Raw genomic sequence first — 61,776 nt, 5'->3', positions numbered from 1 at the left:
ACTAAACTGTGTGTTACTATGTTATATTACTAAACTGTATGTTATTATGTTATATTACTAAACTGTGTGTTACAATGTTATATTACTAAACTGTATGTTATTATGTTATATTCCTAAACTGTGTGTTATTATGTTATATTACTAAACTGTATGTTATTATGTTATATTACTAAACTGTATGTTATTATGTTATATTACTAAACTGTATATTATTATGTTATATTACTAACTGTGTATTATTATGTTATATTACTAAACTGTGCGTTATTATGTTATATTACTAAACTGTGTGTTATTATGTTATATTACTAAACTGTATGTTATTATGTTATATTACTAAACTGTGTGTTATTATGTTATATTACTAAACTGTGTGTTACTATGTTATATTACTAAACTGTATGTTATTATGTTATATTACTAAACTGTATATTATTATGTTATATTACTAAACTGTGTATTATTATGTTATATTACTAAACTGTGCGTTATTATGTTATATTACTAAACTGTGTGTTATTATGTTATATTACTAAACTGTATGTTATTATGTTATATTACTAAACTGTGTGTTATTATGTTATATTAGTAAACTGTGTGTTATTATGTTATATTACTAAACTGTATGTTATTATGTTATATTAGTAAACTGTGCGTTATTATGTTATATTACTAAACTGTATGTTATTATGTTATATTACTAAACTGTATGTTATTATGTTATATTACTAAACTGTATGTTATTATGTTATATTACTAAACTGTGTGTTAATATGTTATTACTAAACTGTATGTTATTATGTTATATTACTAACTGTGTGTTATTATGTTATATTACTAAACTGTGTGTTATTATGTTATATTACTAAACTGTATGTTTTATGTTATAATACTAAACTGTGTGTTACTATGTTTTATTACTGTGTGTTATTATGTTATATTACTAAACTGTGTGTTATTATGTTATATTACTAAACTGTATGTTATTATGTTATATTACTAAACTGTGCGTTATTATGTTATATTAGTAAACTGTGTGTTATTATGTTATATTACTAAACTGTATGTTATTATGTTATATTACTAAACTGTGTGTTATTATGTTATATTACTAAACTGTGTGTTACTATGTTATATTACTAAACTGTATGTTATTATGTTATATTACTAAACTGTGCGTTATTATGTTATATTACTAAACTGTGTGTTATTATGTTATATTACTAAACTGTGTGTTATTATGTTATTACTAAACTGTATGTTATTATGTTATATTACTAACTGTGTGTTATTATGTTATATTACTAAACTGTGTGTTATTATGTTATATTACTAAACTGTGTGTTACTATGTTATATTACTAAACTGTATGTTATTATGTTATATTACTAAACTGTGCGTTATTATGTTATATTACTAAACAGTATGTTATTATGTTATATTACTAAACTGTGCGTTATTATGTTATATTAGTAAACTGTGTGTTATTATGTTATATTACTAAACTGTGTGTTATTATGTTATATTACTAAACTCTATGTTATTATGTTATATTAGTAAACTGTGTGTTATTATGTTATATTACTAAACTGTATGTTATTATGTTATATTACTAAACTGTATGTTTTATGTTATATTACTAAACTGTATGTTATTATGTTATATTACTAAACTGTGCGTTATTATGTTATATTACTAAACTGTATGTTATTATGTTATATTACTAAACTGTGCGTTATTATGTTATATTAGTAAACTGTGTGTTATTATGTTATATTACTAAACTGTGTGTTATTATGTTATATTACTAAACTGTATGTTATTATGTTATATTAGTAAACTGTGTGTTATTATGTTATATTACTAAACTGTATGTTATTATGTTATATTACTAAACTGTGTGTTACTATGTTATATTACTAAACTGTATGTTATTATGTTATATTACTAACTGTGTATTATTATGTTATATTACTAAACTGTGTGTTATTATGTTATATTACTAAACTGTGCGTTATTATGTTATATTACTAAACTGTATGTTATTATGTTATATTACTAAACTGTATGTTATTATGTTATATTACTAAACTGTATGTTATTATGTTATATTACTAAACTGTGTATTATTATGTTATATTACTAAACTGTATGTTATTATGTTATATTACTAAACTGTGCGTTATTATGTTATATTACTAAACTGTATGTTACTATGTTATATTACTAAACTGTGCGTTATTATGTTATATTACTAAACTGTGCGTTATTATGTTATATTACTAAACTGTATGTTATTATGTTATATTACTAAACTGTGCGTTATTATGTTATATTACTAAACTGTGCGTTATTATGTTATATTACTAAACTGTATGTTATTATGTTATATTACTAAACTGTATGTTATTATGTTATATTACTAAACTATATGTTACTATGTTATATTACTAAACTGTATGTTATTATGTTATATTACTAAACTGTGTGTTATTATGTTATATTACTAAAATGTATGTTATTATGTTATATTACTAAACTGTATGTTATTATGTTATATTACTAAACTGTATGTTACTATGTTATATTACTAAACTGTATGTTATTATGTTATATTACTAAACTGTATGTTATTATGTTATATTACTAAACTGTGTGTTATTATGTTATATTACTAAACTGTATGTTATTATGTTATATTACTATTTGGTATTATGTTATAATACTAAACTGTGTGTTACTATGTTTTATTACTGTGTGTTATTATGTTATATTACTAAACTGTGTGTTATTATGTTATATTAGTAAACTGTGTGTTATTATGTTATATTACTAAACTGTGTGTTATTATGTTATATTACTATACTGTATGTTATTATGTTATATTACTAAACTGTATGTTATTATGTTATATTACTAAACTGTGTGTTATTATGTTATATTACTAAACTGTATGTTATTATGTTATATTACTAAACTGGGTGTTATTATGTTATATTACTAAACTGTATGTTATTATGTTATATTACTAAACTGGGTGTTATTATGTTATTACTAAACTGTGTGTTATTATGTTATATTAGTAAACTGTATGTTATTATGTTATATTACTAAACTGTGTGTTATTATGTTATATTAGTAAACTGTGCGTTATTATGTTATATTACTAAACTGTATGTTATTATGTTATATTACTAAACTGTATGTTATTATGTTATATTACTAAACTGTATGTTATTATGTTATATTAGTAAACTGTGCGTTATTATGTTATATTACTAAACTGTATGTTATTATGTTATATTACTAAACTGTATGTTATTATGTTATATTAGTAAACTTTGCGTTATTATGTTATATTACTAAACTGTATGTTATTATGTTATATTACTAAACTGTGATATGTTATATTACTAAACTGTATGTTATTATGTTATATTACTAAACTGTGTATTATTATGTTATATTACTAAACTGTATGTTATTATGTTATATTACTAAACTGTGTGTTACTATGTTATATTACTAAACTGTGTGTTACTATGTTTTATTACTGTATGTTATTATGTTATATTACTAAACTATATGTTATTATATTATATTAGTAAACTGTGTGTTATTATGTTATATTACTAAACTGTATGTTATTATGTTATATTACTAAACTGTATGTTATTATGTTATATTACTAAACTGTGATATGTTATATTACTAAACTGTATGTTATTATGTTATATTACTAAACTGTGTATTATTATGTTATATTACTAAACTGTATGTTATTATGTTATATTACTAAACTGTGTGTTACTATGTTATATTACTAAACTGTGTGTTACTATGTTTTATTACTGTATGTTATTATGTTATATTACTAAACTATATGTTATTATATTATAATAGTAAACTGTGTGTTATTATGTTATATTACTAAACTGTATGTTATTATGTTATATTACTAAACTGTATGTTATTATGTTATATTACTATTTGGTATTATGTTATAATACTAAACTGTGTGTTACTATGTTTTATTACTGTGTGTTATTATGTTATATTACTAAACTGTGTGTTATTATGTTATATTAGTAAACTGTGTGTTATTATGTTATATTACTAAACTGTGTATTATTATGTTATATTACTAAACTGTATGTTATTATGTTATATTACTAAACTGTATGTTATTATGTTATATTAGTAAACTGTGCGTTATTATGTTATATTACTAAACTGTGATATGTTATATTACTAAACTGTGTGTTACTATGTTATATTACTAAACTGTGTGTTACTATGTTTTATTACTGTATGTTATTATGTTATATTACTAAACTATATGTTATTATGTTATATTACTAAACTGTGTGTTATTATGTTATATTAGTAAACTGTGTGTTATTATGTTATATTACTAAACTGTGTATTATTATGTTATATTACTAAACTGTGTGTTATTATGTTATATTAGTAAACTGTGTGTTATTATGTTATATTACTAAACTGTGATATGTTATATTACTAAACTGTGTGTTATTATGTTATATTACTATTTGGTATTATGTTATAATACTAAACTGTGTGTTACTATGTTTTATTACTGTGTGTTATTATGTTATATTACTAAACTGTATGTTATTATGTTATATTAGTAAACTGTGTGTTATTATGTTATATTACTAAACTGTATGTTATTATGTTATATTACTAAACTGTATGTTATTATGTTATATTACTAAACTGTGTGTTATTATGTTATATTAGTAAACTGTGTGTTATTATGTTATATTGCTAAACTGTGTATTATTATGTTATATTACTAAACTGTGTGTTATTATGTTATATTAGTAAACTGTGTGTTATTATGTTATATTACTAAACTGTGATATGTTATATTACTAAACTGTGTGTTATTATGTTATATTACTATTTGGTATTATGTTATAATACTAAACTGTGTGTTACTATGTTTTATTACTGTGTGTTATTATGTTATATTACTAAACTGTATGTTATTATGTTATATTAGTAAACTGTGTGTTATTATGTTATATTAGTAAACTGTGTGTTATTATGTTATATTACTAAACTGTATGTTATTATGTTATATTACCAAACTGTGTGTTATTATGTTATATTAGTAAACTGTGTGTTGTTATGTTATATTACTAAACTGTGTATTATTATGTTATATTACTAAACTGTGTGTTATTATGTTATATTAGTAAACTGTGTGTTATTATGTTATATTACTAAACTGTGATATGTTATATTACTAAACTGTGTGTTATTATGTTATATTACTATTTGGTATTATGTTATAATACTAAACTGTGTGTTACTATGTTTTATTACTGTGTGTTATTATGTTATATTACTAGACTGTATGTTATTATGTTATATTAGTAAACTGTGTGTTATTATGTTAAATTACTAAACTGTGTGTTATTATGTTATATTACTAAACTGTGATATGTTATATTACTAAACTGTGCGTTACTATGTTATATTACTAAACTGTGTGTTATTTTATATTACTAAACTGTGTGTTATTATGTTATATTACTAAACTCTGTGTTATTATGTTATGTTACTAAACTGTGCGTTACTATGTTATATTACTAAACTGTGTATTATTATGTTATATTACTAAACTGTGTGTTATTATGTTATATTAGTAAACTGTGTGTTATTATGTTAAATTACTAAACTGTGCGTTATTATGTTATATTACTAAACTGTGTATTATTATGTTATATTACTAAACTGTATGTTATTATGTTATATTAGTAAACTGTGTGTTATTATTTTATATTACTAAACTGTATGTTATTATGTTATATTACTAAACTGTGATATGTTATATTACTAAACTGTGTGTTATTATGTTATATTACTAAACTGTATGTTATTATGTTATATTACTAAACTGTGCGTTACTATGTAATATTACTAAACTGTGTGTTATTATGTTATATTACTAAACTGTGATATGTTATATTACTAAACTGTGTGTTATTATGTTATATTACTGTGTGTTATTATGTTATATTACTAAACTGTGTGTTATTTTATATTACTAAACTGTGTGTTATTATGTTATATTACTAAACTCTGTGTTATTATGTTATATTACTAAACTGTGCGTTACTATGTTATATTACTAAACTGTGTGTTATGTTATATTACTAAACTGTGTGTTATTATGTTATATTACTAAACTGTGTGTTATGTTATATTACTAAACTGTATGTTATTATGTTATATTACTAAACTGTATGTTATTATGTTATATTACTAAACTGTGTGTTATTATGTTATATTACTAAACTATGTATTACTATGTTATATTACTAAACTGTATGTTATTATGTTATATTAGTAAACTGTGTGTTATTATGTTAAATTACTAAACTGTGCGTTATTATGTTATATTACTAAACTGTATGTTATTATGTTATATTACTAAACTGTGCGTCACTATGTTATATTACTAAACTGTGTGTTATTATGTTATATTACTAAACTGTATGTTATTATGTTATATTACTAAACTGTGATATGTTATATTACTAAACTGTGTGTTATTATGTTATATTACTGTGTGTTATTATGTTATATTACTAAACTGTATGTTATTATGTTATATTACTAAACTGTGTGTTATTATGTTATATTACTAAACTGTATGTTATTATGTTATATTACTAAACTGTGATATGTTATATTACTAAACTGTGTGTTATTATGTTATATTACTAAACTGTATGTTATTATGTTTTTGTTTTTTTTTTATTTATTTTATTTATGGCCAGCAGCCTATACTACTATACAGTTCCACAGCTTGCCGCATCACGCAGGATGCTACGTCAATAGAACATCAAAAATAAGCATGGAGACGAAACAAAAACAGAAAGAAATATATCAATAGATTAGCATAGACAATTAAGTTTCATGCACTCAGTGCCTTATATATATTGCTGCTGTTTTTTACCTTTTTTAAACACCTATATTACATACACGAAAAAAACACAAACAAAAAAAACTTACAAACTAAGGGAAAGAGGGGAGGAAAAGAAAAAGAAAGAAGAAAAAAAAAAAAAAAAGGGGGGGGGGACCCCCAGGCGCTGTCTCATCAAGTGGGACCCTCTCCAGCCTCTATATATCTGGGAATACATTGTCCATAATGGCAAGCTCTAAATATACCGTGCCCTTGAAAGGGGCAATAAGTTGTTTTTGAGTTTCTATAGGATATGCTAGAATAATATTCTTCCATTTATGGAAGAAGTGCTTAATTTGGGATTCTGAGTTAGTAGAAGTATCCATCTGTTCCATAATTATTACATTTAATATTTTCTGTTTAAGTTCCAACAAGTTGGGCACCTTTCTAGATTTCCAATATTTCAAAATTAATAGTCTGCCCAATATTATTACCGCATTCATCTGTCGATTATTTCGAAGTTGATTCTCATTATGGTTGTCTGCTAAAAAGAAGACCTGATTCTCTGTTATTCTATCTTGATTCAAATTTACTACATTAAGCCAATAGTTTACCTTATACCAGAATTTCTTTATTTTATAGCAACTCCAAAAGCAATGACGTAAGTCTGCCTTTCTAGTTTTACATTTATAGCAACACGCCCCTGCCTCATCCCAGTAAGCATGTATCTTAGGGGTGATGTAGGATCTATTTATTAATTTAAAGTGTGACTCTCTCTATGATGACGAGCATATTGCAGTATCAGCTAGTTGGATACTTTTCTGTACCATCTCTGCTGTAACTTGCCAGGCCTGTGCAATCTTCTGCAGATGACTCTGGCCCATAAACCTTAAAACTATCCTATAAAAAAAGGAAATGGAATATTTCCCCGCCCTAAATAGTTTGATTACTGGTTCCACTATACCCCAGTCCTCCTTACCATTGGCTGTCATCAAAGTCTGTATATAATGGCGTGCCTGTAAAAAGGCATAAAATTCTTTATTTCTGAGTCCAAACTCATGAAGGTCAGAAAATGTCCTACATCTCCCTAAGTTGTGATCTATAATTTGAGATATATACTTAAAGGGACAGTCTAGTCAAAACTAAACTTTCATGATTCAGATAGGGCATGCAATTTTAAACAACTTTCCAATTTACTTTTATCATCAAATTTGCTTTGTTCCCTTGGTGGTATTTTTGAAAAGCTAAACCTAGCTAGGCTCAAACTGATTTCTAAACAGTTGAAAACCGCCTCCTAGCTCAGAGCATTTTGAAAGTTTTTGACAGTTAGACTGTGCTAGTTCACATGTATCATATAGATAACATTGTGCTCACTCCCGTGAAGTTATTTAGGAGTCTTCACTGATTGACTACACTGCATGTCTGTCAAAGGCACTTAGATAAGGAGGCTGTCTGCAGAGGCTTAGATACAAGATAATCACAGAGGTAAAAAGTGTATTAATATAACTGTGTTGGTTATGAAAAACTGGGGAATGGGTAATAAAGGGATTATCTATCTTTTTAAATAAGAAAAAATTTGGTGTAGACTGTCCCTTTAAGCCCTTTCGACGCCCAATCTCTGAAAATTTTGGAATCAATTGCCGGGATAAAGGCAGGGTTGCCAGTTATATATAAATATTCAGAAAAATTACTATTGACATTTATTTTCCCAAGTATTTTTTGCCAAGCCTTTATAACATTATATATGCTAGGGACTTGCTTAACCTTACGCGGGACATCAATAGCTGGGCAGTGAAGAAGAGCCGTAAGCTCATAAGGGTATACAAAATGTTTTTCGAACTCCTGTGATACATAGTACTCTGCATCCGTTAGCCAGTCAAGTGCTATTTTTGCTATCGTTATTAAATTATAAATCTCTAAGTCTGGTAGTGCCATTCCTCCATCCACCCTAGCAAGTGTTATTGTCTTAAAGGCAACGGCTCTACATTTGTCTCCCCAGAAAAACTGGAGACATACTTGTTTAAATAATGCTAAATCCTGACGTTTTATAAACAACGGAATATTTTGCATCAGGTACATCAATTTTGGAAAAATAATCATCTTAATCAAGTTTATTTTACCTGATAACGATAATTTAAATTTCGCCCAATTTTGGAGATCTTTAAAATTTTTAGCAAACAGCGGGGTATAGTTAAGATTGTACCAATCGTTACTGTCTTTGGATAATTTGATTCCCAAATAGGTAAATGCTTCACCAGCATCTTTAAACTGCGAGCAGAGGTAAGAACTTGCTTGTTTCCTTAACCAGTAGATCTCTGATTTCATCGTGTTTACTTTATAGCCTGAAAAGGCACTAAATTCATACAGGATTAGTAAAAGCCTAGGGATGGTTACTTGAGAATTGGATAGAAATATAAGCAAGTCATCTGCATATAATAGTGTTGTAATCTGAGTTGTATTGAATCTGATACCTTCAATCTCCTCTCTAAGGCGAATAGCCAATGGTTCTAGTGCTAGATTAAATAAGTATGGCGACAAAGGGCAACCCTGTCTTGTACCTCGAGATAATTGAAAGTTTTCCGTGATCCTATCATTAATTATAATAGCAGCATTAGGGAAATGATAGATTGTCTCCACAAATTTTGCGAGCGGGCCCTCGACTCCAAACCTGCTAAGAGTAGTGTGCAGATGATTCCAAGTAATGGAGTCGAAGGCCTTCTCTGCATCTAAGGTTATTATTGCTGCATCCGCTATTCTGTCTCCATTTTTTTTCAGTGATATATTATGATAATGGTTCAAGATCAATTGGATTTTCCTAATGTTGCGTGACGAGTTTCTACCCGGCATAAACCCCACTTGGTCCCTATGAATAAGTGGGTCAATAGCTAGTTTAAACCTGCTTGCTATAATACTTGTCAGTAATTTATAGTCATTGTTTAAGAGCGATATCGGTCTATAAGAGCTTATCTCTTCTTTATCTTTTCCTTTTTTTAAAATTAAAGCTATTAGAGATGCTGAGAAGTATTTAGAGCATGGTATACCATCTATGTAATAATTATTAAATAATTTTACCAAAGTTGGAGCAATTTCATCTTTAAGACATTTATAAAGTTCTGCCGGGATCTGATCCGGTCCAGCAGCTTTATTAGCTGGTGCTTTCTTAATGGCAGACAAGACTTCTTGCAGGGAGATAGGCTTATTTAATTCTACTAAATTCACTCTCTCTAGCTTGGGGGTCTTTAATTCTCTCCAAAAATTCTCTTTACTTTCTAAATTTAGATCTTGTGCTGCATATAAATTCTTATAAAATTGTAGTATAAAATCGTCTATTCTTTTACTATTAGTGATTTTGCCATGGGGGGTTTTAAGAGATTCAATCAAAGGTTTTTTTTGTTTAATTTTGATTAAGTTGGCCAGAAATTGACCTGCTTTACCCCCATATCTATAGAAGGAGAACCTAGTCCTTAGCTCTTCCCGTGCCTGTTTTTGTGCCAAAAATATCTCCCTTTCTTTCTTCTTCCTCTGGTAGGAGTCCCATCTTATCTGAGATGGGTCACTAATATAACTATTACATGCATTGCGGAGCTGGTTCGCCAATTGTGTATCTCTAGCTAGAAATAGACGTTTTTGTGTAACTAGATATCCTTTAATTTCTCCCCTTATCACAGCTTTAAATGCTTCCCATAAAATTTCAGTGCGAATTTCTGGATCATAGTTAAATTTATAGTATTCCCTCCATTTTATCTTAAGCCAGGCTTTAAACTGCACATTAGACGCCAAGTATTTAGGGAAAAAAAACCTATTGCCAGCTACTTGAATACTCCGCGTTTTTATATCTATAGTAACAATAGCATGATCTGAAATTAAAATTTCTTTAATATCTGTCACTATCTCATACTTATACAATTTCTCTGCTATCAAAAAATAGTCCAGTCTGGACATTGTTTGATGGGCCTGGGATTCGCATGTATACATTTTTACATCTGGGTTCTGCGACCTGCATATATCTTTGACCCTGAGTGTTTTATTAAACAATTTAGCTATTCTGGCTTCCCTTTGTATATTTCTATTTGTCTTCTGTGACAGTCTATCTAATGCAGGGTATAGAGTCCTGTTGAAGTCCCCGGCTATAATTAAATTTTCCATGCAGAGTGGTAAAAGTTTGACTTGTAACCTATCCCAGAATGCTGTATCCGGTTTGTTTGGCCCATAGATATTACATAATGTTAAGACTATTCCCTCTACCTCTATTTGGAGAATAATAAATCTTTCCCCTGGGTCCATTTCCTTCTGTAGGATTTTATAGTGCAAATTTTTATTCAATAAAAATGCGACTCCTTTCTTCCTCTGCGTGCAGGGAGTTCCCACAACCTCCCCTACCCATCCTGTATTTAACTTAGCTAGTTCTACCTCCTTTAGGTGAGTCTCCTGTAGGAAGGCTATGTCAAGTTTCTGTTTTTTAAGTTGTGATAGTATCTTTTTCCGCTTTTGAGGTGATGTAATGCCTCCCACATATATGTTATATTACTAAACTGTGTGTTATTATGTTATATTACTAAACTCTGTGTTATTATGTTATATTACTAAACTGTGCGTTACCATATTAACCCTAATCTGCCCCCCGACATAGCTGACACCTACTTATTAACCCCTAAATTGCAGCTCTGGACACCGCCGCCACCTACATTATAGTTATGAACTCCTAATCTGCTGCCCCCAACATCGCCGACACCTACATTATATTTATTAACCCCTAATCTGCCGCCCCCAATGTCGCCACAATCTACCTACACTTATTAACCCCAAATATGCTGCCCCCAACGTTGCTGCCACTATAATAAACATATTAACCCCGAAACCGCCACACTCCCGCCTCGCAAACATTAGTTAAATATTATTAACCACTAATCTGCCATACCTAACATCGCCGCCACCACTATTCTAAATGTATTAAATCTTTAAACCTAAGTCTAATCCTAACACCCCCTAACTTAAATATAATTAAAATAAATCTAAATAAAATTCCTATCATTACCTAAATTATTCCTATTTAGAACTAAATAATTACCTGTAAAATAAGCCCTAAAATAGCTAGAATATAACTAATAGTTACATTGTATCTAGCTTAGGGTTTATTTTTATTTTACAGGCAAGTTTGTATTTATTTTAATTAGTTAGAATAGTTATTAAATAGTTACTATTTAATAATTACCTAGCTAAAAAAAAATACAAAAGTACCTGTAAAATAAAACCTAACCTAAGTTACAATAACACCTAACACTACACTATAATTAAATAAATTAACAATAAATAAATTAGCCAAAGTACAAAAACCCCCCACTAAATTACAGAAAATAATAAACAAATTACAACATATTTAAACTAATTACACCTAATCTAATAGCCCTATCAAAATAACCCCCCCCCCCAATAAAAAAAACCCTAGCCTAAACTAAACTATCAATAGCCCTTAAAAGGGCCTTTTGCAGGGCATTGCCCCAAAGTAATCAGCTCTTTTACCTGTAAAAAAAAAAAAAAAAAAAAACAACTGTAAAACCCACCACCCACACAACCAACCCCCCAAATAAAATACTATCTAAAAAAAACTAAGCTCCCCATTGCCCTGAAAAGGGCATTTGGATGGGCATTGCCCTTAAAAAGGCAGTTAGCTCTTTTGTGGCCCAAACCATAATCTAAAAAATAAAAACCCACCCAATACACCCTTAAAAAAACCTAACACTAACCCCCTGAAGATCGACTTACTGTTCTGAAGACCGGACATCCATCCTCAAGGAAGTGGCAGAATTCTTCATCCAACCGGGCCGAAGTCCTCAACGAAGCCTGGAGAAGTCTTCATCCAAGCCGGGCGAAGTGGTCCTCCAGACGGGCAGAAGTCTTCATCCAGATGGCATCTTCTATCTTCATCCATCCAACGCAGAGCGGCTCCATCTTCAAGACATCCAACGCAGAGCATCCTCTTCTACCAACGACTACCCGACGAATGAAGGTTCCTTTAAGTGACGTCATCCAAGATGGCGTCCCTTAGATTCCAATTGGCTGATAGAATTAAAAAATCCTATTGGCTGATGCAATCAGCTTGCATTCTATTGGCTGTTCCAATCAGCCAGTAGAATGCAAGCTCAATCCTATTGGCTGATTGCATCAGCCAATAGGATTTTTTCTACCTTTATTCCAATTGGCTGATAGAATTCTATCAGCCATTCGGAATCTAAGGGACGCCATCTTGGATGACGTCACTTAAAGGAACCTTCATTCGTTGGGTAGACATCGAAAGAGGATGCTCCACGTCGGATGTCTTGAAGATGGACCTGCTCCGCGTCGGATGGATGAAGAATTCTGCCCGTCTGGAGGACCACTTCGCCCGGCTTGGATGAAGACTTCTCCAGGCTTCGTTGAGGACTTCGGCCCGGTTGGATGAAGAATTCTGCCGCTTCCTTGAGGATGGATGTCCGGTCTTCAGAACTGTAAGTCGATCTTCAAGGGGTTAGTGTTAAGTTTTTTTAAGGGTGTATTGGGTGGGTTTTATTTTTAGGTTAGGGTTTGGGCCGCAAAAGAGCTAACTGCCTTTCAGGGCAATGGGGAGCTTAGGTTTTTTTATATAGTATTTTATTTGGGGGGTTGGTTGTGTGGGTGGTGGATTTTACTGTTGGGGGGTTGTTTGTATTTTTTTTTACAGGTAAAAGAGCTAATTACTTTGGGGATGTAGCAGAGAGGCAGTAGGATCTGTAATATATTTTGGGTAGGCAGAGACAAGCAAGTAACTACTCTTGGTAATTGTAGCAGAGAGGCAGTAGGATCTGTAATATATTTTTGGTAAGCAGAGACAAGGAAATAACTACTCTTGGTAATTGTAGCAGAGAGGTAGTAGGATCTGTAATATCTTTTGGGTAAGCAGAGACAAGCAAGTAACTACTCTTGGTAATTGTAATAATAACCCCTTTCCACCAAGAACTAGACGACACATAGCTTGGGAGTCAACAACAACTTATTCTTCAACTGAAAAAAAACAAACACTTTTTAAAAACAGTCTCCCCTACAAGGGGTTTCCCAACTGAAACAGCAGGGAGTTTAAACAGTAACATACAGTTTAACATACATTTTAACCATTAGCCTAAATAACAATTCCTGCACAGTTCATAAGTGGCGAGGTGTTTGCCACAATGCTCCCCCAGAACCAAACCGGCATACCCAGTCTGATCCCAACAGATTGGCTTGGGGAGGTCCGGAGGAGTGTTCACAGATCAAGGTTCAAGTTCAGTTTGTCTGGACAACCCGTCGGCATTGCCGTTTTGCTTCCCAGGTCGGTAATGGATTGTTAAGTCAAACGGCTGCAGCGCCAAACTCCAGCGCAACAGCCGGGCATTGTCTCCGGATACCCTGTTCAGCCACACCAACGGGTTGTGATCTGTGAGCAAGGAAAATTGTTGTCCATATAGATATGGCTGAAGTTTCTTGAGGGCCCACACCACGGCCAGGCATTCCTTTTCGATGGCAGCGTAGCTAACTTCTCGGGGTAACAGTTTCCTGCTTAGGTAGGCCACAGGATGCTCGCTGCCATCAGCCCTGACTTGGCTCAGCACGGCTCCCAATCCAAACATAGAAGTGTCTGTATGGACGAGAAAGCATTTAGTTGGATCTGGGGCAGCAAGGATAGGGGCATTTACGAGAGCGTTTTTCAGTTCTTGGAATGATTGTTCACACTCTGGGCTCCAGGTAACAATCTTAGGAAGGTTTTTACGGGTGAGGTCGGTGAGGGGTTTGGCTAGGGTACTATAATTAGGTACAAACTTCCTATAATAGCCTGCGGTACCTAGAAAGGCTAGCACTTGGGTCTTGGTACAGGGAGTGGGCCACTTGGCTACGGCCTCTACCTTGGCTGGTTCAGGCTTCTGCTGCCCCCTACCTACTCGGTGCCATAGGTACTGGACCTCCGCCATCCCTATATGACATTTGCTAGGCTTAAGGGTTAATCCTGCCTCCCTAATGCGATCTAGGATCGCCCCTATATGGTTCAAATGCTCGTCTCAGGAGCTGCTAAATATAGCTATGTCATCTAAATAGGCGCATGCGTACTCTTGGGACCCATCCAATATCCGATCTAACATTCGCTGGAAAGTAGCCGGAGCGTTCTTCATCCCGAATGGCATGACCTTGAATTGGTACAGGCCAAACGGGGTGACGAACGCTGATTTGGGGATGGCATCCTCGGCTAGTGGGATCTGCCAGTACGCCTTACACAGATCTATGGTGGTGAGGTACTGGCTTTGAGCCATTTTATCCAGGAGCTCATCTATCGGGGGCATAGGGTAGGCGTCAGAGTTTTATCATTAAGTTTCCGGTAGTCTACGCAGAAGCGGGTCATGCCGTCCTGCTTCGGCACTAGAACTACCGGCGAGGCCCAGGGGCTGTCCGAGTGCTCAATCACTCCTAACTGTAGCATCTCGTCAATCTCCTTCCGCATATGTTCTCTCACCGATTCTGGTATGCAGTAAGGAGGTTGACGCATGGGAAGGTGACCTGGGGTTTCTACCCTATGGGTGGCCAGTCGGGTATATCCAGGCACGTTGGAGAACGTGTCTCTCTTTGACTGCAGTAGCTCTGCTATTTGAGCTAGTTCCCGATGACTGCTCACCCAATTGTACCTCTCCCAGACATTCGTTCCGGTTCTTCATTCCTAGGAGGTCAGGAAGAGGTAAACTGTCTGCGTCGTCTGCGGCAGGGGCGCAAATAGCATTCACCTCCTCTGCACGTTCATGGTACGGCTTTAACATATTTACAAGGAGCATGCGTCTACTGCCTGCTCCAGTTCATGGGCCGATCACATAGGTGGTGTCACAGATTTGTTCCACTACCTTGTATGGGCCCTGCCAGGAGGCCTGCAATTAATCATTTTTGACCGGTTTTAAGATTAGCACCTTCTGCCCAGTCTGAAAACTGCGGTCCCTGGCGCCCCTATTATACCAACGGCACTGACGGGTTTGAGCCGCCTGAAGGTTGGAGCGCTCCCTAAACTCCAGCATGTATGGTACGATAGGAGTACCGTCACTAGTGACTTCCCTCTCCCAATGCTCTCAGATTAAGTCTAGGGGACCCCGTACCCTCCTTCCGAATAATAATTAAAAGGGAGAGAACCCGTGGACTCTTGAGGTACCTCCCGGTAGGCGAAAAGCAAATGGGGTAGAAACCGCTCCCAGTTCTTCTGGGTATCCATGAACGTGCGGAGCATCTGTTTCAGTGTTCCATTAAACCGTTCACAGAGCCCATTAGACTGGGGGTGATAAGCGGAATTTACAAAGGGTTTCACCCCACATGCTCTCCACAACTGGTGGGTAATCTCAGCCGTAAACTGGGTGCCCCGGTCCGAAATAATCTCCCGGGGAAATCCCATGCGGGAGAAGATTCTGATGAGGGCATCCGCCACGGTCTCGGCATGAATATTAGCCAGAACCACTGCCTCGGGATATCGGGTGGCATAATCCACGACCGTGAGTATATACCTCTTCCCCGAGGGGCTAGGCTTGGCTAGGGGGCCAATGAGGTCCACCGCCACTCGACTAAAAGGCTCCTCTATTATGGGGAGGGAGTGTAGCTTCGCCTTATATCGGTCTCCTCTTTTCCCTACTCGTTGGCAGGTGTCACACGTCTGGCAATACTGCCTAATATCTTTGGTGATCCCTGGCCAAAAGAAATTCTGAGTTAGGCGGTGCTTCGTCCGACTAGCTCCTAGGTGGCCTGACAGCGGAATATCGTGGGAAACCCGTAGCAGTTCTCGTCTATACCTCTGAGGTACTATTAACTGCTGAACGGACAGGGGAATAGATCCAGCCACTATCTTCTCTGCATACCTGTACAGTAACCCCTTGTCCCAACCGTACCTCTCTCCTTCCAACCCCGCCTGGTTCTGGTCTACCTTATCCCTATATACTTGCAACAAGGGGTCAGTGGCCACTTCGCTACCAAACTCTAGTGGAGGGGCCCAAGAGACATTAGGGGGGTGATTGCTTACCTGAGCCTCAGAGTGATCAGCCAGTGCGTTAGTGCGGGCCTGTTGTCGGGTAACCACGGGCAGTGCTGCTTGTGGGGAGGTTCGGGGTGCAAACGCTGATGTCAGCTCCCCTAAGTCGTTGCCCAAAATAACGTCTGCGGGCAAATTTTGCATAAGGCCCACTTCTATGTTCCCCCCCCCCCCTGCTCCCCAATCCAAGTGTACTTTGTCCATGGGAATCTTGTAAATGGCTCCCCCGGCCACCCGGACAGCTACACAGTCTCCGGTGAGTTGATTGGTGGAAACTAAATGTTGCCGGAGCAAGGTTATGGTGGCCCCTGAGTCATGCAGCCCTTGGACACGTCGGCCCTCTATATAGACCACCTGGCGGTGGCTTTGTAGGTTGTCCGAAGTGGCCTGTACTGAGTTTACCTCGTGTAAGATGCCCAAGGGTTCCTCGTGGAAGACTGTGGGTTGGGTCTGTAGTCGGGGCTCGTTCTGGTAGCAGTGTACAGCTGCCCGGTTGTTTGACAAGTTGTTCTGGTTGTTCCAGGTGGATCGGTTCTTGTTCCTGGGACAGTCTCTCTGAATGTGCCCTTGTTGGTTACAAAGATGGCAACGGATAGCTGATCGAGTCTGGTATCGGGGAGGGGGTGGGTAGATTCCCCCTCCAGGATGGGGTAGCAGAGGTGTGGGAGCTGTTGTGGGGGTTGGGGTGACCCCAATACTGGAGCATTGCTGTGTTCGTTGAGCTCTCCGAGCGTCTTGGTATTCGTCGGCCAAGGTCGCTGCGGTATGTACCGTGCACGGTTTTCGATCTCTCAGTTTTGCAATTCAGTGAACACCCCTTGGAAGAATTGCTCCATCAACAGGAGTTGTAAAAGGTCTTCCAACTGGGTGACTTGGGCTGCCTGCAACCAGCCTTTAGCGGCCCTGGTTAGCCGATGCGCCCACTCAGTGTGGGTATCTTTCTCCAGCTTCTTCAGGTCTCGGAACCGCTGTTGGTATGCCTCCGGGGTAATAGCATACCTAGTCAGGATGGCCTGTTTTACCTTCTGGTAGTCCCTGCTGTCCTCATCTGGTATGGTGCGGTAGGCTTCAGCGGCCCGCCCGAATAACTTGCCAGCCAGTAGGGGAAATTGGTCAGTGGTACTAATATTATGCAGTTGGCATAATCGATCAAAGTCCTGTAGGTACTCATCGATATCCTCCGTGTAGGTATGATCCTTGAATGTGTGGTAGGGAATCTTAGCTTTCCCTGTACCAGCACTGGAGTGTACTGGTAGCCCCTCTCCGGGTCTCGGGGTGGTTTGTCGGGTCACCATCAAGTACTCCTGTACGTCTGCTGATGTCCGTGTCAGGAGCTCCTCCGAATGGGGTAGCGGAAAAAAAGCCAACCGGGTCCGCATCTCTTTTTGTAATTCGGTTTCGTTGTTCGCCATGGGTACGGCCGTACCTGCTACCCGGTCTCCCTCCATGAGCTCTGCAATCAGCCTTGCTTTGGTTTTATTGCTGTTAATAATTCCTCTCGCCTCCAGTAATTCCTTCAATGCAGTTCTCTTTAGTCTGGTATAATATGTCCCCATTCACCGTCTGCTCATATACATCACATGTCCTACAACTTGCTGTGCGGTTTGAATCCCGTCGCTTGCCACCAATTGTAGCAGAGAGGCAGTAAGATCTGTAATATATTTTGGGTAGGCAGAGACAAGCAAGTAACTACTCTTGGTAATTGTAGCAGAGAGGCAGTAGGATCTGGAATATCTTTTTGGTAAGCAGAGACAAGCAAATAACTACTCTTGGTAATTGTAGCAGAGAGGTAGTAGGATCTGTAATATCTTTTGGGTAAGCAGAGACAAGCAAGTAACTACTCTTGGTAATTGTAATAATAACCCTTTCCACCAAGAACTAGACGACACATAGCTTGGGAGTCAACAACAACTTATTCTTCAACTGAAAAAAAACAAACACTTTTTAAAAACAGTCTCCCCTACAAGGGGTTTCCCAACTGAAACAGCAGGGAGTTTAAACAGTAACATACAGTTTAACATACATTTTAACCATTAGCCTAAATAACAATTCCTGCACAGTTCATAAGTGGCGAGGTTTGCCACAGGGGAAATGCCCCGCAAAAGGCACTTTTAATGGCAATTGATAGTTTAGTTTAGGCTAGGTTTTTTTTTTTATTTTGGGGGGCTTTTTTTAATTTTGATAGGGCTATTTGATTAGGTGTAATTAGTTTAAATATCTTGTAATTTGTTTATTATTTTCTGTAATTTAGTGGGGGTTTTGTACTTTAGCTAATTTAATTTAATTTATTTAATTGTTGTTAATTTAGTTAATTTATTTAATTATAGTGTAGTGTTAGGTGTTGTTGTAACTTCGGTTACGTTTTATTTTACAGGTACTTTTGTATTTATTTTAGCTAGGTAGTTATTAAATAGTTAATAACTATTTAATAACTATTTTACCTAGTTAAAATAAATACAAACTTGCCTGAAAAATAAAAATAAACCATAAGCTAGATACAAATGTAACTATTAGTTATATTGTAGCTAGCTTAGGGTTTATTTTATAGGTAAGTATTTAGTTTTAAATAGGAATAATTTAGTTAATGATAGGAATTTTTAGTTAGATTTATTTTAATTATATTTAAGTTAGGGGGTGTTAGGGTTAGACTTAGGTTTAGGGGTTAATACATTTAGTATAGTGGCTGCGACATTGGGGCAGCAGATTAGGGGTAAATAAATATAATGTAGGTGTCGGCGATGTTGGGGGCAGCAGATTAGGGGTTCATAAATATAATGTAGGTGGCAGCAGTGTCCGGAGCGGCAGATTAGGGGTTAAAATTTTATTTTACTGTTTGTGATGCGGTAGGGCCTCGGTTTACTGGTTAATAGGTAGTTTATGGGTGTTAGTGCACATTTTAGCACTTAAGTTATGAGTTTTATGCTACGGAGTTGTAGTGTAAAACTCTTAACTACTGACTTTCAAATGCGTTAGGACTCTTGATGGGGTAGGGTGTAACGCTCACTTTTTGGCCTCCCAAGACAGACTCGTAATACCGGCGCTATTGAAGTCCCATAGAAAAAAGACTTTACGAAGTTTACGTAAGTCGTTTTGCGGTAAGGCCAAAGAAGTGTGCGGTGCACCTAAACCTGCAAGACTCGTAATAGCAGCGGGCGTAAAAAAGCAGCGTTAGGACCTCTTAACTCTGATTTTTTTTACCTTAACGCACAACTCGTAATCTAGCCGTGTGTGTGTTATTATGTTATATTAATAAACTGTATGTTATTATGTTATATTACTAATCTGTGTGTTATTATGTTATATTACTAAACTGTGTGTTATTATGTTATATTACTAATCTGTGTGTTATTATGTTATATTACTAAACTGTATGTTATTATGTTATATTACTAAACTGTGTGTCACTATGTTATATTACTAAACTGTATGTTATTATGTTATATTACTAAACTATATGTTATTATGTTATGTTACTAAACTGTGTGTTATGTTATATTACTAAACTGGGTGTTATTATGTTATATTACTAAACTGTGTGTTATTATGTTATATTACTAAACTGTATGTTATTATGTTATATTACTAAACTGTGATATGTTATATTACTAAACTGTGTGTTATTATGTTATATTACTAAACTGTGATATGTTATATTACTAAACTGTGTATTATTATGTTATATTACTAAACTGTGTGTTATTATGTTATATTACTAAACTGTGTGTTATTATGTTATATTACTAAACTGTATATTAATAAACTGTATGTTATTATGTTATATTACTAATCTGTGTGTTATTATGTTATATTACTAAACTGTATATTATATTACTAAACTGTATATTAATAAACTGTATGTTATTATGTTATATTACTAATCTGTGTGTTATTATGTTATATTACTAAACTGTATATTATTATGTTATATTACTAAACTGTGCGTTATTATGTTATATTACTAAACTGTATGTTATTATGTTATATTACTAAACTGTGTGTTATTATGTTATATTACTAACTGTATGTTATTATGTTATATTACTAAACTGTGATATGTTATATTACTAAACTGTGTGTTACTATGTTATATTACTAAACTGTATGTTATTATGTTATATTACTAAACTGTGTGTTACTATGTTATATTACTAAACTGTATATTATTATGTTATATTACTAAACTGTGCGTTATTATGTTATATTACTAAACTGTATGTTATTATGTTATATTACTAAACTGTGTGTTACTATGTTATATTACTAAACTGTATGTTATTATGTTATATTACTAAACTCTATGACCTAGATTTGGAGTGTGGCGTTAGCCGTGAAAACCAGCGTTAGAGGCTCCTAATGCTGGTTTTAGGCTACCTCCAGTATTTGGAGTCACTTTTCAGCCGCGACTTTTCCATACCGCAGATCCCCTTACATCAATTGCGTATCCTATCTTTTCAATGGGATCTTTCTTACTCCGGTATTTAGAGTCGTGTCTGAAGTGAGCGTTAGACATCTAACGACAAAACTCCAGCCGCAGGAAAAAAGTCAGTAGTTAAGAGCTTTCTGGGCTAACGCCGACACTTGAATACATTTTTTTAATCCCTAATCTGCCGACCGCCACCTACGTTATCCTTATGTACCCCTAATCTGCTCCCCCTAACACCGCCGACCCCTGTATTATATTTATTAACCCTTAATCTGCCCCCCACAACGTCGCCACCACCTACCTACAACAATTAACTCCTAATCTGCCGACCGCAAAGCACCGCCACCTACGTTATACTTATGTACCCCTAATCTGCTGCCCCTAACACCGCCGACCCCTATATTATATTTATTAACCCCTAATCTGCCCCCCTCAACGTCGCCTCCACCTGCCTACACTTATTAACCCCTAATCTGCCGAGCGGACCTGAGCGCTACTATAATAAAGTTATTAACCCCTAATCCGCCTCACTAACCCTATAATAAATAGTATTAACCCCTAATCTGCCCTCCCTAACATCGCCGACACCTAACTTCAATTATTAACCCCTAATCTGCCGACCGGAGCTCACCGCTATTCTAATAAATGGATTAACCCCTAAAGCTAAGTCTAACCCTAACACTAACACCCCCCTAACTTAAATATAATTTTATTCTAACGAAATAAATTAACTCTTATTAAATAAATTAATCCTATTTAAAGCTAAATACTTACCTGTAAAATAAATCCTAATATAGCTACAATATAAATTATAATTACATTGTAGCTATTTTAGGATTAATATTTATTTTACAGGCAACTTTGTAATTATTTTAACCAGGTACAATAGCTATTAAATAGTTAAGAACTATTTAATAGTTACCTAGTTAAAATAATTACAAAATTACCTGTAAAATAAATCCTAACCTAAGTTACAATTAAACCTAACACTACACTATCATTAAATTAATTAAATAAAATACCTATCATTACCTACAATTAAATCTAACACTACACTATCAAAACATTAATTAAATACAATACCTACAAAAAAATACATTTAAATAAAATCCAATCAGCCAATCAGATTGAGCTCGCATTCTATTGGCTGTTCCGATCAGCTAATAGGATTGAACTTGATTCTGATTGGCTGATTCCATCAGCCAATCAGAATATTCCTACCTTAATTCCGATTGGCTGATAGAATCCTATCAGCCAATCGGAATTCGAGGGACGCCATATTGGATGACGTCCCTTAAAGGAACCGTCATTCTGCAGTTGGACATCGCCGGAAGAAGATGGGTCCGCGGTGGAGGTCTTCAGGATGGAGCCGGTCGTCATCGGATGAAGATAGAAGATGCCGCTTGGATCAAGATGGTTGCCGGTCCGGATCGCCTCTTTTTCCCGGATAGGATGAAGATTTTGGAGCCTCTTCTGGACCTCTTCAGCCACCGGATAATGGATCGCCAACCCCCGCTTGGGTTGGATGAAGATTTTGGAGCCAGGACGGATCGGTGATACCTGGTGAGGTGAAGACAAGGTAGGAAGATCTTCAGGGGCTTAGTGTTAGGTTTATTTAAGGGGGGTTTGGGTTAGATTAGGGGTATGTGGGTGGTGGGTTGTAATGTTGGGGGGGGTATTGTATGTTTTTTTTACAGGCAAAAGAGCTGAACTTCTTGGGGCATGCCCCGCAAAGGGCCCTGTTCAGGGCTGGTAAGGTAAAAGAGCTTTTAACTTTAGTAATTTAGAATAGGGTAGGGCATTTTTTATTTTGGGGGGCTTTGCTGTTTTATTAGGGGGCTTAGAGAAGGTGTAATTAGTTTAAAATTGTTGTAATATTTTTCTTATGTTTGTAGATATTTTTTTATTTTTTGTAACTTAGTTCTTTTTTATTTTTTGTACTTTAGTTAGTTTATTTAATTGTAGTTATTTGTAGGTATTGTATTTAATTAATTTATTGATAGTGTAGTGTTAGGTTTAATTGTAGGTAATTGTAGGTATTTAATTTAATTAATTTAATGATAGTATAGTGTTAGGTTTAATTGTAACTTAGGTTAGGATTTATTTTACAGGTAATTTTGTAATTATTTTAACTAGGTAACTATTAAATAGTTCTTAACTATTTAATAGCTATTGTACATGGTTAAAATAATTACAAAGTTGCCTGTAAAATAAATATTAATCCTAAAATAGCTACAATGTAATTATAATTTATATTGTAGCTATATTAGGATTTATTTTACAGGTAAGTATTTAGCTTTAAATAGGAATAATTTATTTAATAAGAGTTAATTTATTTCGTAAGAATAAAATTATATTTAAGTTAGGGGGGTGTTAGTGTTAGGGTTAGACTTAGCTTTAGGGGTTAATCCATTTATTAGAATAGCGGTGAGCTCCGGTCGGCAGATTAGGGGTTAATAATTGAAGTTAGGTGTCGGCGATGTTAGGGAGGGCAGATTAGGGGTTAATACTATTTATTATAGGGTTAGTGAGGCGGATTAGGGGTTAATAACTTTATTATAGTAGCGCTCAGGTCCGCTCGGCCGATTAGGGGTTAATTATTGTAGGTAGCTGGCTGCAACGTTGTGGGGGGCAGGTTAGGGGTTAATAAATATAATATAGGGGTCGGCGGTGTTAGGGGCAGCAGATTAGGGGTACATAAGGATAATGTAAGTAGCGGCGGTTTACGGAGCGGAAGATTAGGGGTTAATAATAATATGCAGGGGTCAGCGATAGCGGGGGCGGCAGATTAGGGGTTAATAAGTGTAAGGTTAGGGGTGTTTAGACTCAGGGTACATGTTAGAGTGTTAGGTGCAGACGTAGGAAGTGTTTCCCCATAGCAAACAATGGGGCTGCGTTAGGAGCTGAACGCTGCTTTTTTGCAGGTGTTAGGTTTTTTTTTCAGCTCAAACAGCCCCATTGTTTCCTATGGGGGAATCGTGCACGAGCACGTTTTTGAGGCTGGCCGCTTGCGTAAGCAACTCTGGTATTGAGAGTTGAAGCTGCGTTAAAAATGCTCTACGCTCCTTTTTTGGAGCCTAACGCTGACATTATATGGACTCTCAATACCAGAGTTATTTTTATGGTGCGGCCAGAAAAAAGCCGGCGTTAGATTTTCGGGTCATTACCGACAAAACTCCAAATCTAGCCGTATGTTATTATGTTATATTACTAAACTGTGTGTTATTATGTTATATTAATAAACTGTGTGTTATTATGTTATATTACTAAACTGTATGTTATTATGTTATATTTCTAAACTGGATGTTATTATGTTATATTACTAAACTATGTGTTATTATGTTATATTACTAAACTGTATGTTATGTTATATTACTAAACTGTGATGTTATATTACTAAACTGTATGTTGTTATGTTATATTACTAAACTGTATGTTATTATATTATATTACTAACTGTGTGTTATTATGTTATATTACTAAACTGTATGTTATTATGTTATATTACTAAACTGTGTGTTATTATGTTATATTAATAAACTGTGTGTTATTATGTTATATTACTAAACTGTATGTTATTATGTTATATTTCTAAACTGGATGTTATTATGTTATATTACTAAACTATGTGTTATTATGTTATATTACTAAACTGTATGTTATGTTATATTACTAAACTGTGATATGTTATATTACTAAACTGTGTGTTACTATGTTATATTACTAAACTGAATGTTATGTTATATTAGTAAACTGTGTATTATTATGTTATATTACTAAACTGTATGTTATTATGTTATATTACTAAACTGTGTGTTATTATGTTATATTACTAAACTGTATGTTATTATGTTATATTACTAAACTGGGGGTTATGTTATATTAGTAAACTGTATGTTATTATGTTATATTACTAAACTGTGTGTTATTATGCTATATTACTAAACTGTGTGTTATTATGTTATATTACTAAACTGTATGTTATTATGTTATATTACTAAACTGTATGTTATTATGTTATTACTAAACTGTGTGTTATGTTATATTACTAAACTGTGTATTATTATGTTATATTACTAAACTGTATGTTATTATGTTATATTACTAAACTGTGTGTTACTATGTTATATTACTAAACTGTATGTTATTATGTTATATTACTAAACTGGGTGTTATTATGTTATTACTAAACTGTGTGTTATTATGTTATATTACTAAACTGTGTGTCACTATGTTATATTACTAAACTGTATGTTATTATGTTATATTACTAAACTGTATGTTATTATGCTATATTACTAAACTGTGTGTTATTATGTTATATTACTAAACTGTATGTTATTATGTTATATTACTAAACTGTATGTTATTATGTTATATTACTAAACTGTGTGTTATTATGTTATATTAGTAAACTGTATGTTATTATGTTATATTACTAAACTGTGTGTTATGTTATATTACTAAACTGTGCATTATTATGTTATATTACTAAACTGTGTGTTATTATGTTATATTACTAAACTGTATGTTATTATGTTATATTACTAAACTGTGTGTTATTATGTTATTACTAAACTGTGTGTTATTATGTTATATTACTAAACTGTATGTTATTATGTTATATTACTAAACTGGATGTTATTATGTTATATTACTAAACTGTGTGTTATTATGTTATATTACTAAACTGTGTGTTATTATGTTATATTACTAAACTGTATGTTATTATGTTATATTACTAAACTGTGTGTTACTATGTTATATTACTAAACTGTATGTTATTATGTTATATTACTAAACTGGGTGTTATTATGTTATTACTAAACTGTGTGTTATTATGTTATATTACTAAACTGTGTGTCACTATGTTATATTACTAAACTGTATGTTATTATGTTATATTACTAAACTGTATGTTATTATGCTATATTACTAAACTGTGTGTTATTATGTTATATTACTAAACTGTATGTTATTATGTTATATTACTAAACTGTATGTTATTATGTTATATTACTAAACTGTGTGTTATTATGTTATATTAGTAAACTGTATGTTATTATGTTATATTACTAAACTGTGTGTTATGCTATATTACTAAACTGTGCATTATTATGTTATATTACTAAACTGTGCATTATTATGTTATATTACTAAACTGTGTGTTATGTTATATTACTAAACTGTGTGTTATTATGTTATTACTAAACTGTGTGTTATTATGTTATATTACTAAACTGTATGTTATTATGTTATATTACTAAACTGTGTGTTATTATGTTATATTACTAAACTGTGTGTTATTATGTTATATTACTAAACTGTGTGTTATTATGTTATATTACTAAACTGTGATATGTTATATTACTAAACTGTGTGTTACTATGTTATATTACTAAACTGTATGTTATTATGTTATATTACTAAACTGTATGTTATTATGTTATATTACTAAACTGTGTGTTATTATGTTATATTACTAAACTATATGTTATTATCAAGAAAAAAGAGCAACCGTATTGCTCAAGGCAAAGTTCAGGACAGTATTGTATGCTGAGAGAGGCTGTCACCCTCGCGACATGTAGTGTTAAGTGGAGAATACTGATGTGTGCATGTATACTTAGTAATATTCCATGAGACAGGCAAACCAGGTTGCGATACAGCGTATTCACTTAGCTTACAAAAATATATTAATCAGAGCAAGCAGGTCATGTGACTTTCCTTAGAGTACTGATAGGGCTATGTAAGCGTAATGTCTTTGAGCGGTTACTTTTAAATGCCAGCCGATATTCCAAAAGAAGGGGGGCTCAGCACAAGCAAACAATGCGCCCACAAAATGGCCCGCTATTAAATTTATAAGAGAAAATGATATGACAGATAATCATGTAGTGGTAGTAGTAATTATAGCCTGTCAGCTCGAGTACATCAGTAGCGTTAATCAGGCTTACGTTCAACTCAATTCCACACCTCCGTAGTTAAGAACCGGGTCTTAGCAGATCAGTCAATAAATCACATATAAGCCCAAAAAGTCGTACTCACAGTAAGGTGCTCCGTTGTCATCTGGTTCCCTGCAGCAGTTCAATTCTCAGCAGTTCAATTCTCACACACTAACAGCACTACTCAGCCTCTCTCTATATAGCACGCCCTCTCTAGTCAGCTGGAATCATCCGAGTCAGCTATAATCCGTGTCGGTATGGACGTGCAGGCGGAAGTGGAGTCCCTGAACTCCACAGTGAATAAAAAACAAAGCAGTATCCAAAGTACATCCAGGTGTGGGGGAAAAAAATTCAATTGGATTCCAGTTCCATATGTAAAAGGCAAACTTTATTGAAGTGATTCAAGGATAAAACATGCAGATAAATCTCTCAGCAAGAGACAAGTAGAAAGTCTGACCGGTTTCGGCCCAGTGTGGCCGTAGTCATAGACTGTGTCAGGTATTCAAGGAGTATACCTTATATACCTGTTAACCACTCCCCAAATGGGAGTGGTAACAAACTAACACAAATTAATAAGATTAAAAACACCTTGTAACTCTTGGCTATCTGGGAAAAGGAGTATATAGGTATATGTACAAAATATATACAAAATATATATATACACACTTGGATGTACTTTGGATACTGCTTTGTTTTTTATTCACTGTGGAGTTCAGGGACTCCACTTCCGCCTGCACGTCCATACCGACACGGATTATAGCTGACTCGGATGATTCCAGCTGACTAGAGAGGGCGTGCTATATAGAGAGAGGCTGAGTAGTGCTGTTAGTGTGTGAGAATTGAACTGCTGCAAGGAACCAGATGACAAAGGAGCACCTTACTGTGAGTACGCCTTTTTGGGCTTATATGTGATTTATTGACTGATCTGCTAAGACCCGGTTCTTAACTACGGAGGTGTGGAATTGAGTTGAACGTAAGCCTGATTAACGCTACTGATGTACTCGAGCTGACAGGCTATAATTACTACTACCACTACATGATTATCTGTCATATCATTTTCTCTTATAAATTTAATAGCGGGCCATTTTGTGGGCGCATTGTTTGCTTGTGCTGAGCCCCCCTTCTTTTGGAATATCGGCTGGCATTTAAAAGTAACCGCTCAAAGACATTACGTTTACATAGCCCTATCAGTACTCTAAGGAAAGTCACATGACCTGCTTGCTCTGATTAATATATTTTTTGTAAGCTATGTGAATACGCTGTATCGCAACCTGGTTTGCCTGTCTCATGGAATATTACTAAGTATACATGCACACATCAGTATTCTCCACTTAACACTACATGTCGCGAGGGTGACAGCCTCTCTCAGCATACAATACTGTCCTGAACTTTGCCTTGAGCAATACGGTTGCTCTTTTTTCTTGATTTTCACCCTGCCTAAATGTTCAGGACTTTATTTACTTACTAAGTCAGCGAATCTTTACCTATACAGTTTTCTTATATACGGTTTAATACCGTGTTGTGTATGTGTGGGATTTCATTTGGTTTCTATAAATAATAAGGATTTATGATTTATGAGTACTGCAGTACAAACAGGCAAAGTAGCTGCATAGCACTTTTTTGGATGAAGATATATCTTTAATATGGATAACATGTCACAGCCAGACTCTTTTTTCTCTCTTAATGAGATGGATGAAGAAAATTGGGATGCATTGGAATTAACAGATGTGTTTGAAAGTGATACACCCAACACATTATTAGGAGATTATTTTTATGATCTGGAGAATTTAAAGAAGAAGGAGCAAAAGCTAAAATGGGACAAGTGGATTCTTTCTAAATATATTAGTATGAAGATGATTCCCAGGGGTCTAAGGATTAATAAATCCCCCACCTATGATGTAAAGGACCCTGGGTTCATTGAAAGATGGAATCAGGTTCTAAAGGACTGTTCACTCAAGCTTATAGCTCTTTTGATTGAATATAAGGATATACTGTTGATAGAGGTTAAGGATAAGATAACCACTCTACAGAGTGATATGAATAAGAATAAATTGTGCAATGTTTACCCTGAATATGATGCTATACTTAAGAACATTATTGAGGAGTCTAAGAAATTAATTATCCAAATTAAACACTCTAAATATATACGTGACCAGAAAGATTATAGCAATGGTACAGTTTATATTTGGCGAAAGAAACAAAGAGGCAGAGTATGGTCTCAGACACATAATAACAGATCTAGGGTTCAACATACAGGTCAGGATATTACACCAGGAAAACCTAGAAAAGAAGAAAAAAATAAGCCAACTAGAGTGCCTGGAACAAAACAGGTAGTTTTCTCTGACTCTGAGCCTGAGCAGACAGATGAGGATAGATTTGCCTCTAGCTTTGAGGATGAGGGCTGCTCTGGCTCAGAGGGAGAGATAACTGAATTATTGGAGAATACAGAATTTAACTCTATGCCAAGAAGTATTTTAAAGGATCACAAGGGAGTAGTGATGGGAGCTGTACCAAAGAGGGGTGGGAGGGGTCGTCGCAGAAGTGGACGGTCTCTTTATTCCCAGTCTGGCATTAATAGAGAAACAGCTACTAATGATGTGGGATCCAACATGCAGGTTTTTCAGTGGGCTCCAAAACAACCCAGAGGGGGGGGGAGGGGCTACACACAAAGGAAAGAGGATACATTAATCCAGTCTCAGAGGTACCCAGTGAGGGAAAGCAGGAGCACCAGGGGGCACAGATACCAGTAGGTGATTTCTCAGTGGTTAACCTATCCACCCACCAACTTACTGATGCTGAGAGAAAAGTCCTAGGGTTTGGTCTTAATTTTGTCCCGTCTAGGGATTTTGACTTATTTCAGACCATACTGGATGTAAACAAGATGGTAAGGGATCTTACCTTAAGGAAATTTTTCTCCACATCTCCTGATAGTATGCCTAATGAAGTACATGCCCAGGGGAGGGGGAGGGATATTCTTGACATGTCGTTTAATGATGCCTGTGCTTTAATAGATCTAGAGGTCCTGAGTGGTACACAGGAGACTAGTTCAGAAGCCTCCTTAATGAGTCACAAACAACACAATTTGAAATCTCGGTCTAAGTTTTACCCACTACATGTTAGGGGTAAAAGTCTTGAGGTTTTTCACAAGAGAGTAATTGAAGACCTTACTAAGCTAGATGAATCTAGAAAACATGACTATTACTCCAATTTATCTAGGTTGGAAAAAGAGGCTATTGCCACACTACAAAACAACAAAGAAGTGGTAATTCACCAATCAGATAAAGGGGGAAGTGTTGTCCTACTCGATACAGATGCCTATATCCAAGAGGCATTGAGGCAACTAGAGGACCCTGAGGCATACATGGAATTGTCTCGGGATCCTACACCAGAGTATAAGGCTACCCTAAGGGACCTATTGGATGACGGGGTGGAGATGGGCATTATTGATGAACAGACATATGATTGTCTACTGGTAGATAGTCCGGTAATGCCCATCTTCCACCACCTTCCTAAGGTCCATAAGAGCCTGGTGGATGTACAGGGTAGGCCGATAGTGGCAGGAATTGGTTCCCTCTTGGAACCCATGTCCAAATGGGTGGACCAATTCCTACAACCACTGGTTCGTAAATTACCCAGCTTCGTGAAGGACACGACCCAGGTGCTCTCCAGACTTGAGGATGTCATCTGGTAGGAGGAGTACAGTTGGGCAACCATTGATGTTGTGTCCCTGTACTCCTCCATACCACATGTACATGGTTTACAAGCTGTTTCGTTCTTTCTGAAAAGAGAAACTGACCTTTCTCCTGAACATGGAGAGTATGTGCTGAGAGTGGTTAATTTTCTACTCCGGCATAATTTCTTCATGTTTGGGAGGAAATTTTACCTCCAGAGACGTGGAACTGCTATGGGGGCAAAGTTTGCCCCCTCCTACACCAACCTGTTTATGGGGTGGTGGGAGCGGTTCCACGTCTTTGGGGGTAACAGGAACTATACCCAACATATCATAAAATACCTGCGCTATATTGATGACCTGCTGGTCATCTGGTCAGGCAGCAAAGAACAACTAGATATCTTGGTTGATACACTCAATGTCAATAGTGTTGGTCTACGATTCACCTTTGAGTGGAATCAGACTAGCATAAACTACCTGGATGTTACCCTCAGATTTGATGGTGATACTGGGGGGGTATCCTCGTCTCTCTACAGGAAACCAATCTCCGGGAATACGCTGTTACATGCCAGGAGTAGTCATCCTAGGCATGTTTTCAAAGGTATAGCTAAAGGCCAATTTATGCGGATAAAAAGGAATTGCTCCCGGAGAGAGGATTTCCTGAGAGAGAGCGAGGATTTGAAAGTGAGATTAAGAGAAAGAGGTTATTCCAAGAATTTGGTTAACAAGACATTTATGGAAGTATCTGCAATGGACATGAGATGTAACCAGGGGAGGACAAGAGATAACAGACTGAGGAATGACATTTCCAATAGAATTAAACCCACTCTGGTTACAGCTTTCTCTAATCAATTTGATAAGGTCTGTAAAGTTATTGAAAGGAACTTGCCTATTCTTCGAGGCGACACAGTACTGAGACAGATTATGGAGGATGGATGTAATTTCATCTATAAACGTAACTTGACCCTAGGTAACATCTTGTCCCCCAGTATGTTGCCCCAACAGGATAGTGGCAGCTCATGGTTAAAAGTCAAGGGAACATACAAGTGTGGTAAAAAAACATGCAAGTCATGTGACCACATGGTTGTTTCAAAGATCTTTTCTTCAACCAAAACGCTGGAGGTTTTTGACACTAGGGGTTGCATCAAGTGTGGCAGCAGATATGTCATTTACTTGATTGAATGCACCCAGTGCAAAAAACAGTATGTAGGCAGAACCACCAGGCCTGTGGGTAAGAGGATCAGGGAGCATCTCTCCTATGTCTCCCAAGAAAGGGCTGTCTCTGCTCTATCTAAGCACTTCTTGGAGGTACACATGGGAGATGTTGGAACCTTCAGGTGGCGGGCTATCGAGTCAGTATCCAGACCACCAAGGGGAGGTGATTTATTTCATATCCTCTCCAGACAAGAGATTTACTGGATACATAGGCTCGGTAGCCTGATACCTGAGGGTTTCAATTCAGAATTTGACATTATAAATTACTGGCACAGGTAGTTTCACTCTAGATTAGGCTAACATTCATTAACATAGTCTTTCCGATATAGTCTTTCCGATATCCACCTCTCTATGGGCTTTATGGCACCCCTTTAGATAAATATACTACTTATTTGATTAATAAATAATAATTTCATTTTTCACATTATATATTTTAGGCTAGTGTATGAAGTAAAAAAATGTTAATTTGACTTTATGGTTTTTCAGTTCTTACTCAATTACTAATAACAATTTTAAATGTTTTTTTGTATATTAGTATTTATGAATAGGAGTTTGTACCTGATTAATTAGAAATTTACTATTTATTACTGATGCTTTTTGTTTTTTGCATCCGCCTTAATACCTTTACTTTAACTCTGCCTATAATAACTTCCATTTATAGTAACCACCTAGCTGGCTCCCATTAGTTAATTATTAATTATTGATTATTAATGTTTAGTTTTTAATTTATAATCTATACTTTTGGAAGAAGAAAATAATGAATGTATTTATTTATTATTTATCAATTTTTCACCTATAGTTGGAACTCTAAAGTTTATGCCCATAGTTATCTTATCTATGTATTTTCCTAATGCTATTATATTATGTGTATATTTCTCCATTTGCAAATATATATTTTGTACATATACCCAGATAGCCAAGAGTTACAAGGTGTTTTTAATCTTATTAATTTGTGTTAGTTTGTTACCACTCCCATTTGGGGAGTGGTTAACAGGTATATAAGGTGTACTCCTTGAATACCTGACACAGTCTATGACTACGGCCACACTGGGCCGAAACCGGTCAGACTTTCTACTTGTCTCTCTTGCTGAGAGTTTTATCTGCATGTTTTATCCTTGAATCACTTCAATAAAGTTTGCCTTTTACATATGGAACTTGAATCCAATTGAATTTTTTTTTCCCCTACACCTGGATGTACTTTGGATACTGCTTTGTTTTTTGTATGTTATTATGTTATATTACTAAACTGTGTGTTATTATGTTATTACTAAACTGTGTGTTATTATGTTATATTACTAAACTGTATTTTATTATGTTATATTACTAAACTGTATGTTATGTTATATTACTAAACTGTGATATGTTATATTACTAAACTGTGTGTTACTATGTTATATTACTAAACTGTATGTTATGTTATATTAGTAAACTGTGTATTATTATGTTATATTACTAAACTGTATGTTATTATGTTATATTACTAAACTGTGTGTTATTATGTTATATTACTAAACTGTATGTTATTATGTTATATTACTAAACTGTGTGTTACTATGTTATATTACTAAACTGTATGTTATTATGTTATTACTAAACTGTGTGTTATTATGTTATATTACTAAACTGTATGTTATTATGTTATATTACTAAACTGTGTATTATTATGTTATATTACTAAACTGTATGTTATTATGTTATATTACTAAACTTTGTGTTATTATGTTATATTACTAAACTGTATGTTATTATGTTATATTACTAAACTTTGTGTTATTATGCTATATTACTAAACTGTGCGTTATTATGTTATATTACTAAACTGTGTGTTATTATGTTATATTACTAAACTGTGTATTATTATGTTATATTACTAAACTGTATGTTATTATGTTATATTACTAAACTGTGTGTTATTATGTTATATTACTAAACTGTATGTTATTATGTTATATTACTAAACTGTGTGTTACTATGTTATATTACTGTGTGTTATTATGTTATATTACTAAAGTGTGTGTTACTATGTTATATTACTAAACTGTATGTTATTATGTTATATTACTAAACTGTATGTTATGTTATATTACTAAACTGTATGTTATTATGTTATTACTAAACTGTGCGTTATGTTATATTACAAAACTGTATGTTATTATGTTATATTACTAAACTGTATGTTATTATGTTATATTACTAAACTGTGTATTATTATGTTATATTACTAAACTGTGTGTTATTATGTTATATTACTAAACTGTGTGTTATTATGTTATATTACTAAACTGTATGTTATTATGTTATATTACTAAACTGTGTGTTATTATGTTATATTACTAATCTGTGTGTTATTATGTTATATTACTAAACTGTGTGTCACTATGTTATATTACTAAACTGTATGTTATTATGTTATATTACTAAACTGTATGTTATTATGTTATATTACTAAACTGTGTGTCACTATGTTATATTACTAAACTGTATGTTATTATGTTATATTACTAAACTGTGTGTCACTATGTTATATTACTAAACTGTATGTTATTATGCTATATTACTAAACTGTGCGTCATTATGTTATATTACTAAACTGTGTGTTATTATGTTATATTACTAAACGTGTGTTACTATGTTATATTACTAAACTGTGCTTTATTATGTTATATTACTAACTGTGTTTTACTATGTTATATTACTAAACTGTGTGTTATTATGTTATATTACTAAACTGTATGTTATTATGTTATTACTAAACTGTGTGTTATGTTATATTACTAAACTGTGCGTTATGTTATATTACTAAACTGTGCGTTATGTTATATTACTAAACTGTATGTTATTATGTTATATTACTAAACTGTATGTTATTATGTTATATTACTATCTGTATGTTATTATGTTATATTACTAAACTGTATGTTATTATGTTATATTACTAAACTGTGTGTTATGTTATATTACTAAACTGTATGTTATTATGTTATATTACTAAACTGTGTGTTATTATGTTATATTACTAAACTGTGATATGTTTTATTACTAAACTGTATGTTATTATGTTATATTACTAAACTGTGTGTTACTATGTTATATTACTAAACTGTATGTTATTATGTTATATTACTAAACTGTGTGTTATTATGTTATATTACTAAACTGTGCGTTATGTTATATTACTAAACTGTGCGTTATGTTATATTACTAAACTGTGTGTTATTATGTTATATTACTAAACTGTATGTTATTATGTTATATTACTAAACTGTATGTTATTATGTTATATGACTAAACTGTGCGTTATGTTATATTACTAAACTGTATGTTATTATGTTATATTACTAAACTGTGATATGTTATATTACTAAACTGTGTGTTATGTTATATTACTGTGTGTTATTATGTTATATTACTAAACTGTGTGTTACTATGTTATATTACTGTGTGTTATTATGTTATATTACTAAAGTGTGCGTTACTATGTTATATTACTAAACTGTGTGTTATTATGTTATATTACTAAACTGTATGTTATTATGTTATATTACTAAACTGTATGTTATGTTATATTACTAAACTGTATGTTATTATGTTATTACTAAACTGTGCATTATGTTATATTACAAAACTGTATGTTATTATGTTATATTACTAAACTGTATGTTATTATGTTATATTACTAAACTGTGTATTATTATGTTATATTACTAAACTGTGTGTTATTATGTTATATTACTAAACTGTATGTTATTATCTTATATTACTAAACTGTGTGTTATTATGTTATATTACTAAACTGTATGTTATTATGTTATATTACTAAACTGTGTTTTATTATGTTATATTACTAAACTGTGCGTTATTATGTTATATTACTAAACTGTGTGTTATTATGTTATATTACTAACTGTGTATTATTATGTTATATTACTAAACTGTATGTTATTATGTTATATTAATAAACTGTGTGTTATTATGTTATATTACTATCTGTATGTTATTATGTTACATTACTAAACTGTATTTTATTATGTTATATTACTATCTGTATGTTATTATGTTATATTACTAAACTGTGTGTTACTATGTTATATTACTAAACTGTATGTTATTATGTTATATTACTAAACTGTGTGTTATTATGTTATATTACTAAACTGTATGTTATTATGTTATATTACTAAACTGTGTTTTACTATATTATATTACTAAACTGTGTGTTTCTCTGTTATAAAACTAAAAATGCTAAACCACTGACTCCTTTTTAGAGCATATTTATAGGATAGGGTTGTTTTTATCTTAGTTTTGTTTTTTAATATAAGGTTGGTTTTCTTTGCAACACGGTGTAATCACTGATGCCCTTTTTAGACCTTTTTAATTTAGGATACCTTTTTTTAGAGTAGGATATTTTAATGATATATTTATATATTTTTTAATGTTTGTGCAAAATAGCTGTGATTAGATCAAGTCAATGGGGCCGATTTATCATGCCCCGTATGCACCTGTTTCTGCGCAAGGATTCAGGCTCACTGGAAACAAGAATTGAGAAGCAGCAGTCTTAAGAGTTCTGCTCCTTAACTTGTCTGCCACCTATGTGGTGGCGGACAGCAATCAGCCCGATCGGATACAATCGGGTTCATTGACACCCCCTGCTAGTGGTCCATTGGCCATGAATGTGGAGGGGGTGGCATTGCACAAGCATTTCACAATAAATGCTTGTGCAATGATAAATGCTGACAGCGTATGCTGTTGGCTTTTATCGATGTGCTGCAGAAATGATGCGCTACAGCTGATCATGTCTGCTCACACTATGATAAATCAACCCCAATGCCTGAAAAATACCCTTCTCATGGCAATTTTTACTTTAGTTTTTTTTTTATAGATAGTGTTTTTATAGGTGGGTGGGGGTCACTTTGGTTTTGGTATCAGGTTTTTAATGCAAGAGAGCTGTGATTACTTCTCCTAGGACACTGCCTGATAAACAAGGGCAATTTTTAGAGTAGGTTATAGTTTTAGTGTAGGGTTTTTAATAGAGGGGGCTTTTTTTAAGTGTACTTCAGTTTTAGGATAGTGTTGTATTTATTTGTAACTCATTTTAGGTTAGCTGTTAGGAGGTTAGGTGGTATTTTGCGATGGTGGGTTCCAGTGGTTAATGGTTAATATGTTAGAGGGTAGGTTGCGATGGTTGTATTGTGGTTATGGTTTAATAGTGTAGGGAGTTTCTTGGGATGGGTTTTTTATTTTTAAGAATAGGCTCTTTTATTTTTATTTTTATTTTCTAGCGCTTAGATTTAGAATTTTGTCGGTAACGACCCACGTAGCTAACGCTGGCTTTTTTCTGGACGCACCTTTTAAATACCTCTGGTATTGAGAGTTCACAGAATGGCTACGTTAGGCTCCAAAAAGGGAGCGTACAGGCATATTTACCGCCACTGCAACTCTCGATACCAGAGTTGCTTACGGACGTGGCCAGCTTAAAAAACGTGCTCGTGCACGATTCCCCCATAGAAAACAATTGGGCTGTTTGAGCTGAAAAAAAAACCTAACACCTGCAAAAAAGCAGCGTTCAGCTCCTAACGCAGCCCCATTGTTGTCTATGGGGAAACACTTCCTACGTCTGCATCTAACACTCTAACATGTACCCCGAGTCTAAACACCCCTAACCTTACACTTATTAACCCCTATTCTGTCGCCCCCGCTATCGCTGACCCCTGCATATTATTTTTAACCCCTAATCTGCCGCTCCGTAAACCGCCGCTACTTACATTATCTCTATGTACCCCTAATCTGCTGCCCCTAACACCACCGACCCCTATATTATAGTTATTAAGCCCTAATCTGCCCCCCACAATGTCGCCTCCACCTGCCTACACTTATTAACCCCTAATCTGCCGAGCGGACCGCACCGCTATTATAATAAAGTTATTAACCACTAATCCGCCTCACTAACCCTATAATAAATAGTATTAACCCCTAATCTGCACTCCCTAACATCGCCGACACCTAACTTCAAACATTAACCCCTAATCTGCCGACTGGAGCTCACCGCTATTCTAATAAATGTATTAACCCCTAAAGCTAAGTCTAACCCTAACACTAACACCCCCCTAAGTTAAATATAATTTAAATCTAACGAAATTAATTAACTCTTATTAAATAAATTATTCCTATTTAAATCTAAATACTTACCTGTAAAATAAATCCTAATATAGCTACAATATAAATTATATTTATATTATAGCTATTTTAGGATTTATATTTATTTTACAGGTAACTTTGTATTTATTTTAACCAGGTACAATAGCTATTAAATAGTTAAGAACTATTTAATAGCTAAAATAGTTAAAATAATTACAAAATTACCTGTAAAATAAATCCTAACCTAAGTTACAATTAAACCTAACACTACACGATCAATAAATTAATTAAATAAAATACCTACAATTACCTACAATTAAACCTTACACTACACTATCAATAAATTAATTAAATACAATATCTACAAATAAATACAATAAAAATAAACTAACTAAAGTACAAAAAATAAAAAAGAACCAAGTTACAAAAAATAAAAAAATATTTACAAACATCAGAAAAATATTACAATAATTTTAAACTAATTACACCTACTCTAAGCCCCCTAATAAAATAACAAAGACCCCCAAAATAAAAAAATGCCCTACCCCATTCTAAATTACTAAAGTTCAAAGCTCTTTTACCTTACCAGCCCTGAACAGGGCCCTTTGCGGGGCATGCCCCAAAGAATTCAGCTCTTTTGCCTGTAAAAAAAACACATACAATACTCCCCCCCAACATTACAACCCACCACCCACAAACCCCTAATCTTACCCAACCCCCCCTTAAATAAACCTAACACTAAGCCCCTGAAGATCTTCCTACCTTATCTTCATCATACCAGGTTCACCGATCGATCCAGAAGAGCTCCTCCGATGTCTTGATCCAAGCCCAAGCGGGGGGCTGAAGATGTCCATGATCCGGCTGAAGTCTTCATCCAAGCGGGAGCTGAAGAGGTCCATGATCCGGCTGAAGTCTTCTATCAATGGCATCTTCAATCTTCTTTCTTCCGGATCCATGTTCATCTTGCAGACCTCCGACGCGGAACATCCTGCTGGCCTGACGGACTACCAAAGAATGAAGGCTCCTTTAAGGGACGTCATCCAAGATGGCGTCCCTCGAATTCCGATTGGCTGATAGGATTCTATCAGCCAATCGGAATTAAGGTAGGAAATTTCTGATTGGCTGATGCAATCGGCCAATCAGAATCAAGTTCAATCCGATTGGCTGATCCGATCAGCCAATCAGATTGAGCTCGCATTCTATTGGCTGTTCCGATCAGCCAATAGAATGCGAGCTCAATCTGATTGGCTGATCGGATCGGCCAATCGGATTGAACTTGATTCTAATTGGCTGATCTTGGATGACGTCCCTTAAAGGAGCCTTCATTCGTCGGTAGTCCGTCGGGCCAGCAGGATGTTCCGCGTCGGAGGTCTGCAAGATTAACATGGATCCGGAAGAAAGAAGATTGAAGATGCCGTTGATAGAAGACTTCAGCCGGATCATGGACCTCTTCAGCTCCCGCTTGGATGAAGACTTCAGCCGGATCATGGACATCTTCAGCCCCCCGCTTGGGCTTGGATCAAGACATCGGAGGAGCTCTTCTGGATCGATCGGTGAACCTGGTATGGTGAAGATAAGGTAGGAAGATCTTCTGGGGCTTAGTGTTAGGTTTATTTAAGGGGGGTTTGGGTTAGATTAGGGGTATGTGGGTGGTGGGTTGTAATGTTGGGGGGGGGGGTATTGTATGTGTTTTTTTTACAGGCAAAAGAGCTGAATTCTTTGGGGCATGCCCCGCAAAGGGCCCTGTTCAGGGCTGGTAAGGTAAAAGAGCTTTGAACTTTAGTAATTTAGAATAGGGTAGGGCATTTTTTATTTTGGGGGTCTTTGTTATTTTATTAGGGGGCTTAGAGTAGGTGTAATTAGTTTAAAATTGTTGTAATATTTTTCTGATGTTTGTAAATATTTTTTTATTTTTTGTAACTTGGTTCTTTTTTATTTTTTGTACTTTAGTTAGTTTATTTCATTGTATTTATTTGTAGATATTGTATTTAATTAATTTATTGATAGTGTAGCGTTAGGTTTAATTGTAGGTAATTGTAGGTATTTCATTTAATTAATTTATTGATAGTGTAGTGTTAGGTTTAATTGTAACTTAGGTTAGGATTTATTTTACAGGTAATTTGTAATTATTTTAACTATTTTAGCTATTAAATAGTTCTTAACTATTTAATAGCTATTGTACCTGGTTAAAATAAATACAAAGTTGCCTGTAAAATAAATATTAATCCTAAAATAGCTATAATATAATTATAATTTATGTTGTAGCTATATTAGGGTTTATTTTACAGGTAAGTATTTAGATTTAAATAGGAATAATTTATTTAATAAGAGTTAATTTATTTTGTTAGAATAAAATTATATTTAACTTAGGGGGGTGTTAGGGTTAGGGTTAAAATTAGCTTTAGGGGTTAAAAAATTTATTAGAGTAGCGGTGAGCTCCGATCGGCAAATTAGGGGTTAATACTTGAAGTTAGGTGTCGGCGATGTTAGGGAGGGCAGATTAGGGGTTAATACTATTTATTATAGGGTTATTGAAGCGGGAGTGAGGCGGATTAGGGGTTAATAACTTTATTATAGTAGCGGTGCGGTCCGCTCGGCAGATTAAGGGTTAATAAGTATAGGCAGGTGGAGGCGACGTTGAGGGGGGCAGATTAGGGGTTAATAAATATAATATAGGGTTCGGCGGTGTTAGGGGCAACAGATTAGGGGTACATAGCTATAATGTAGCTGGCGGCGGCGTGCGGACGGCAGATTAGGGGTTAATAATAATATGCAGGGGTCAGCGATAGCGGGGGCGGCAGATTAGGGGTTAATAAATATAATATAGGGGTCGGCGGTGTTAGGGGCAGCAGATTAGGGGTTAAAAAAATGTATTAGAGTGGCGGCGATGTGGGGGGGGGCCTTGGTTTAGGGGTACATAGGTAGTTTATGGGTGTTAGTGTACTTTAGAGCACAGTAGTTAGGAGCTTTATGAACCAGCGTTAGCCCAGAAAGCTCTTAACTACTTTTTTTTTCTGCGGCTGGAGTTTTGTCGTTAGAATTCTAACGCTCACTTCAGACAAGACTCTAAATACCGGAGTTAGAAAGATCCCATTGAAAAGATAGGAGGGTCAATTGACGTAAGGGGATCTGCGGTATGGAAAAGTCGCGGCTGGAAAGTGAGCATTAGACCCTTTCCTGACTGACTCCAAATACCGGCGGTAGCCTAAAACCAGCGTTAGGAGCCTCTAACGCTGGTCTTCACGGCTACCGCCAAACTCTAAATCTAGTCCTAGGAAAGTTTTTTTTAGGTAGATGTTGTACTTTTGGGTGGCTGGGTTACTTGTATTGTAGAGGGGGTTTGTTATTGATTTTTTTTAATCTAAAAAAGCTCATATCCCTTTAGGGCAAAACCCTACAAAAGGCCCTTTTAAGGGCTATTGTAATTTATTTTAGACTTAGAATTTTTTATATTATGTGGCATGTAAATATATGTTTGTTTCAAGGAGGAAGCACTAAGTAGAGGGAGCACTGAAATTATATTGTTTAAATATTGAAGAAATAAATGTTACATTTTAACCGTTATAACGTTATGGGCACAGCCATGTTATAACCTAAATTTCACTCGATTTAAAAGCCCCATATCAAATCTCCTCTGCTGAGGCTAGTTATTGAGTTATAGGGGGGTAGTTATCAAGCCGTCTATCTCAAATACGCTGGAATTCCGCAGCGTATTTGAGGCGAGGCTGATTCGCCTTAGTTATCAAGCCCTAGATACCGGCAAAAGTAGTATTTTGTGACGTAAGTTTCGATCCGCCGGACTCAGTCCGACACAGATCGATTCTTACGTCACTACAGATGTTCCGCACACAAATGCGGCACAATCTGACTACTTTTGCTAGTTATCAAAAAACTAGCAGGTACGCTCGGCACTTTTCCGGCCCTGCGTACCTGGTTTTCAAACCGCCACCCTGGAAGAGGCGGATCCCATAGGAATCAATGGGAGTCTGACCATAGCGAAAGTTCATGTTCGCTGCTGCCCGACATCCCATTGATTCCTATGGGAAACGTCTGCACCTAACACCCTAACATGTACCCCGAGTCTAAACACCCCTAATCTGTCCCCCTACTCCGCCGCAACTAAATAAAGTTATTACCCCCTAAACCGCCGCTCCCGGAGCCCACCGCAACTATATTAAACATGTTAACCCCCTATACCAGCGCCCCCGGAGCCCCCCGCAACTAAATAAAGTTACTAACCCCTAAACCGCCGCTCCAAGACCCCGCCGCAACTCTTATAAATGTATTAACCCCTAAACCGCCGCTCCCGGACCCCGCCGCCACCTACATTATACCTAGTAACCCCTATCCTGCCCCCCCTATACCGCCGCCACCTAGAATTAAGTTATTAACCCCTATCCTGCCGATCCCGTACCTCGCCGCACCTAAATAAATAGTTTAACCCCTAAACCGCCTCTCCCGGACCCCGCCGCAACCTATCTTAAACTTATAAACCCCTAATCTGCCCCCCCTACACCGTCGCCACCGATAATAAATTTATTAACCCCTATCCTGCCCCCTACACCGCCGCAACTCTAATAAAATGATTAACCCCTAAACCTAAGTCTAACACTAACCCTAACACCCCCTAACTTAAATATTAATTAAATAAATCTAAATAAATTTAACTCATAGTAACTAAATTAATCCTATTTAAAACTAAATACTTACCTTTAAAATAAACCCTAATATAGCTACAATATAAATAATAATTATATTGTAGCTATCTTAGGATTTATTTTCATTTTACAGGCAAATTTCAATTTATTTTAACTAGGTACAATAGCTATTAAATAGTTATTAACTATTTAATAGCTACCTAGCTAAAATAAAGAGAAATTTACCTGTAAAATAAACACTACACTATACTTTAATAAATTATTCCTATTTAAAACTAAATACTTACCTGTAAAATAAACCCTAAGATAGCTACAATGTAATTAATAATTACATTGTAGCTGTTTTAGGATTTATATTTATTTTACAGGTAACTTTGTATTTATTTTAGCTAGTTAGAATAGTTATTAAATAGTTATTAACTATTTAATAACTACCTAGCTAAAAGAAATACAAAATTACCTGTAAAATAAATCCTAACCTAAGTTACAATTAAACCTAACACTACACTATCATTAAATTAATTAAATTAATTACATACAAATAACTACAATTAAATAAACTAACTAAAGCACAAAAAATAAAAAAAGCTGTTACAAAAAATAAAAAAATAAGTTACAAACATTTAAAAAATATTACAACAATTTTAAGCTACTTACACCTAATCTAAGCCCCCTAATAAAATAACAAAGCCCACCAAAATAAAAAAATTCCCTACCCTATTCTACATTAAAAAGTAAACAGCTCTTTTGCCTTACCAGCCCTTAAAGGGCCTTTTGTGGGGCATGCCCCAAAGAATTCTGCTCTTTTGCCTGTAAAATAAAAATACAACACCCCCCAACATTAAAACTCATCACCCACATACCCCTAATCTAACCCAAACCCCCCTTAAATAAACCTAACACTACCCCCCTGAAGATCATCCTACCTTGAGCCGTGTTCAGCCAGCCGACCACCGATGGAACCGAAGAGGAGATCCGGAGCGGCATAAGTCATCACCAAAGGGGCGCTGAAGAAGTCATCCATCCGATAGAAGTCTTCATCCAGACGGCGTCTTCAATCTTCATCCATCCGGAGCGGAGCGGAGCCATCTTCAGAGGAGCCTACGCGGATCCATCCTCTTCTTCCCGACGACTAACGACGAATGACGGTACCTTTAAGTGACATCATCCAAGATGGCAACACTCAAATTCTTATTGGCTGATAGGATTCTATCAGCCAATCGGAATTAAGGTAGAAAAATCTGATTGGCTGACTGAATCAGCCAATCGAATTCAGGTTCAATCCGATTGGCTGATTGGTTCAGCCAATCGGATTGAACTTGAATCTGATTGGCTGATTCAGTCAGCCAATCAGATTTTTCTACCTTAATTCCGATTGGCTAATAGAATCCTATCAGCCAATCGGAATTCGAGTGAAGCCATCTTGGATGATGTCACTTAAAGGTACCATCATTCGTCGTTAGTCGTCGGGAAGAAGAGGATGGATCCGCGTAGGCTCCTCTGAAGATGGCTCCGCTCCGCTCCGGATGGATGAAGATTGAAGATGCCGCCTGGATGAAGACTTCTATCGGATGGAAGATTTCTTCAGCGCCCCTTGGATGATGACTTCTGCCGTTCCGGATCTCCTCTTTGGTTCCATCTGTGGTCGGCTGGCTGAACACGACTTAAGGTAGGATGATCTTCAGGGGGGTAGTGTTAGGTTTATTTAAGGGGGGTTTGGGTTAGATTAGGGGTATGTGGGTGGTGGGTTTTAATATTGGGGGGGGGTTGTATTTTTCTTTTACAGGCAAAAGGCCCTTTTAAGGGCTGGTAAGGCAAAAGAGCTGTTTACTTTTTAATGTAGAATAGGGTAGGGAATTTTTTTATTTTGGGAGGCTTTGTTATTTCATTAGGGGGCTTAGATTAGGTGTAAGTATCTTAAAATTGTTGTAATATTTTTTAAATGTTTGTAACTTTTTTTTTTTTTTTTTTTGTAACTTAGCTTTTTTTATTTTTTGTACTTTAGTTAGTTTATTTAATTGTATTTAATTGTAGTTATTTGTATGTAATTAATTTAATTAATTTAATGATAGTGTAGTGTTAGGTTTAATTGTAACTTAGGTTAGGTTTATTTTACAGGTAATTTTGTATTTCTTTTAGCTAGGTAGTTATTAAATAGTTAATAACTATTTAATAACTATTCTAACTAGCTAAAATAAATACAAAGTTACCTGTAAAATAAATATAAATCCTAAAATAGCTACAATGTAATTAATAATTACATTGTAGCTATCTTAGGGTTTATTTTACAGGTAAGTATTTAGTATTAAATTTATTAAAGTATAGTGTAGTGTTAGGTGTAATTGTAACTTAGGTTAGGATTTATTTTACAGGTAAATTTATCTTTATTTTAGCTAGGTAGCTATTAAATAGTTAATAACTATTTAATAGCTATTGTGCCTAGTTAAAATAAATTGAAATTTGCCTGTAAAATAAAAATAAATCCTAAGATAGCTACAATATAATTATTATTTATATTGTAGCTATGTTAGGGTTTATTTTAAAGGTAAGTATTTAGTTTTAAATAGGATTAATTTAGTTAATAAGAGTTAAATTTATTTAGATTTATTTAATTAATATTTAAGTTAGGAGGGTGTTAGGGTTAGTGTTAGACTTAGGTTTAGGGGTTAATCATTTTATTAGAGTTGCGGCGGTGTAGGGGGGCAGGATAGGGGTTAATAAATTTATTATAGGTGGCGACGGTGTAGGGGGGGCAGATTAGGGGTTAATAAGTTTAAGATAGGTTGCGGCGGTGTCCGGGAGCGGCGGTTTAGGGATTAAAGTATTTATTTAGTTGCGGCGGGGTCTGGGATCGGCAGGATAGGGGTTAATAACTTTATTATAGGTGGCGACGGTGTAGGGGGGGCAGATTAGGGGTTAATATATTTATAAGAGGTGCGGCGGGGTCTAGGAGCGGCGGTTTAGGGGTTAATACATTTATAAGAGTTGCGGCGGGGTCTAGGAGCGGCGGTTTAGGGGTTAGTAACTTTATTTAGTTGCGGGGGGCTCCGGGGGCGCCGGAATAGGGGGTAGAACAGTGTAGTTAGTGTGAGTGCTTAGTGACAGGGGTATCAATAAAGCTTGGAAAATGCCAAAGAGCAGCGAGATCGGATGAGTGATAACTATCACAATCCACTGCTCATCGCCCCGTACTTGGTGCGCTGCTTTTTGACAGCTTTTTTGATAACTTAGGCGAACGTATTCAGGTCCGCGGCAGCGATGTGAGGCGAGCTTAGGCAGGCGTATTGGACCGGCGAAGGCAGGTAAAGTAGACGCCTTGATAATTACCCCTCAATATCTCACAGTGTTTAACATGCATCTATGTTTACAAGAGGAATGTGATGAAGCCTGAAGTTCTGCGTAATAAATAGAATCCTTAGCTAGCCTGGCTATGCTGCAAGTATAATACTTCTACAGGGGGATTAATAATAAACAGTAGCTGATATAAACCCCAGCAAATACATGAGAATGTGAGGCTGTAATCTGCTTGAGAAGCTCCCCTGATAGAGACAGCTTATATGAGCTGGTCCCTACTTGATGACTGTCTGATGTCATTTGCCTACTGAACTTTAGTAACCTCTCATCCAATCTATATTAAGCCCACACAACATCCATTAGATGCTTGGCTTTGCATGGGGGTCTGGTGACACAGTGCTCACACAAATATGTCTCTGTTGGAATTGTAGCCAGCTGCCTTAGTTAGATAAACTGGCTCTATGTGTGCCATATCAGATGAGGCATTCTGGCAATTAAACACGAGCTTCAGCTTCTATTGTACCGCTCATTAGCAGCAACCAATGAATAGCGCTCTATTTTCTCCTGACCCAGGCAGATATAGCTGCAAATGAGATGCAAATCTTAAATTCTTTTTGACTAAAGAGGAGAGAGGACGGGATGTAGGTGAAGCTTCAGAGGATTACAGCAGCCCCATAACGTATGTTTTTTATCCTACATGACCCATAATACCGACCCTGCAACATACTATACTGTGACTGATTACAGTGCAAGATCCCATTTGTATCCACCCTTACATGGCTACAGGGGACATAAAGAAAACATACTTCAATGAACAGTCTAGTCAAAATTAAACTTTCTTGATAGGGCGTGCAATTTGAAACAACGTTTCAATTTACATTTATCATCAAATTTGCTTTGCTCTCTTGGTATTCTTTGTGGAAAGCTAAACCAAGGTAGGCTCATATACTAATTTCTAAGTAGTGGAACTGCCTCTTATCTCAGTGCATTTTGACACTTTTTGACAGTGCTACTTCATGAGTGTCATATAGATAAGATTGTGCTCACTCCTGTGTAGTTATTTAAGAGATAACACTGGTTGGCTAAAATGCATGTCAGTCAAAAAACTGAGATAAGGGGGCAGTCTACAGAGGCTTAGAAACCAGATAATAAAATAGGTAAAACAATGTATTACTATAACAGTGTTGATTATGTGTAACTGGGGAATGGACAATAAAGGGATTATCTATATTTTAAACATTAAAAATTCTGGAGTAGACTGTCCCTTTAAGATACCTTTCAAGAGGTTTTGGCATGAACTGCAAAACAGTAACAAAAATGGCATTTCTAAATACTTTTTAAAACATTTAGGGCCAGGTTCTCAGTAGAGTGCAAGGGATAAGGGGTTTATTGTGGGTGTTTCCGTGCGTCGGAAGTAGAACGTTTATTAGAAGTCTGAAGTAAACTTGTTCACTCTAGTGCAATTTAATTTAACACACTTTATATGCTGAAAAAAGTGGACTGAACCCACTAAAAAAGGATAAATATGAGCAGCACTCAGGGTTCTTTTGTGTAATCTATAACGCCTAGATTTAGAGTTCTGCGGCCAAAGGAGTGCGTTAGCTACGCATGCTTTTTTTCCCCCGCACCTTTTAAACAACGCTGGTATTGAGAGTTCTCAGAAGGGCTGCGTTAGGCTCCAAAAAGGGAGCGTAGAGGCATATTTACCGCCACTGCAACTCTCAATACCAGCGGTACTTACGGACGCGGCCAGCTTCAAAAACGTGCTTGTGCACGGTTCCCCCATAGGAAACAATGGGGCAGTTTGAGCTGAAAAAAAACCCTGCAAAACCTGCAAAAAAGCAGCGTTCAGCTCCTAATGCAGCCCCATTGTTTCCTATGGTGAAACACTTCCTAAGTCTGCACCTAACACCCTAACATGTACCCCGAGTCTAAACACCCCTAACCTTACACTTATTAACCCCTAATCTGCCGCCCCCGCTATCGCTGACCCCTGCATATTATTTTTAACCCCTAATCTGCCGCTCCGTACACCCCTAATCTGCCGAACGGACCTCACAGCTACTATAATAAATGTATTAACCCTTAAAGCTAAGTCTAACCCTAACACTAACACCCCCCTAAGTTAAATATAATTTTATTCTAACGAAATAAAATAATTCTTTTTAAATAAATTAATCCTATTTAAAGCTAAATACTTACCTGTAAAATAAACCCTAATATAGCTACAATATAATGAATAATTATATTGTAGCTATTTTAGGATTAATATTTATTTTACAGGCAACTTTGTATTTATTTTAACCAGGTACAATAGCTATTAAATAGTTAATAAATATTTAATAGCTACCAAGTTAAAATAATTTCAAAATTACCTGTAAAATAAATCCTAACGTAAGTTACAATTAAACCTAACACTACACTATCAATAAATTAATTAAATAAACAATCTACAATTATCTACAATTAAATCAACTAAACTAAATTACAAAAAACAAACAAACACTAAATTACAAAAAATAAAAAAAGATTACAAGAATTTTAAACTAATTACACCTACTCTAAGCCCCCTAAAAAAAATAACAAAGCACCCCAAAATAAAAAAAATGCCCTCCCCTATTCTAAAATAAAAATTGTAAAGCTCTTTTACCTTACCAGCCCTTAAAAGGGCCTTTTGCGGCGCATGCCCCAAAGAAAACAGCTCTTTTGCATTTAAATAAACATACAATACCCCACCCCCAACATTACAACCCACCACCCACATACCCCTAATCTAACCCAAACCCCCCTTAAAAACCTAACACTAAGCCCCTGAAGATCTTCCTACCTTGTCTTCACCACGCCGGGTATCACCGATCCGTCCAGAAGAGGGTCCGAAGTCTTCCTCCTATCCGGCAAGAAGAGGTCCAGAAGAGGCTCCGAAGTCTTCATCCTATCCGACAAGAAGAGGAGATCCGGACCGGCAAACATCTTCATCCAAGCGGCATCTTCTATCTTCTTCCATCCGGCGTGGAGCTGGACCATCTTGAAGCAGCCGACGAGGATCCATCCTCTTCCAACGACGTCCTAAGTCCGAATGAAGGTTCCTTTAAATGACGTCATCCAAGATGGCGTCCCTCAAATTCCGATTGGCTGATAGGATTGGCTGATCCAATCAGCCAATCAGATTGAGCTAGCATTCTATTGGCTGATCGGAACAGCCAATAGAATGCAAGCTCAATCTGATTGGCTGATTGGATCAGCCAATACGATTGAACTTGAATCTGATTGGCTGATTGGATCAGCCAATACGATTTTTCCTACCTAAATTCCGATTGGCTGATAGAATAAGATTTATTTTATTTCGTTAGATTTAAATTATATTTAACTTAGGGGGTGTTAGGGTTAGACTTAGCTTTAAGGGTAAATACATTTATTAGAGTAGCGGCGAGCTCCGGATTAGGGGTTAATACTTGAAGTTAGCTGTCGGCAATGTTAGGGAGGGCAGATTAGGCGGGAGTGAGGCGGATTAGGGGTTAATAAATGTATTATAGTAGCGGTGAGGTCCGGTCGGCAGATTAGGGGTTAATAATTGTAGGTAGGTAGCGGCGACATTGGGGGGGGGGCAGATTAGGGGGTAATAAATATTATGTAGGGGTCGGCGATGTTAGGGGCAGCATATTAGGGGTACATAGGGCTAATGTAGGTTGCGGCAGTGTGCGGTCAGCAGATTAGGGGTTAAAAAAAATTAATAGAGTGGCAGCGATGTGGGGGGACCTCGGTTTAGGGGTGCATAGGTAGTTTATGGGTGTTAGTGTACTTTAGTCACAGTAGTTAAGAACTCTATGAACCGGCGTTAGCCCAGAAAGCTCTTAACTCCTGGCTTTTTTCTGCGGCTGGAGTCTTGTCGTTAGATTTCTAACGCTCACTTCAGCCAAGACTCTAAATACCGGCGTTAGAAAGATCCCATTGAAAAGATACAATAGGCAAATGGCGTAAGGGGATCTGCGGTATGGAAAAGTTGCGGCTGGAAAGTGAGCGTTAGACCCTTTCCTGACTGACTCTAAATACCAGCGGGCGGCCAAAACCAGCGTTAGGACCCCTTAACGCTGGTTTTGACGGCTAACGCAGAACTCTAAATCTAGGCGTTAGACAATAAAGCGTGTTCACACAACAGTGTAGTATTTTTGTGCGACTTAAAACATAACTTTTAATTTAATGTATGGTGGGTAATCATGACCTCTGGTTTACTGTTATGCTTGAATAAAAAGTGTGACAAAAATATCAAAAATACATTTCACAGTACAGTTACACTCACAATAACATTGCCTGATAAAAATACATTTCACAGTACAGTTACACTCACAATAACACTATCTAATAAATATACATTACACAGTACAGTTACACACATAATAACACTGTCTAATAAATATACATTACACAGTACAGTTACTCTCATTATAACACCATCTAATAAATATACATTACACAGTACAGTTACTCTCATAATAACACTATCTAATAAATATACATTACACAGTACAGTTACACTCATAATAACACTATCTAATAAATATACATTACACAGTACAGTTATACACATAATAACACTATCTAATAAATATACATTACACAGTACAGTTATACACATAATAACACTATCTAATAAATATACATTACATAGTACAGTTACACACATAATAACACCATCTAATAAATATACATTTCCAAGTACAGTTACACTCACAATAACACTGTCTAATAATTATACATTACACAGTACAGTTAAACTTATAATAACACTATCTAATAAATATACATTACATGGTACAGTTACACATAATAACACTATCTAATAAATATACATTACACAGTACAGTTACACTCATAATAACACTGTCTGATAAAAAACATTTCACAGTACAGTTACACTCACAATAACACTATCTAATAATTATACATTGCACAGTACAGTTACACTCACAATAACACTGTCTGATAAAAATACATTTCACAGTACAGTTACACTCACAATAACACCATCTAATAAATATATGTTACACAGTACAGTTACACACAACACCATCTAATAAATATACATTACACAGTACAGTTACACTCACAATAACACTGTCTAATAAATCTACATTAGTTACACTCTCATAACACTGTCTAATAAATATACATTACACAGTACAGTTACACACATAATAACACTATCTAATAAATATACATTACACAGTACAGTTACACTCATAATAACACTGTCTGATAAAAAAACATTTCACAGTACAGTTACACTCACAATAACACTATCTAATAATTATACATTGCACAGTACAGTTACACTCACAATAACACTGTCTGATAAAAATACATTTCACAGTACAGTTACACTCACAATAACACCATCTAATAAATATATGTTACACAGTACAGTTACACACAACACCATCTAATAAATATACATTACACAGTACAGTTACACTCACAATAACACTGTCTAATAAATCTACATTAGTTACACTCTCATAACACTGTCTAATAAATATACATTACACAGTACAGTTACACTCATAATAACACTGTCTGATAAAAAACATTTCACAGTACAGTTACACTCACAATAACACTATCTAATAATTATACATTGCACAGTACAGTTACACTCACAATAACACTGTCTGATAAAAATACATTTCACAGTACAGTTACACTCACAATAACACCATCTAATAAATATATGTTACACAGTACAGTTACACACAACACCATCTAATAAATATACATTACACAGTACAGTTACACTCACAATAACACTGTCTAATAAATCTACATTAGTTACACTCTCATAACACTGTCTAATAAATATACATTACACAGTACAGTTACACACATAATAACACTATCTAATAAATATACATTACACAGTACAGTTACACTCATAATAACACTGTCTGATAAAAAAACATTTCACAGTACAGTTACACTCACAATAACACTATCTAATAATTATACATTGCACAGTACAGTTACACTCACAATAACACTGTCTGATAAAAATACATTTCACAGTACAGTTACACTCACAATAACACCATCTAATAAATATATGTTACACAGTACAGTTACACACAACACCATCTAATAAATATACATTACACAGTACAGTTACACTCACAATAACACTGTCTAATAAATCTACATTAGTTACACTCTCATAACACTGTCTAATAAATATACATTACACAGTACAGTTACACACATAATAACACTATCTAATAAATATACATTACACAGTACAGTTACACTCATAATAACACTGTCTGATAAAAAAACATTTCACAGTACAGTTACACTCACAATAACACTATCTAATAATTATACATTATACAGTACAGTTACACTCACAATAACATTGTCTGATAAAAATACATTTCACAGTACAGTTACACTCACAATAACACCATCTAATAAATATACGTTACACAGTACAGTTACACACAACACCATCTAATAAATATACATTACACAGTACAGTTACACTCACAATAACACCATCTAATAAATATACGTTACACAGTACAGTTACACACAACACCATCTAATAATTATACATTACACAGTACAGTTAAACTTATAATAACACTATCTAATAAATATACATTACATGGTACAGTTACACATAATAACACTATCTAATAAATATACATTACACAGTACAGTTACACTCATAATAACACTGTCTGATAAAAAACATTTCACAGTACAGTTACACTCACAATAACACTATCTAATAATTATACATTGCACAGTACAGTTACACTCACAATAACACTGTCTGATAAAAATACATTTCACAGTACAGTTACACTCACAATAACACCATCTAATAAATATATGTTACACAGTACAGTTACACACAACACCATCTAATAAATATACATTACACAGTACAGTTACACTCACAATAACACTGTCTAATAAATCTACATTAGTTACACTCTCATAACACTGTCTAATAAATATACATTACACAGTACAGTTACACACATAATAACACTATCTAATAAATATACATTACACAGTACAGTTACACTCATAATAACACTGTCTGATAAAAAAACATTTCACAGTACAGTTACACTCACAATAACACTATCTAATAATTATACATTGCACAGTACAGTTACACTCACAATAACACTGTCTGATAAAAATACATTTCACAGTACAGTTACACTCACAATAACACCATCTAATAAATATATGTTACACAGTACAGTTACACACAACACCATCTAATAAATATACATTACACAGTACAGTTACACTCACAATAACACTGTCTAATAAATCTACATTAGTTACACTCTCATAACACTGTCTAATAAATATACATTACACAGTACAGTTACACTCATAATAACACTGTCTGATAAAAAACATTTCACAGTACAGTTACACTCACAATAACACTATCTAATAATTATACATTGCACAGTACAGTTACACTCACAATAACACTGTCTGATAAAAATACATTTCACAGTACAGTTACACTCACAATAACACCATCTAATAAATATATGTTACACAGTACAGTTACACACAACACCATCTAATAAATATACATTACACAGTACAGTTACACTCACAATAACACTGTCTAATAAATCTACATTAGTTACACTCTCATAACACTGTCTAATAAATATACATTACACAGTACAGTTACACACATAATAACACTGTCTAATAAATATACATTACACAGTACAGTTACACTCATAATAACACTGTCTGATAAAAAAACATTTCACAGTACAGTTACACTCACAATAACACTATCTAATAATTATACATTGCACAGTACAGTTACACTCACAATAACACTGTCTGATAAAAATACATTTCACAGTACAGTTACACTCACAATAACACCATCTAATAAATATATGTTACACAGTACAGTTACACACAACACCATCTAATAAATATACATTACACAGTACAGTTACACTCACAATAACACTGTCTAATAAATCTACATTAGTTACACTCTCATAACACTGTCTAATAAATATACATTACACAGTACAGTTACACACATAATAACACTATCTAATAAATATACATTACACAGTACAGTTACACTCATAATAACACTGTCTGATAAAAAAACATTTCACAGTACAGTTACACTCACAATAACACTATCTAATAATTATACATTATACAGTACAGTTACACTCACAATAACATTGTCTGATAAAAATACATTTCACAGTACAGTTACACTCACAATAACACCATCTAATAAATATACGTTACACAGTACAGTTACACACAACACCATCTAATAAATATACATTACACAGTACAGTTACACTCACAATAACACCATCTAATAAATATACGTTACACAGTACAGTTACACACAACACCATCTAATAAATATACATTACACAGTACAGTTACACTCACAATAACACTGTCTAATAAATATACATTACACAGTACAGTTACACTCACAATAACACTGTCTGATAAAAAATATTAAATAAAAATTAAAAAAAAAGGGATCAAATATATGAGGTCTAAGGTGTTAGAAAAAATGGTCTACAAAGCACTTTAACATAGAGATACTTACATATACATGTCTAAATATGTTCATGTATGTGTGTATATATATAAAAAAATGAGAGGAATGTTTTTGTGCTATAGAGCTTAGTGTCCTATGGTTTGCTGACCTTGCTCTTTATTATTTATTATATCACTTTTATCTATATATGTATTGATTATTGTTTAAAGTTATGATCATTTAGGGGTTAGTCACTTATATTTGAAGTTATCCCCTAGATTAGTGATGATTATAATATCTTATAAATATAGATGAGTATGTTCAAAGTCTCGAAAGAAAAATAGCCTGTGCTTCCTCTGTGTCTTCTATAAGACTAGATCCTTGTGCTTCCTATGTGTCTTCTATAAGACTAGATCCTTGTGCTTCCTCTGTGTCTTCTATAAGACTAGATCCTTGTGCTTCCTCTGTGTCTTCTATATGACTAGATCCTTGTGCTTCCTATGTGTCTTCTATAAGAATAGATCCTTGTGCTTCCTCTGTGTCTTCTATAAGACTAGATCCTTGTGCTTCCTCTGTGTCTTCTATAAGACTAGATCCTTGTGCTTCCTCTGTGTCTTCTATAAGACTAGATCCTTGTGCTTCCTCTGTGTCTTCTATAAGACTAGATCCTTGTGCTTCCACTGTGTCTTCTATAAGACTAGATCCTTGTGCTTCCTCTGTGTCTTCTATAAGACTAGATCCTTGTGCTTCCTCTGTGTCTTCTATAAGACTAGATCCTTGTGCTTCCTATGTGTCTTCTATAAGACTAGATCCTTGTGCTTCCTCTGTGTCTTCTATAAGACTAGATCCTTGTGCTTCCTCTGTGTCTTCTATAAGACTAGATCCTTGTGCTTCCTCTGTGCCTTCTATAAGACTAGATCCTTGTGCTTCCTCTGTGTCTTCTATAAGACTAGATCCTTGTGCTTCCTCTGTGTCTTCTATAAGACTAGATCCTTGTGCTTCCTCTGTGCCTTCTATAAGACTAGAACCTTGTGCTTCCTCTGTGTCTTCTATAAGACTAAATCCTTGTGCTTCCTCTGTGACTTTTATAAGACTAGATCCTTGTGATTCCTCTGTGTCTTCTATAAGACTAGATCCTTGTGCTTCCTATGTGTCTTCTATAAGACTAAATCCTTGTGCTTCCTCTGTGTCTTTTATAAGACTAGATCCTTGTGCGTCCTCTGTGTCTTCTATAAGACTAGATCCTTGTGCTTCCTCTGTGTCTTCTATAAGACTAAATCCTTGTGCTTCCTCTGTGTCTTCTATAAGACTAGATCCTTGTGCTTCCTCTGTGTCTTCTATAAGACTAGATCCTTGTGCTTCCTCTTTGCCTTCTATATGACTAGATCCGTGTGCGTAATCTGTGTCTTCTATAAGACTAGATACTTGTGCTTCCTCTGTGTCTTCTATAAGACTAGATCCTTGTGCTTCCTCTATGTCTTCTATAAGACTAAATCCTTGTTCTTCCTCTGTGACTTTTATAAGACTAAATCCTTGTGATTCCTCTGTGTCTTCTATAAGACTAGATCCTTGTGCTTCCTCTGTGTCTTCTATAAGACTAGATCCTTGTGTTTCCTCTGTGCCTTCTATAAGACTAGATCCGTGTGCGTCATCTGTGTCTTCTATAAGACTAGATCCTTGTGCTTCCTCTGTGTCTTCTATAAGACTAGATCCTTGTGCTTCCTCTGTGTCTTCTATAAGACTAGATCCTTGTGCTTCCTCTGTGTCTTCTATAAGACTAGATCCTTGTGCTTCCTCTGTGTCTTCTATAAGACTAGATCCTTGTGCTTCCTCTGTGTCTTCTATAAGACTAGATCCTTGTGCTTCTTCTGTCTCTTCTATAAGACTAGATCCTTGTGCTTCCTCTGTGTCTTCTATAAGACTAAATCCTTGTGCTTCCTATGTGCCTTCTATAAGACTAGATCCTTGTGCTTCCTCTGTGTCTTCTATAAGACTAGATCCTTGTGCTTCCTCTGTGCCTTCTATAAGACTAGATCCTTGTGCTTCCTCTGTGTCTTCTATAAGACTAGATCCTTGTGCGTCATCTGTGTCTTCTATAAGACTAGATCCTTGTGCTTCCTCTGTGTCTTCTATAAGTCTAGATCCTTGTGCTTCCTCTGTGTCTTCTATAAGACTAGATCCTTGTTTTTCCTCTGTGCCTTCTATAAGACTAGCAAAGACACAAAGTGAGAAAACCTAATACCCAACAAGAATTAAACAACGTCCCATCTCAAGTGTACTGCACAAACAGGAGCAATGTAAGCAAACAGTCTCAGGTTGTGGACAGATGTCGAAATAAAGTTCAGGCAATGAGGTAGTGGTGCGTAATACAGGAATATGCAGATATATATATAGAATGATACAGTCTCACCTCTGTTTTTTGTTTTTAGATTCACACAGTATTCCGCTGTTTTTCCCTTTACTGTCACAGAATTACCGCTGGGTTTCTGCACACTCGCACCCACCAGGGGGGGGCGTGTACAGTGCTGTATCAGATGTAATCCACAAAACGTTCCGTAAATCTTTACACTCACTTGCCGCTTGCCGAGTGTTCAGCCGATTCACTCCTTCTGAGGATCAGAGGCCTACCGCCCACCAGGGGGCGTGTCCAGGACTCTACCGGACAATCCTCCAATCCGAGTGCTCGACTGATTTTCGTCACACCCGTTGTCCACCAATCCAGGGACTGCAGTCTGGAACCATAGGAATCCTCCGTTCAGGTAGACGGAACTTTAGCACCGAACCGGCTTCTCACATGTGTGATAATGGGATATCCCAGCTGCCGCTTGTCCAATACAGACCAAAACAGTTCCGGTGGTTGCTCCCAGAAAAGCAGAGAAGTGGACGAGGCAGGGAACTAACGCTCTCCAGGCTAAAGTATAAAGTCCACCAAAGAAAACAAGTGAGAGCGCTAGTATAAAAATAAAATATAACCTTTATTGGTATATATAAAATAAAGTAGGACAACACAGTGTCAAAAGAGCAAAGATGGGGCACCTCTGGCTGGCAGGCTTACGCGTTTCGGCATAGCCGTAATCATAGCATACTGAAGCCAGCCACAGGTGTTCCTTATGTACATAAGTAAGAACAACCTCATTGGCTAAAAACATATTGAAAAACAACACGCCCTGAGTTTATTTTAACCCCATACATACTGGTTGTGAACTAAAGATAACAGAGCAACAAGAGGTCATGAAACCATTTCTTGTACATATATTTTTCTGGTATTAACAAATAAATGAAATAAATACCAAGTTTAAATACTATTATCTACAATGTATTTGTTTGACCTGAATATTCTTTAACAAAGCCATAATGATACAAATTATGAATTAAAGGTCAAACAAATGGCAAAGAGTTATTTAATTTCCAAATACTTATTTTTCTGGATTTGTGGTTGTGTACCACACATGAGAGTAAGGGCCACTTATTCAGGCTTCTAAGAACCTAATACACAACTATGCGTTCATGTATACCGCTTGATTGTTTAGACCCACTCTCTGTGATTAAAAAACAAAAACAGAGTAGGTTGAAAAATTACCTCTATGCATTGATGTTTGAAATATACATATAGAGACACAATCTCCTATTTTCTTGATCCGTAGGATGACATATTTTTAAAAATCTACAAAAGCCTATATTCTAAGAGATGGAATAGTTAGTAGTTATATCTCTAGAATGAAACTGTAATATGTACATATATACAAATAAGTGTAGTGTTTAAGATGATTGTTTATTTAATATGAGTAGCAGTGAGAATAATCTTTAGGAATATAATTGTATAGACATAGCATGGAATGAAACATTCATTTCTATTCCCAGTAATTTATAAGATCAAACTCAGAGTTCAATCCTTTTGGGACTCTGGTTTCCATCTTAAAAATCCACAGCATCTCTCTTTTAGAGAGTGCTACTTCACGATCACCCCCTCTTCTCGGTCTAGGTACCATATCAATAGGCTGCCAAGAAAAACAAGTCAGATCTTGTCCGTGGATTTGGGCGAAGTGATGTACTATAGGAGTAGTAGCCTTGCCCACTCTAATGGTGGACAGGTGCTTTCTAATCCTACTTCTGATGTCCCTTGTAGTGAGCCCAATGTATTGTTTTCCACATCTAGTGCAGGTAACGCAATAGATCACGAAGGTAGATGTACAATTTAGGCAGAAATTTATTTCATAGGAGATACCAGTCACAGTGGAGCAAAAGTGTTCTGACACAGTCAGATATTCACATGCCCCACATCTAGAGCTACCACATTTGTAGGACCCTTTGCTAGTTAACCAAGCACTTCCTTGTGAAATGGATTTCGGTAGGACAGTTGGAGACAAGATATTTCCTATAGTTTTGTTACGTCTATAGGAACATCTAAGTCCTTCTTTTACGCATTGTATTAGTCTGTCATCTGCCACCAGCATATTAAAATGATGTTTTACAATATTACAGACCGCTTCATACTGGTCGCTGTAGTCTGTCACGAAGGTTACCCCTTTCATGGTGTCCTTAGTTTTCCGATCTTTTTCTTTTAAAAGATCTTGTCTGTTCAGATTCTTAACTTCCCTCTGGGCCCTATTAACCACCTTTTTTGGATAGCCTCTCTGTAGGAGGCGTTTTTTAACTTCCATCATCTGTATCTCACCTTCTCTGGTGTCAGAGCAATTACGTTTTGCCCTCATAAGTTGGCCTTTCGCTATGCCATATGGCACATGCTTGGGGTGGCAGCTCTTGGCATGCAACAAAGAGTTGCCAGAGATTGGTTTTCTGTACAGACATGTTTTTACTGAGCCCTGAGGGCTACCACTTAAGACTACATCCAGATAGTTAATCTGAGTCTGTTGAATCTCACTCGTAAATTTAAGGCCTATGTCATTGACATTAAGCCCTTAATTGAAGGGCTTAATGTCAATGACATAGGCCTTAAATTTACGAGTGAGATTCAACAGACTCAGATTAACTATCTGGATGTAGTCTTAAGTGGTAGCCCTCAGGGCTCAGTAAAAACATGTCTTTACAGAAAACCAATCTCTGGCAACTCTTTGTTGCATGCCAAGAGCTGCCACCCCAAGCATGTGCCATATGGCATAGCGAAAGGCCAACTTATGAGGGCAAAACGTAATTGCTCTGACACCAGAGAAGGTGAGATACAGATGATGGAAGTTAAAAAACGCCTCCTACAGAGAGGCTATCCAAAAAAGGTGGTTAATAGGGCATTGAGGGAAGTTAAGAATCTGAACAGACAAGATCTTTTAAAAGAAAAAGATCGGAAAACTAAGGACACCATGAAAGGGGTAACCTTCGTGACAGACTACAGCGACCAGTATGAAGCGGTCTGTAATATTGTAAAACATCATTTTAATATGCTGGTGGCAGATGACAGACTAATACAATGCGTAAAAGAAGGACTTAGATGTTCCTATAGACGTAACAAAACTATAGGAAATATCTTGTCTCCAACTGTCCTACCGAAATCCATTTCACAAGGGAGTGCTTGGTTAACTAGCAAAGGGTCCTACAAATGTGGTAGCTCTAGATGTGGGGCATGTGAATATCTGACTGTGTCAGAACACTTTTGCTCCACTGTGACTGGTATCTCCTATGAAATAAATTTCTGCCTAAATTGTACATCTACCTTCGTGATCTATTGCGTTACCTGCACTAGATGTGGAAAACAATACATTGGGCTCACTACAAGGGACATCAGAAGTAGGATTAGAAAGCACCTGTCCACCATTAGAGTGGGCAAGGCTACTACTCCTATAGTACATCACTTCGCCCAAATCCACGGACAAGATCTGACTTGTTTTTCTTGGCAGCCTATTGATATGGTACCTAGACCGAGAAGAGGGGGTGATCGTGAAGTAGCACTCTCTAAAAGAGAGATGCTGTGGATTTTTAAGATGGAAACCAGAGTCCCAAAAGGATTGAACTCTGAGTTTGATCTTATAAATTACTGGGAATAGAAATGAATGTTTCATTCCATGCTATGTCTATACAATTATATTCCTAAAGATTATTCTCACTGCTACTCATATTAAATAAACAATCATCTTAAACACTACACTTATTTGTATATATGTACATATTACAGTTTCATTCTAGAGATATAACTACTAACTATTCCATCTCTTAGAATATAGGCTTTTGTAGATTTTTAAAAATATGTCATCCTACGGATCAAGAAAATAGGAGATTGTGTCTCTATATGTATATTTCAAACATCAATGCATAGAGGTAATTTTTCAACCTACTCTGTTTTTGTTTTTTAATCACAGAGAGTGGGTCTAAACAATCAAGCGGTATACATGAACGCATAGTTGTGTATTAGGTTCTTAGAAGCCTGAATAAGTGGCCCTTACTCTCATGTGTGGTACACAACCACAAATCCAGAAAAATAAGTATTTGGAAATTAAATAACTCTTTGCCATTTGTTTGACCTTTAATTCATAATTTGTATCATTATGGCTTTGTTAAAGAATATTCAGGTCAAACAAATACATTGTAGATAATAGTATTTAAACTTGGTATTTATTTCATTTATTTATTAATACCAGAAAAATATATGTACAAGAAATGGTTTCATGACCTCTTGTTGCTCTGTTATCTTTAGTTCACAACCAGTATGTATGGGGTTAAAATAAACTCAGGGCGTGTTGTTTTTCAATATGTTTTTAGCCAATGAGGTTGTTCTTACTTATGTACATAAGGAACACCTGTGGCTGGCTTCAGTATGCTATGATTACGGCTATGCCGAAACGCGTAAGCCTGCCAGCCAGAGGTGCCCCATCTTTGCTCTTTTGACACTGTGTTGTCCTACTTTATTTTATATATACCAATAAAGGTTATATTTTATTTTTATACTAGCGC

The 61,776-nt window shown here is 35.2% G+C and overlaps 1 protein-coding gene across 1 annotated transcript; it reads right to left on the bottom strand.

The window, feature by feature from the left end:
- Positions 1-55,374: 55,374 nt before the first annotated feature.
- Positions 55,375-59,588, bottom strand: LOC128658281 (uncharacterized). Its single transcript, XM_053712816.1, has 5 exons — positions 59,371-59,588; positions 56,823-57,085; positions 56,043-56,780; positions 55,683-55,952; positions 55,375-55,637 (listed from the first exon to the last, which is right to left on the bottom strand). The coding sequence occupies exons 1-5, from the start codon at positions 59,586-59,588 to the stop codon at positions 55,375-55,377; spliced, it is 1,752 nt and encodes a 583-aa protein (XP_053568791.1).
- Between the last annotated feature and the right edge of the window lie 2,188 nt (positions 59,589-61,776).

This window comes from Bombina bombina, chromosome 4 (assembly GCF_027579735.1).
Source record: "Bombina bombina isolate aBomBom1 chromosome 4, aBomBom1.pri, whole genome shotgun sequence".
Taxonomy (NCBI): domain Eukaryota; kingdom Metazoa; phylum Chordata; class Amphibia; order Anura; family Bombinatoridae; genus Bombina; species Bombina bombina.
Note: the sequence above shows the minus strand (reverse complement) of the source record. Positions and strands in the feature narration are given on the sequence as shown.

Bases quoted from the DNA above. Each gene is read 5' to 3' on its own strand.
- LOC128658281 (XM_053712816.1), bottom strand. From the start codon at position 59,588: ATGAGGGCAAAACGTAATTGCTCTGACACCAGAGAAGGTGAGATACAG. The intron at 56,781-56,822 runs GCACATAGGAAG...TAGAAGACACAG, and splicing joins AGGATCTAGTCTTATAGAAG to AGGAAGCACAAGGATCTAGT. The intron at 55,638-55,682 runs GTCTTATAGAAG...CTAGTCTTATAG, and splicing joins AGAGGAAGCACAAGGATCTA to AAGACACAGAGGAAGCACAA.